The sequence below is a fragment of the Rhizophagus irregularis genome, chromosome 5 (genome assembly GCF_026210795.1).
Source record: "Rhizophagus irregularis chromosome 5, complete sequence".
Lineage (NCBI taxonomy): Eukaryota > Fungi > Glomeromycota > Glomeromycetes > Glomerales > Glomeraceae > Rhizophagus > Rhizophagus irregularis.
Genome location: NC_089433.1, coordinates 2063543 through 2127204, shown reverse-complemented (window position 1 = coordinate 2127204; position 63662 = coordinate 2063543). Strand labels below are relative to the sequence as shown.

The window sequence follows — 63662 nt, the reverse complement described above, 5'->3', positions numbered from 1 at the left end:
TATATTATATTACATTTTGTACATCAAATTATACATAATGCATATTTGTTTGATATTCTTTATTCAAATGTTGAAGTTTTCTTTGTTTTGCTGCTTTTCTTTTATAAAATAAAACAAGTAAAAATAAGTGAAAGTGAAAATCCAATATCTTTTATACTAAAAAAAGCTAAATGCTAAGCCAGGTTAAAAACTAAAAGAAATTTAGAATTTTTTTACAGCTATTGAAGAAAAAAAAGAAGGACATCAAGATTGCAAGTGTAAATATTGTTCATGAAGTCAAACATATAGTGAACCTAATAGTATAAAAGTACACTTAGCGCTTAGTTGTCATAATAAAGTACCCTCAGATATCAAAGAAAAATTTTTATTTATGGTTAAAACACGTGGTGAAAGTCGAACTTTTCAATTAGAAGCAGCAGAAGTACCATCTAAAAAAAATAGGACATCAGCAATTAATTATAAAATACAGTGAATCTAATACAATAGAACTAATTAAAAAGCAAATTTGTGATCGTACAGTAGTAAAATTTTTTATTTGCTGTGGAGTCTCCTTTCGTCTTATTGAACATCCATTTTTTATTGATATGGTTAAAAGTTTATATTTAGAATATGATCCTTCATCTGCAAATACACTTTCACAAGATTTTTTATATGAAGAATTAGCTAACATTGTAGTTGATCAGCATTTAGAACTGAAGAGAACAAAAAATTTAATGTTGGGTAATAAAATAAAAAATATTTTTTTTTTTATTATTAGAAACAAATTTATTAATTATTATTATTTTTAAATAGGTTTTGATGGTTGAACAAGTCCTTTAGGGCAATTGTTATATGCATTTGTAATTATAACATCTAATCGAAAAGAGATTATATATCTGATATTGCATAAAAAATCTTTCAGCAAATTCTTATATGGTATAACCCTTGATATCAAGATAATCACGTAATCAGAAGAATAATTACCTGAAGGATGAATAATATACCAAATGGAATATGGATAAACATTCAGCTGATGGAAGAATATTTAACTGAAATAATTAGAAAATACATTACTATAATTGTACAATAGATAGTTATTTATAGTAATATTTATTTATAGTTCAGTTATTTATAATTATTTATATTATTAGATTAGTTATTATTAGTTTAGTATAAATAGATTATTATCACGTTAATGAAATGATATAATATTAGGAGGACTTTGACAATAGAATGGACAATTTATGGACAATAAAAATTATGGACAGTTTAGACAAATTATGGATAATAACAAATTATGATGGATAGTTTGAACAAAGTCATGGATAATGATAAATTGATAAATTGTGATGGGAAATGTTGAGTTTTAGATGGATAATCGAGAGATAATCAATTTATTATTGTAACTTGAAAAGATATTTAAGATCGAGGTTTTGGAGTTGATTGAACTCTACCAATCTTCGGATTGAAATTGAAATTATTAATGGTTAAAGACCAATCTTCAGATTGGAACTGGGAAAATTAATGGTTATTAATAATTGTATTAGTTGTTAATATAGAGTTACTAATATGGCTTCATATTAGAAAACGTTTAATAATTGATAAAATTAATATTTAAAATAAAAATTAATAAAACAAAAATAATGATATTATGAAGATATTAAAGGAAATTATCACAGTTTGAAATTTTGAATAAATTGAAATAATAAAATCTAAACCAAACAAGGATATATATATTTATAAATATTAGGACTTCATCTATCGGTATATAGCAGATGCCGGTGATAACGGTAAATTTTCTTGCTGATTAATTGAATAAAGTAATCACTAAAGTTGGTGCAGAAAATTTTGCAGCAGTTGTATCAGATCATGCATCTGCTTGTACAGCTACTAAAAAAGAATTGCTGAACGATACAAAGTACAAACACATATTACCAATCAGATGCATCACTTATCATGTAAATTTGATTTCGACTGATATTTGCAAACAATATTTGCAAAGGATGTTATTTCAAAATGTCAAAAAATAGTTAAATACTTTAAGCAATCTTATCAAACTGGTGAAGAGTTACGTTCAAAGATAACAAATGAAATAAAAAGAGATAGACTAAAAACTTATGTTATAACTAGGTGGACTACAGCTTGGGATTGCACAGATTCTATTTTGTAATTAGAACAAATACTTAAAAATGTAAGGATTAAGAAAGGATAGTATGTTATTTTTGCATTATATATTTGTTTACTAATTTTTTTTTAATAATCAAGATTTTAAATGAAACTCCAAAAAAGTTAAGTACTGATGTTTCTAAGGTTGCTGGAGAAACTAAAGGGTTTTGGCAAGTTGGCGAAATGCTGAAATAGCGAAACTTTGCTGAAACTATATGAAGGTCTTATTAAAAAGTTGGCAAAACTCTGGAGAAAAGTGAAACCTGATGAAACTTACTATAAATGCCAAAACTGCCAAAACTTTACCAAAACTATAATAAAACTATAGTAAAATTTTGGAGAAACTAATTGTAGAAATTTGGAAAGGTTTAGGTAGGCAACCTTAAATATTTCAGAACTTATTTGAAGTCAATCTTTTTTTACCGATGTAAAAGCTGTAAATATCCTTTTAGAACCTGTAAAATCAGTTGTTAAATCATTAGAATTTAAAACAACAACACTTGCATTCTTGCAGATTGTTTTGTTAAATTAATTAAACTTACATGAAAAATTAAATCACTTCCACCTATTTCTGATTATAACTTTAAATATCAATGTATTAAACTTTTTAATAAATGTTGGCAAGAATTCAATATCCAACTTTATCTTTTAGCATACTTACTTCATCCACACTATAGAGGTAAATATTTTTTATTGGGATTTATAATTATTAAGAATTTTTTACAATTTTTTTAATACACTCCCCTACAATAAATTACCGGATTTGACAAAATTTACATAGCAATTTTCACGTTGCATATAAGTTTACGAATTTTTAATAAAATTTAGCCAGAATTTTTTTATTTGAAAGTTGATCGTAGATAGATTTTATGTATCAAAATAAATAAATATGATTAATTATAAATATAAAAAAGTTTTCTCATTGCAAAATAATACAAAAAATTATGAAATTTTCACTTTTTTTCAGCAATGGCCCTATAAAAAGTATTTATATTTAAAATATAATTAAAAACTTTTTAAAATATATTTAAAATATACTTAAAATATATTTAAAATATACTTAAAATATATTTAATTTAAAAATTGCGAAATACTTATAATATACTTAAAATGTATTTAAAATTATCTTAAAATATATTTCTAATATATTTAATTTTTGCCCAAATACTTAAAATATACTTAAATTATATTTAAATTAAAATTTAAGTATATTATAGATATATTTTTTACATACTTAAAATATTCTTATAATATATTTTATAATATATTTTAAGTATATTTTAAGTATATAAAAAATATACTTATAATAATCTTATAATATACTTAAATTTTAATTTAAATATAATTTAAATATATTTTAAATATATGAGCAAAAATTAAATATATTAGACATATATTTTAAGATAATTTTAAGTATATTTTAGATATATTAAAAATATATTATAAGTATTTTGCAATTTTTAAATTAAGTATATTTTAAGTATATTTTAAGTATAATACTTTTTATAGGGTGTGTCAACTCTTTAAAATTTTAGAAAATTTTCTTTACTTTTTAATACATGAAAGCTACAATTTATTGGCTTTCAAATAAAAAAATTTTGACTGAATTTTATTGAGAATTCATAAAGTTTCATATAGCCCGAAAATCAACAATTTTACTAGTAAATCTTATAAAAATTTGTAATTACATAGTAAAATTAACAATAATTGACAAATTTTAGTCTATATGAAACTTAACGAATTCTCTACAAAATTCAGTCAAACTTTTTTTGTTTGAAAGCCAATCAATTGTAGCTTTCTTGTATTAAAAAATAAAGAAAATTTTCTAAAATTTTAAAGAGTTGATCCATTACTGAAAAAAAGTGAGAATTTCATAATTTTTTGTATTATTTTGCAATGAGAAAACTTTTTTATATTTATAATTAATCATATTTATTTATTTTGATACATAAAAACTATCTATGATCAGCTTTCAAATAAAAAAATTCTGGCTGAATTTTATTAAAAATTCATAAACTTATATGCAACGTGAAAATTGCTATGCAAATTTTGTCAAATCCGGTAATTTATTGTAGGGCAGTGTATTAATTTAGAAATAAGTTTACAATCAACTATTTTATGTAATGTGTATATTTTGGTCATGAAAATATGGATCAATATGGGTGGTGATAAACTTTCTTCTGCTGATTTGATTTTTCAGATCCAATCCTTTTATTTAAGAAAAAAAGAATACAATATTCCATATAGTGCAAGTAGGGGTGATGTTCTTACTTGGTGGATTTTATACAATTCTGTCCATAGTGAAGAAAATTATATACAAAAATTAGCATTAAAAATATTAGCAATAACTCCTTACAATGCTAGATGTAAGAGAGTTTTTTCAGTATTGGGATAGTTTGCAAATCAAAGAAGATCTAAATTAAAAGTTGAAAAACTGGAAGCTATGGTCAAGCTTTATAGATATTATATTACAAATGCCCAAAAAGAACTAAAGTATGCTTATGTAGGTGTATCAGAAAACGATTTTCAATCTTCTATATGAGAAGCGTTATCTAAAGCTAATGCAAGTGATGGTTTAGACAAGGATGAAGGAAATGATTTTTTTTGATGATAGTGATGATAGTAATGGGAATGATGGGGATAATGATTACAATAATAATAATGATAATGATGATAACAATAATGATAACAATGATGATGACGACAATAACAATGATAACGATAATGACGAAAAGAGTATACATGCTGCCCAAATTATTTTGGGATGCCATAATTGCCATAATTATAATTTGGAATGTCGTAATTCATTTAATTTATATATAATTTACTATGTAAAGTGCCAAAATAATTTGGGATGTCATAATTGAATTTGGGATTTTACTTATAATTACGGCAGTCCAAAATAATTTGGGTGGCATGTATAGAAAAGAGTAATAGTGATTCAAATATTCCTAATTAAAGAGATGTTACAGAAATCGAAAAATGGGTCAATATAAATAATTTGGAATTAAAAAAATTACTTAATATAGAAGTAAATGTAGTTATTGAACTACATTTATTACCTGTTATTAACCATGGTTCAAATGTATTTGATGTTGAAGCTACTGTTGACAAAATATTAAGTAGTTAATATTTGAAATTCGATTTATTTTTTTTACGTGAAAATAATATGAATAATTACCATATAAACTAAAAATAAACTGAATAAAACTGAATATTGTTTATTTTGTCAGTTTATACTTTGCTGCGAATTAATTACAATTTTAGCATTACTAGCCTTTTTTTTGATATAGTGCTGTATTTTATTTTTACTGATTTATTGAATTATTATTTAGTGATCAAACTTGATTGGGTTTGATTGGATCCAATTATTATTTAAAAATTTTTTAGAGATCGAATTATTATTTATCAATCTTTTTTTTTAAAGATAAAAAAAAATTGTTTAAAAAAATTTTTATTTAGAAAAACAGAAATTCTACGCATTATTTAGAAATTCTATACAGTAGATACAGGTTTAACTAAAATTTTATTTATTTTTTTATTTTCTTTTTGGTTTCTTAAACCAAAATTTATTTTCTTTATTTCTTTTTCAGTTTTTTTAAACTGAATTTTTTTAATATTATTTTGGTTTTTACTTTTTTCCAGTTTTTAAGTAAACTGATTTTTTATTTATTTTTTTTATTAAAAATGTTTATAATATTTTTTAAAGATTCCAGTTTGTAGGAATTGATATGGTAAATATTTATAAAGAGTAAGTAAGTGAGTAGAATTATATAAGAATGATATTAACGTTCTTTACTTTTGTAGATTTTGAATTGAAACTTAACATTAAAGACATCTAAGTAGCGAATGTTTTTAAAAGAGAGGGGTGCAGGATTTGTAAAAATATTTATTAACATTTTTTAATTTCTTTTATAAGGTTCAGACTGGAACTTAAATATAAGTAAGTATCTCTAAAGGAGGGAGAAAGCGGAATTTATTTCTTTTATATATTAAGAACGTTCACTAATATTCTTTTACTTCTCTTTTTGTAAGTTTTAGATTAAAACTTAGAATTTGAAATGAATAAATGTTTCTAAAGAGGATGGAAGGAAGCAGATTTTGGTTTTTTATATAAGAACGTTTACTAATATTCTTTAACTTTTCATTTTGTAGATTTCAGAGTTTAACATTATCAGTTATAGTAGGAAGTAGGAACAGATTTTTAATTTTTAAATATAAATATTTTTTTGATAATAAAAAGCTATCAGCTATATAAATTTGTAAAATTTTCAAATTTTTCATAATACATTTTGTTAAAAGAATAAATGTAAATATCGCAGAGTGTGATAGTTTTATATACTGCTTTATAATAAATATATTGTATTACCATATGAAATTTATCATGCATCGCTCTCTCAAAAAATTATTATTAGGCGATGATTACTAATTAAATCGCTGATGTGATTATGTAATAAACTGATTTGATTTATTTACTCCTTGCGAAACTTTCCTTTTTACAAAACTTTTTTCTTTTTTACCTTTTTTTCCATGTAAACTCTCCTTTTTACTAAACTTTTTACCTTTTTTTTGTAAACCTTATTCTTTTCATGTAAGCATCTTTATTTCACGTAAGACTTTCACCTTTCTGTAACTTTCTCTTTAGTTATGGAATTATTACATCGTCATAACATACTTTTCGTGTCTGAAGACATTTCTAATACCCCTATTCTCACTGATGATGATATTTCCAATAATCCTGTTATTACTATTGGTAAAGATAAAGATGAAAATATTAATGATAAAATTCCTGATAACATCCAAGATCAACTAGATACTGATGAAACACGAGTGAAAATTGCTAGTGAGAATATCAGTTTTAATACAACTTTCCTTTCCTAGGGAAGAAGTGGAAGATTTTCTAAAAGACTATGGCCAACGTAATGGATTTGCAATAACTAAATATCGTATAGAAAAAAACAGATCTACGCAATTAATTACAAAAAGGACATTTGTATGTGAATTTAGTGGTAAATTTAAATCAAAAAAATCAGAATCTGCTTTGCAAGCAGGAAAACAGCGGAATACTAGAACCAAAAAATGTTAATGTCCTTAGCATATAAATTTTACTTTTCCAGAACGTGCTACTTGTATCACTGTTAGTTTATTCGCAAATCAACATAATCATGAATTAAGACCAGATGCTTTTGAATTTAATAGCAAATATAGAGAATTTACAAAAGAAATGATAGACAAAATTGAAATAATGACCAGATATGGCAATCTTTCAATTACTTTACAACGAAATCTTCTAAAAGCAAGATTTCCAAAAATGAATTGTTCAGATTCGGACTTGTCAAATGCTATACAAAAGTTCAAGTCACTTGATCGTAGTAATATGCATAATGATGCATCTGATCTTCTTATCAATCTTGTCCAAAAGAAGCAGGAGGATCCTTTGTTTGTTAAATTTGAACTTGATAATGATAATCAGCTTACCCATCTGTTTTGGATGACTCCTGAACAAGTAGTACTCTGAATTAAATATCATGACATTATCATCAATGATAATACGGCAAAAACAAATATATATAGTATGCCTTTAAGTGTATTTGTTGGTGTGGATAATAATGGACGTACAAGATTACTTGTACAAGCTGTTATTAGCGATGAAACATTTGAAACTTACCAATGGATATTACAATGTGTATTGCAAGCTACTGAAAAATAACCTCTAGTATTTTTTACTGATGCCGACCCAGCTATAGATGCTACTATACCTGTTCAATTTCCAAATAGTTATCATGCACATTGTATATACCATATTGGACAGAATTTACCAAAAAATTTGAAAGGCAAATTAGGACAACATTCAACCTATTAGTGAGAGTGAATGGGACCATTATAGTGACTTTATTAAAAACTTTTACAAATGTCGTAATAGTCTTTGTGAAGCTTTATTTATTGCATGATGGAATGATTTACTAGAAAAATTCCCATTAGCTAAAGATTATCTTTTTAGAGTACTAATGGCCATCAAAGAAATCATGGGCACGCTGTTACTTGCGAAAAATATTTACAGCTAATATTGAATCTACTTCACGAGTTGAAGGAATGAATGCAATTATTAAAAAAACAGTCAGAAGCAATTCAACCTTATGTCATCTTGTTGATAGTTTATCTGAAAGGCTTACTTCAGAACTTCAATGGAAGAGATTTTATGAATATCGATCTGCAACTACAAATTCAATTTTATTATCAACGGGAGATGATCTTTTTCCTTCAATAACTGAGATATTAGAAAAGTATTTAACAATAAATATAGCAACTACTATTAAAGAAGAAATGTTACAATGTTTATTATATCTTCAAGTAACCATAATTTCTTTTTCTGAAGTAGATTTTATTCAAGATCAAGTAAGTAATTTTTAGAGTTAGGAGTTGGAATTAAAAAGTTAGAATTTAGATTAGGATTAGGATTAGGATTAGGGTTAGGATTAGGATTAGGATTAGATAGGATTAGGATTAGGGTTTGGATTATGGTGAATGTTAAGGTTTTATTTGTTATAGTTCATAATGCATTAATCATATTTCTTTTTTTTTTTTAGAAAATGGAAGAACATGTCGGGTTTATTGAAGATAACTATAATGTACAGATGATTAAATTACAATCAATTATTGATGAGATTGGTAAAGAGGATATTAAGGAGATCTGGAAAATTTGTGATATCTGACCTGAAAAGAGACGTTTTTTCATTACATTGCAATTTCTAATGAAATCTCTTTTTTATGTTCATGTTTAACTACAATTTCAAAGGGGGTTATTTGCTGTCATTATTTTCACATAATGATGTCTTCAAAAATTGCAGGTTTTCATATTTTAATGATCCCAGAAAGATGGTATCAAGATGCTTATCAAGGAATGGACTTATCTCAAGAAAATAATTTAGTGTTCGCATATGAAAAAGAAACTATTAATAATACTGATTCAGATAATATTCTTCTATTACGCAAAGAAATCACTATTCCAAAATGTGCTTCAATTTTAAAGAAAGCTATTGATAAAAAGACAAAATATGGGAGGTTATGGGGAATGGCTCGGGAAGCTACTTTACTTGCTTTGGAATCTAATGACAATGAAATGGAAGTTCTATTAAAAGAATATATTAATAAGAGAAAAAGACAAAGAGGATTAAATTTGATAAATAATGATGATAACATTCAAGAAGAGCAATCAGATAATAATACACCAATTAATAATGAAGAATATGAACATCATGAACTTAAAAACATTCAAAATCTATTAAAAATAAAAACAAAAGGTCGGCCTCTAACAAAACAGTTCAAAAGTAGTGTTAAAATTGAAAAAAGTGATCGTAATGCAAATGGTGGATCTTCAAGCTGAAATACTTATAAATGTCGTATATGTGGTCAGGCTGGTCATAATGCAGCATATCATAAAAATAACAAACTTAAGGAACGTGTAAGCAATTAATTATCTTGTATAATAAAATCTTTAATAATATGTATAAATTTTAATAATTTTAATAAAGTGATATTTTATTGCATCACCGGAATATATTTTTTTATAAGATGATATTTATTGGTTTCGCACCCATAAAGTGATGTTTAAAGAAATCACGGGGGGCGGAATATAAATTTTCTCTTGTTAAAATACAATATATCTGTTAAAATATAATACATCTATCATAATGCAATACGTCTGTTATAATACATATGTCCATCAAATTACATTACGCCTATAAAAATAATTACAGTTACGTTAATTCAGTTTCAGCATCTATGCCATAATATTTTAGCATTCTAAGTTTTAATTCGTAGAGAAGTATAATCACTTAAAAAAATGTGCAGTTATTATTAGTATTCCAAATAGATCAGGTCAGGTCGAGTCAGGTAACCTGTCTTACCCGACCTAACCCATTAACCTGTTTAACCTGTGTATCAAAAATGATTAAAAAAATAAAAAAACCAAGGTTTTTAATTGAAAATATCAAACCCGATGTTTTTAGTTAAAGAAAAGTTTTTTTTTTAATGAAAAATGTTAAATCTGACGTTTTTTAGTTAAAAAAAAAACAAAATACGCTAAACTTGATGTTTTTCTGTTAAAAAAGTAATATTTCAGCATTTTTTTAATATTTATTATATGAAAAAATACTGAAACGTTTTTTCTTAATAATTAATACAAAAAAAATATTTTGGACATTTTTTTTTATAATTTTACATAAAAAAATGCCATTTTCGGTATTTTTTTTTAATAATTTTATATGAAAAAATACCGAAACATTTTTTCTTAACAACTAATACAAAAAAAAACGTTTTTGGCATTTTTTTTAATATAATTTACATGAAAAAATGCCAAAATGTTTTTTCTTAATAATTAATATAAAAAAAAACATTTTGGCATTTTTTTTTTAAATTTTATATGAAAAAACGTCAAAACATTTTTCTTAATAATAATGCAAAAAAAACGTTTTAGTGTTTTTTTTAATAATTTTATATGAAAAAATGCCAAAACGATTTTCTTAATAGTAATGCAAAAAAAAACGTTTTGGCATTTTTTTTAATAATTTTATATGAAAAATGCCAAAATGTTTTTTCTATAATAATTAATACAAAAAAAACGTTTCGGTATTTTTTTCTAGTAATTTTATATGAAAAAATGCTAAAACGTTTTTTTTATAATATAATTAATACAAAAAAAAACATTTTGGCATTTTTTTATATGAAAAAATGCTGAAACATTTTTTCTTAATAGTAATGCAATAAAAAAATGTTTTCAGCATTTTTGTTACATATTTGATCCATCTGACTAGAAATATTATGTCAGGTCAAACAGGTTAACAGGTTGGGTCAAACTGTGATCTGACTTGAGGTCAAGTCATGAATTTGATAACCTGACCCAAAATTTTCAGGTCAACCTGACGGGTCATCTGAATTGACCTAACCCATTCAGAACACTAGTTATTATTCTAAATGCATAGTATTCAGAATGTCAAAATTAGGTAAATGAAATTTTGGTTATACAATAATTTTTATAACTATATATATCATGCCAAATTTCTTACCAAATAATTAAAATAGTGCAGCTTATAAGGAGCTGAAAGACGTTTTGCTAAAGTAGAACTACTTTAAAAAATGGTATATATTTAGGAGATGAAAGCATAGATATAAGGTATATAAGGAATTTGATCATTACTCACATCTATATTGCAAAAGGTGTAAGAAGGTTGCAGAAGGAATTTATAAGCAATGTAAATATTTCAAGTAATTTGATCAATAAAGCAATGATGCAAATTTACCAAACATTTATAATTTTTTCATATGAAGTGAGTATTTAATATCAAGCTAACCATAAATATATTAGTAGCTGCGTAATAAAAATCATTAGTGAAGATTTTTCGTGATAAAATTTCAAAATTTTTTTTACTAATAAATTTAATACTGCTAAAAATTACTTTTGTGAAAATTTTATTTCTTGTGATCTGACAAATTTTTATTACTTTTAACCTTATTGAATATAATTCTTTGAACGTGTTTTTATTTAATTAGAAAAGCAAATTTTAGTTATATTTAATATTTGCAAATTTATTTTTTACGCCAAACTAAGAAAGTATTTAAGATATTTTGTGCATTCTTTCTAAAGAATTATTTCTTTTATTAGAATTTCTTATTTCTTTCTGAATATGATGAAGTTCATCTTGAGTTACTTTTTCAATTCTATTGTTAATACCAGAAATTTGGATTCGTACTTGTTAAAGTTCTATACCCATATTCAGGTGTATTTTAATATTATAGCAATTAAATAAACCTTTGAGTTGTTGTTAGTGGATTACAAATTTACAATGCTGTAAATTTGACATTTTATAAATTCATAAACTAATGAAAATTTTCATGGTTCTTGTCCATCTGAATTTGCAAAGTTATTAAACTGGTCAAAGAAATTTTGATTGAACAATGCTTCAAGTAAACTGAAAGTATTTTGATTTTAGTCCATTATATTTTGCTACAAATATTTATATATAATGATTCTTACAAAGTAAGAGAATATGATTTGGAATAAGAATAAAATACTTGTAAAAATGCACTAGCATATTCTAATCCATAATTACCTTCTAGACTGCAAATGCTTAATGGCAAATGAATCCAAACACCCATCCATTTTATAAATCCATCTAATGCCTTTTTAACTCCAGTTTGTAAAGATTTACATAAATTATTAAAATCATCTGAAGACATGAAGTTTTCTGTCTCATGCATATAATTCTTTACCAAAAAGATCAAAGATGTTTTCTACATTATTTTGAAGTTCTTCTATTCACATTAGTGTCATATTATCAGGCATTTCATGTGCCTAATTGCCAAAAGAAAGACATTCCAATCCATCTGAACTATAAATTCAAGGTACTGGATCATAATTAGTTAAAAACTGATAAATAGGTTCATAAAATACTTCTTCAAATTTGACAAGACATTTTATTTGTAAATTTAATTGTATATCATCTAATTATTCTTCAAATATTTTCCATTTTTGAAGATAACTTTTAGGAACATTGCTTGTCATATTCAATTTTTCTAAAAAATATTGAACAAATTGCTTATGAATTTTATGTTGCTCAAGAAAACTTATTTGTTCCGATTGTAAAATTAGTAGGAATAAACCGGCTATAAATATTATGAATTGGAATTATACTATCACGAGACATTTCATAAAATTCATTAAGTTTCCAGAGTTCAATATTAACACTGCGGTCATCGTCCTGTTCAGCTCGGCAGTAAAATCTAATTCGATGATCATTAACCGGTAGGTACTATTTGACGTAAGCAAGTTTGTGCGTTCTTTCACCAATAGTTGGAAGTCGCAATACATGCTCGAAATAAAATTGCACCATTCCTGGGTATAATTCTATCGATTCGTTATCTTGGGTAAATTTTGCTAAAATATAAGAATTTTTCTTATATCGAGGTCGCGCTCCAAAAATTTCAGCTGCCACTCGAATTCTTCCGCATTGATTAATTATTGGTTGAACAACTACATACGAATCATTCTGTAAACCTCGACTGATCAGATTTGACATGGAGCCGAATTCAACATCCATCTTTTCACCATAAACTTCATTATAATAAGTAATCAACTGTTCATACAAATTGTCGGGTAAATCAACACGGTTTTTAATTGGACTTAATAAATTGCCCGGATAAATTTCACTGCCAGTGATCGTATCTTCTAATTCGCTGCAGAAAATCCGTTTGAACTGCACCAATTTTTATGATCTGAGGTCATCATATGCCGCTAATGAACCAGTTGTTTGCCGAGGTTCAATTAACTTAAGACCATTAACAAGCTTCTGGTTGCCCGATTGAATAGATATAAGATCATTGATTCTGCAATTCTGCACAATAATTCTTAGCAATTCCGGTTCAATATATCGTTTTGAATTGGGATAGGAACCTAAAGGGCAAATTTATGATATATTAATTAAAATCCGAGACATTCATTGTTAAAATATTTACCTAAGATCCCATTCATTTGTTCAAACGAATAACACCAAAAAGAGTATATTGGACCATAGTCACGACAGCATTCGGCTATATGCAAAGAAAGGTGTATATTTGGTGTAATTAAATTTTCACCATAATGTTTTTCAATGAGTTGACCAATTTTGAGCAATCTGTTATGGGCCTCATTTATTTCATTGGTATTAATGATTCGGCAAACCAACAAGGAACAGGTTCTTACGAAATTTCCTAAAATTTCACGATCATTCACTGATAGCAAATCCCACATTATTGGTGTTGAATACACCAAAATGAAGGTTTTCCACTGATCAGCAGTGAATCCAGAAAAACCTTCCCCTGTCGATATTTTATTTGGAATTCGACCCATGTCGGCTGGCAGTTTAATAGCTTCCGCTCGTTTTTCCATAATTTTAAGATCGTCCTTAGATATTTTTCCTCCATCAATCCATAAACGTTTTACAATCCAGCTGGCAATTCCGAGAAATAAATTATGCATTGGGTCTACGACGCAATGTCTGATTGGATTGAAGTAGGGTAATCTTAACAATTCTGTCCACCCAACAAGATTATTTGAAACATGCTGATTTCTTTCATCTTTTGTTTTGCAATTACGCCATGCAATAGCATTTTGTCGGAAATCTTCTAAATCCCTTGGTTTAAACCAATCAGTCATATCATCGAAATTACCAAAATTACCATTGTTAGCTCGTTTGTAGCACCGATGACAAGCTGCCAACGCTGATATATGGCCGCATAATTTTCTTGCAGCAGGAATATCGCTACTGCAACAGATAATTGCCATTCGTACTGTTTTGCCAGTTGGATTATTCGGCGTTTTTATAATAACTCCTGTCCAAAATTCGAGTAATTCCATAACAATTGGCGATAAAAAATGATTTATGTTATCTGCATGTACTTCGTGCAGTCCTGGAAGTAGTCCTAGGATTAGCATATTCTCCTGTCTAAATCGGATTTCACGAGGAAGATTGCATATTACCCCATAAATCACACCCGTGCTATATATTGTTTGATCGAAAGGTTGAAACCAATCGAGGTTAATCATTATTCCTAGATTGGAATCAGCGAGTTCGGGCGTAAAAAATAAGGTATCATCTGACTTGAATGTTTTCCAAACCTCTCCATCATAAATGTCTGCTAATATATCTCCGTTAACATGCTGATTTGCCCATTTTGCTAAATTTTGTTCGAAATTAGGACGTTGATACATAGTAAAAATTTGTGTTTTTAAATCTGGCATAGAGAATACTATGCGAGGACGCTTTATATAACCATTATTTACTGGAATGTTCTTTAGCAATTCCTCTCCGCAAACCTCCCTATACTTTTTCATCGGATGTTTAGGAAACTCAACTCGACTACACTTGAGTCCTGGTAACGCTTCCGTTACTTGTTCATTTTGTCCTAAAATTTCCCCAATTTTATACAGATTGTTACATTTCGGGCACACAGCATATGTTTTTGTTGCCTTGTCAATGCGTAGCAATTTCTTTGCAGAATAGGATGAGGATGGGAAATTAGCAAATCTTTTTGGATCAGCATCTTTCAATACTTGGCTAAAGAATCCAATCAAGGAAGATATGGAAACTTCGGAATGACGGAATCTTGATTGATACTTAAATATCCATATAAGTATCCAAGATTCAGAAAATTCTACATCTGAATCAGCACACATGAAATCTTCATCATCGCCAAAATCCTCTAATTCAGGAGCAGCGAATCATTCATCATCAGAAGTTTCATCATTCAAGTCTTCACTTTGGTCGTCATCAATCGGTGAGCTGAAGCCAGTATCTTCGTTATCAAGTTCATCAATCAATACATCATTAACAGCCGATTCCACTGCTTTAAATTTCTCTTTTCTTTCTCGTTTAGTCGGGATGTGAATTGGTTCTTGCGATTCAGATGTTGATGAACTTGATGAACCCGATGAACTTGAGGATGCGTTTGAAGTTTCATCATCATTATTGTCTATTTGAACTCGCTTTGATACTGATTTACTGACCTTTGTAGATCTTGATGAACGATTCATCTGCTCATATTCAGCCTCGTGTTTTACTTTTGTTCTTGGATCAACTAATTTTCCGTTAAATTCATCACAATGACACGAGACTTTTTTTCTGGGTTTGATTGCAGGTTTTGGTGGCATATTATTATCAATTGCAATATATCAGATTATAACTTATTATTCAAGATAGAATCGGTACACGTTATATCGGAATTGACTCAATAATTTTTCTTAATACTGAAAGTTCACTGTTACGTTAATCAATCGGTATAAAATTCATATTAATTAAGTAAATTTAGTATAGTATTAGATTAATTATTCCGATTTATTCAAAATTAAGCAAAATTCAGTATAGTATTGGATTATATCATTCGATTTGTTTGGAAAATTAAGCAAAATTCAGTATAGTATTGGATTATATCACTCGATTTGTTTGGAAAATTAAGCAAAATTTAGTATAGTATTGGATTATATCACTCGATTTGTTTGGAAAATTAAGCAAAATTCAGTATAGTATTGGATTAATTATTCCATTTTTTTTGAAATTGGCAAAGTTTAGTATAATATTAGATTATATCACTCGATTTGTTTGGAAAATAGTTTAATTGTATAAGTTAAATAGTTTAATAGTATAAGTTAGCTTAATAGTATATCCGGAGTAATTAAATTGATCAAAATAAAAACTGATCAAAAAAATAGACATAAAAAGGCCATTTTTTCTTAAAAAAAAAATTCTCCCTTTTTCTCGTTTGTTAATTTTTGGTACAATAATAATTCTTTTACAATAATCTTTTATTATGGAACAAAGTCATAAAAGTGATAGGTCAGGTAGAAGCCATACCAGATCACATACTAAAAGTCGTTGAACTAGCAGAAGCCGAACCAAATCACATCATCGAACTGGCAGAAGCCGTACCAGATCACATACTAAAAGTCATCGAACCAGCAGAAGCTGAACCAGATCACATCATCGAACTGGCAGAAGCCGTACCAGATCAAATACCAAAAGTCGCACTCAAAGTCATACCAATGAAAGGGAGAATGGTCCATTCCATTTGGTTTTGCCCCCTGAATTGGAGCATGCCTACGAAATTGGTAAGCTTCATTCCAATCGGTTACATTCTGTACTGTGTAACATATTTATGTATAATGACGAAACCTCAACAATTATATCATCTATTTGTTAACGATATGAAACTATTTAACGCTTTTTCGTCTGTTTGTTAACGATTATCTGAGTATTTAACGAAACCTCAACAATTTTATCATCTATTTGTTAACGATATGAAACTATTTAACGCTTTTTCGTCTGTTTGTTAACGATTATCTGAGTATTTAACGAAACCTTAACAATTTTATCGTCTATTCGTTAACGATATGAAACTATTTAACGAACTAACTATTTACCAATTTTTCATTTAAGAAAAAAATTCAAAAATTTCTACTAGTGAAAGCAATCGGTTGACATATTTGCTAGAATGTTTGAGGAAATATGATGAAGATAATCAAACTAAGATGTCAGAATTGAGTGCCACACTCCAGGATACATCGTCATCATCCATTAAAGCTTCCAACATACCTACCGAAATTGTTTCTTCTGATAGTAATGAGAGCGGTAAAGAGCAAACATCAAAGATATCAGAATCGAGCGCCAAACTCCAGGATACATCATTATCATCCATTATAGCTTCAAACAAACCCACTGAAATTGTTTCTTCTGATAGTAATGAGAGCGGTAAAAAAGAGCAAACATCAAAGATATCAAATTAAATACTAAACTCCAGGATACATCATCATTATTTGTTAAAGCTTCCAACAAACCCACCGGATTTGTTTCTTCTGATGATGAGAGCGGTAAAGAGCAAACATCAAAGGTACCAGAATCGAGTGCTAAACTCCAGGATACATCATCATCATTATTTATTAAAGATTTTAGGAAAAAACCCACCGGATTTGTTTCTTCTGATGATGAGAGCGGTAAAGAGCAAACATCAAAGGTACCAGAATCGAGCGCCAAACTCCAGGATACATCATCATCATTATTTATTAAAGATTTTAGGAAAAAACCCACCGGATTTGTTTCTTCTGATGATGAAAGCGGTAAAAAAAATCATCAACCAAGTAAAAAGAAATCCAAGATGCCCGAGAAGTCTAAGAAATCATCTTCCATTAAAGCTTCTAACAAATCTACTGAGGTCGTTTCTTCCGATGATGAAAGCCACCAACCAAAAAAAAATAGCAAGAATAGCAAAAAGAAATCCAAATCTAAGAAGTCCAGAAGCAAAGAAAACGAAAACAATCAACTTCTCGATCAGATTCTCGGTCAAATTCAAGTTCAGAGAGAACTAGCGGATTGGAAACTGATTCTAGTCCAGCTGCTCCCAGGAAAGTAACTTATCACAGTTTAACAGAATTACCAAAAGATACGAAAGATAACTTGCGTGTAAGTAATTATTTAATTTCGAATTTATTTAAATGCATGAAACTAACACAAATAAATATTTAGCGAGAAGTAAAATGGAATATCAAACGAATGCCTACAGGCAGTCAACTCGACATCAATAAAACTTTCGAGTCGCAGAAGGATCTGGTAACGAAAATAATCATTCCCGCTCTATTCAAAGTGTTAGATACCAACGCGTATCTGGTTAGCGAAGGCGTGCTATACGAAATGATTCATCAGCGCCACCACCATCAGAGAGAAGATTTATTAAAAAAAGAGAAATCTGAATCTGAGCGAACTGAAGAAACCAAAAGAAAACATGGCAATTTACGCTGAAGCGAGGTAATATTATATTAATTGAGTTTATTTATGAAACATTAGCTAATTAGCCATTAAAATTGAGAGAATAGAAACGAATAAGACGAACGAACATGGTCAGACATTTACAACTATTAGACAATCCAATTGTCTCAAAGTTAAAGAAATCGGAACTCAATCCAATCATGTTAGAAAATGCGTATCATAGTCCGGAGGAGTCTGAAGTTAATTCGGACAATGATTCAAATGAAAATCGTATTGTAATACGAGATATCAAGTGGAGAAGCGATTGCGTAAGTAAATAATTTTCGCAAATTGTACATTATATTAGCTACTTTAGTAATCCGATTGTATTTTTTAGTTGTGAATGTTTTTAAGAGACTATTTGGACGTATTATTTTATCAGCAAACAGTTGATAAAAGAAGACGAAAACGAGTTTTCGATAATTCTCAGTATGCTCCGGGAGAGGAAACTGCTCCATTAAACGCATCTCGATGGACGAGATCTGGATACAAAGGATCGATGTTATCGATTATAACCGGGGAGTTAAAGAAATATAGAGAAAATGATGATGATGATGATATTGGACACCATTCAAGAAAGAAACTAAAATCGGTTGAAGGGATCCATAATGTCAAATAAAATTCTTATTAAAATTCTTATATAAAATTTAATTAACTATCATAATATATTAGTCATATAGAATATTTTAGACTAGTAGTATTAATATTACATTCTGCTAATTTTACATCTAAATATATAATAAATTGAAATTAATTAATTGTGTGTAATATAAATCTGATATAATAAATTGATAAATTAAGTAGCAATTTGGAATCAATCGAAAGCATGTATTGATTCTATATTTTACAATCGGACATAGCCTATTGATTACTTTTTAATAAATTATGTGTATATATTGATACAATTAACCAAAATGACATCAATCGGTAAGCTTCTAAATAAGAAAAATGGATAACAATAGGTTAATCTAACAAGTAAATAAAAAAAAACTGGATAACAATAAGGTCAATCCTATTGATATCCAGTTGCGAACGAATAGGTACCCTATTGATAACCTTACCCTGCACGATTGGGGCCATTTTATAGTTACCAATCGGGTACCCTGCAAAAATAAATAAAAAAAAATTGGGGACCATCTAGGTCCTTTTAGGATAGCCTAGATGGTTCCCGATTTGGCAGCTTTCGACCTGTGGGTATTAGAATCTTGAATTTGGGAGTCAGAATAATACCACTAATCTTGTGAAAAAGGGCCATAATGAAGTTCTGTCATCAGGTTACCAATAGTAACAAGTTTTTCAGGAGTAAAATGTCCTTTTGACATTTTTGAAAATGGAGAACGTGAGATTCAGAACATATTCATTTTTAATTATAAATCATAGCCCCGCAATAGTTACATAAAATTTCTACCCATCACATGAGAATCAGCAATTAATTATTCACTTACTTTCCCATACCAAGTTCTTTCATCTGAATTGTATTGCTTTTGCCTTTTGGTCTTCTACAGGAATTACTGCAATATTACTAAACCATTCCTTACCATGAAATTCTCCAGTTGTTCTTAAAATTTGATCATTATCCAGATGGATCACATCATAAACTTTAATATAAAATTCTTCACTCTCAAAATCTTATGAAGAAGTATTCAAAAAGGTATCTAGTGTTGAAATTATTTGAGATAAATTTTCAATGAAATTTAAGTGAGATGGATTTTCACATTATATTTTTAACAATTTTATTTTTTGGTTAATAATGTCTAAGGTTAATTCCTAAAGAATTTTTCCAAACCCTTCAGCTTTATGATGATTTTTCTAGTGAAAGGTATCAATTCCTTGCGTTTTACCTGTGAAAAGTATCAGAAATTTGAGTTTTTATTTATTATATTTGAAAAAAAACAATTCAATTACTCATTAAAATTTTTTAACTAACAGCATTTACTAATTGACGTATTACATTCTTTCTGTTTGATAGATGGTAAGGATTATTTATATAATATTTATGGAGCATTTCGTAAGTTTCTGTTGATAAAGCATTCAATATTCTGTACTTACAAATTGCTGCAACTAAAACAAGAATAAAAGTAAAATAAACTTGTGATTTTTAGTTAAGAAAAATTTAGATTTCACCTGTATGGTATCGCCAGCTATGCAATTTAGAAAAACTGCATTCTGTTATGAATAATAAAGAAAATAACTTCACAAAGTCAGTAATTGCTTCCTATTTTGATTAATAACTTGTTAGCTAAGTTAAAAAGTTTAACTTATTATTAACTATAATTATCTCAAAAACTTTTAATTCATTTTAAATATATGATTCTTTCTTACTCATCATATACATTTTACTAAATTTCGCTTTATTTTTTCTAATATATAATTTATTATTTAAAAATAAAGCCATATAATAAAATTTTCAAATATATATAGTATCTTTTTAATTATGAAATATAAAAAGAAGTAAATAAAATATATAATGCTATTAAAAAAAAGAAAGTATATGGATTTTAAACTATTTCATATAAGTTCTATTATCAAATTATTTTTTTACTTTTTTACATTTTTAAAAATATCTGTAACTAGTAATTTTTTTTATCATTATATTTTACTATAAAATATTATTTGTTATAAATATGAAATAAACTATATTTATAAAATTTTACAATATCTTTTAATAGCTAAAATTAATTTTAAAAATTTTTGAATTTTTAAAATATCTTAAGATCTAATGATCATAGAAAGATGAAATTATATTTATTAGATTTCTTTTATTAAGGTATATTTAATGGTAATAAAATCATAACTCTAAAATTGATAAATAAAAAGTTATATTAATTTATAAATTTTTAGATTTTATAAGTTATTTTATTACATAATATTTGTAGAAGAACAATTTTATTTCTATCAGATTTTTCTCATTAAGATGCATCAAATGATGGTAATTTTATATTTCTAGGTTAATAGATAAAAAGATATTTCAATTTAAAAATTTAGCTATAAGTTGTTAATCATTTACTTTTAAAAAATCATTAATCAAATTGAACTTTTTTCTTGATTTTTACTTAGAAAATACTATAGAATTTATTACAAAAATATTGGTTTATGTAATAAAACATTTCAAGGTATTTAAAATATCTTTAATTAAAACTAAAATTGCAGGCAAATTTGGCTGCAAAACAGTTTAAGGGTTATTAAATTACTTCTACACAAATTATATAAAAATTTTCAATTTTAACTAAATTCTGTAAAAGAAATTTCAAAATTAAATAATATATATGATGAGATTTATGTAAACAATTTTATTATAATTATTATATGTGTAATGATTATTTCAGTAAAAATCAAAATATCAATAAAAAGAATAATATATCCACTGGTAAAAAAATGATTTATCCTACACATATCTTATTACACATATTGGGTACTCAAAATGTAGAAAATCATACACAAATAATACACATATCACAGGTAAAACGCTGACCAATCGGGTACCTACCCGATTGGTAACTTTTTTTTTGATCGGTCACCTGATTTATTCAATAGTTAGAAATTGGTGTACACTTCAATCGGGTATCAATCAGGTTAATACCCGATTGATAACTATCGTTCAGTTTAAATTTACCGATTGATTTCTATTGTTTCAATTAGACTATTGATAAACTATTTTTCTTTAACTAAAATTAAACTATTTTATACTATTGAAATTTACACTAACATTTTTTTTCGAACATTTACTTTTGAAACTTAAAAAAAAAGTTTAAACTATTTCATACTATCTTTAACATTTTTTTTCAAACATTTACTTTTGAAACTTTTAAAAAAATTTTTTTTTAGGAAATTGGTTCCGATTTGGATACCGGAATCCCACAAAAGTTTCAAACATTTTACTTTCGAAACTTTATTAAACTGAAAAAACCATTTATTTGAAGATATTAATAAACGATTTTTAACATTTTTTTTAAACATTTTATTGTAGGGAATCGGTTATAACGAATCCCATAGGTGAGTTTCGAAAAATAATTTTTTGAAACTCACTTTTTTTTTTAATATTCAATTGTAGGGAATCGGTTATAACGAATCCCATAGGTGAGTTTCGAAAAATAATTTTTCAAAATTCACTTTTTTTTTAATATTTAATTATAGGGAATCGGTTATAACGAATCCCATAGGTGAGTTTCGAAAAAATTTTTCGAACCTCTTTTTTTTTAATATACAATTATAGGGAATCGGTTATAACGAATCCCATAGGTGAGTTTTGAAAAATAATTTTTCGAAACTCATTTTTTTTATTATTCAATTGTAGGGAATCGGTTATAACGAATCCCATAGGTGAGTTTCGAAAAAATTTTTTGAAACTCTTTTTTTTTAATATACAATTATAGGGAATCGGTTATAACGAATCCCATAGGTGAGTTTTGAAAAATAATTTTTCAAAACTCATTTTTTTTTATTATTCAATTGTAGGGAATCGGTTATAACGAATCCCATAGGTGAGTTTCGAAAAATTCTTTTTCGAAACTCACTTTTTTTTAATATTTAATTATAGGGAATAGGTTATAACGAATCCCATAGGTGAGTTTCGAAAAAATTTTTCAAAACTCTTTTTTTTTAATATACAATTATAGGGAATCGGTTATAACGAATCCCATAGATTAGTTTCGAAAAATAATTTTTCGAAACTATTAAAAAAACGTTTTTAACGTTTTTTTTTTATTATTCAAATATAGGGAATCGGTTACAACGAATCCCATAGGTTAGTTTCGAAAAATAATTTTTTGAAACTATTAAAAAACGTTTTAACGTTTTTTTAAAACGTTTTTTTTTAATATTCAATTATAGGGACGAATCCCATAGGTAAGTTTCGAAAAATAATTTTTCAAAACTATTAAAAAATGTTTTTAACGTTTTTTTTTTATTATTCAAATATAGGGAATCGGTTACAACGAATCCCATAGGTTAGTTTCGAAAAATAATTTTTCGAAACTATTAAAAAACGTTTTAACGTTTTTTTAAAACGTTTTTTTTTAATATTCAATTATAGGGACGAATCCCATAGGTAAGTTTCGAAAAATAATTTTTCGAAACTATTAAAAAACGTTTTTAACATTTTTTTTCTAATACACTATTATAGGGAATCGGTTACAACGAATCCCATAGGTGAGTTTTGAAAAAAATTTTCGAAACTCTTTTTTTTAATATACAATTATAGGGAATCGGTTATAACGAATCCCATAGATTAGTTTCGAAAAATAATTTTTCGAAACTATTAAAAAAATGTTTTTAACATTTTTTTTTATTATTCAAATATAGGGAATCGGTTACAACGAATCCCATAGGTTAGTTTCGAAAAATAATTTTTCGAAACTATTAAAAAACGTTTTAACGTCTTTTTAAAACGTTTTTTTTTAATATTTAATTATAGGGACGAATCCCATAGGTAAGTTTCGAAAAATAATTTTTCAAAACTATTAAAAAACGTTTTTAACGTTTTTTTTCTAATACACTATTATAGGGAATCGGTTACAACGAATCCCATAGGTGAGTTTCGAAAAATTTTTCGAAACTCTTTTTTTTAATATACAATTATAGGGAATTGGTATAACGAATCCCATAGATAAGTTTCGAAAATATTTTTTGAAACTTTTAAAAAAACGTTAACTAACGTTTTTTTTTAATTCTATTATAGGGAATCGGTATAACGAATCCCATAGGTAAGTTTCGAAAAATATTTTTTCGAAACTATTAAAAAAACGTTAATTTTTTTTTTTAATTCTTTTATAGGGAGTCGGTATAACGAATCCCATAGGTAAGTTTCGAAAAATATTTTTTCGAAACTATTAAAAAAACGTTAACGTTTTTTTTTAATTCTTTTATAGGGAATCGGTATAACGAATTCCATAGGTAAGTTTCGAAAAATATTTTTTCGAAACTATTAAAAAAACGTTTTTAACGTTTTTTTTTAAATGTTCTATTATAGGGAATCGGTATAACGAATCCCATAGAATCCCATAAGTAATAAGTTTCAGAAATTTTTTTTTGAAACTATTAAAAAAACGGTAATAAACATTTTTTTATTATTCTATTATAGGGAATCGGCTCTGATAGATGTATATACCAGAATTTCATAAGTAAGTTTTAACTTTTGAAACTTTTTTTAAAAAACTTTCTTTAATGTTTTTTTATTTCTTTTGTAGGGAATTTGCTCCAACCTGGATACTGGATTCCAGATAAAATTTCAGTATTAGTAGTATTTCTGATTTTGTATTTTTAATAATTAATAAATTTAAATTATTAAATGTAATTATTGTAAAATATCAAATAAATTTAAATAAAAATGTATGCAATCGGCAGATTTCTTATTGTTATAAATTTATTAAAAAGTTATCAATCGGTATACTGATATGTCAAATAGTAAATATCCAGTAAATATCCTATTGGTAACTATTAATACCCGATTATACTCTATTGAATATCCCGATTGGTACCTGAGTATCCTCCTTTTGCGCCATCTTTTGGCAGCAATCAGGTTTACTGATTGATGAAAATTTTTTAAAAAATAGGAACCAATCGGGTGGAATTCGGTCACCTGATTGGTCCCCGATTTGACATCGTTCGACTAGTGTATTATACACATATCGGGTACTAATATATATATCATACATATATCAGGTACCTGATAGGTATACCATATATATAAGTACCCGATATGTGTATGATATGTGTATTATTTGTGTATGATTTTCTACATTTTGAGTATCCGATATATGTAAGATATGTGTAGGATATGTGTAGGATAGACCATTTTTTTACCAGTGATCTAAAATTTTTATGAATGTTTAATATAATAAAGACTGAATTAAATGATCTCAAATGGTCAGTACAAATATTCAAGTATACCATTAATTTATTTGCAGTTATTCTTAATAATTGATATAATAATAAAATTACTATATATTTTATTAATTTGCTTAATTTTTATTTTACTTATATAAAACAAATAAAAAAATTACTAACTAAACTATTACTCTACTTTATTTTATATGATTGTAGTAAATTTAAAAATCAAATTTAATGGTCCTGTGGCTGGAACAAAATAATCTAAGAATCATATAACAGTCTTATTTACTTGTAATGCAACTGGGACTGGAAAGTTGTGCCCCTTATTCATACACAAATATGAAAATCCCTGGGCTCTAAAAAATATTAACAAAACTACTCTTCTAGTAAATTATTATTAGAATTCAAAAAGTTGAATGCAAGTATTGATCTGGAATGCATATCTTAAAAGGCTTGATGCTCAAATGAGAATACAGAACTGAGATATCATTCTTTTTGTTGATAATGCACCAACTCATTCTCTCAATGAAAATACAAAATTAACTAATATTAAAATTGAATTCCTTCCTCCAAATACTACTTCACACCTTTAGCCATTTTCAAGGTAGTTGAATTCATACTTTAACTTCAAATCTACACCTTACATCTTAGTAATTTCAAATCCTTTTATTAACTATAAAAAATTTAATTTTATTTCAGGCACAATACCAAAAATTATTATTGCGAAATCATGTTAAAGCCTTTGATAATTATAATGAATTTGGCATTAACCCTGTTGAAATTAATATCAAAAAGTGCATCAATATGTCACATATGCATGATAATGTTACTCAATCTACTATTAAAAATTGCTGGTTAAAAGCAGATATTTTATTTAAAGATAATGAAAGTGAAATCAATATGGATTTCTGTGCTGAAATACAAGTTCTTCTAACACATACGAATGAGCTGAAAGAAGTTCAAGATTTAATTGATAAACTTAATCTTGAAAATCCTTCAATGTGATGAATCTGAACTTACAACAGAAATGATATCCAATGAAGAAATTTTGAAAGTAGTTCTTCCCAATAATCATGAACAAGAGGTAGAAGAACTAAATTCTGATTCTTTACCATCCATTACTCATAGCGACCATTGAACATTATGATAAGGTGATTTTGTATTTAAAGCAACAAGAGGATAAATTTGATATGAAAAAAGAAGAAATAAGATGCATTAAAAAACTTAAGAAGGAGGCATTAAAACAATGTTTTATTTCTGCGAGACAAACGAATCTTAATGATTTTATTAATTTCATTAATGTTTACAATATATAATATAATAATTGTATTACATTTAATAATAAATAATATAAATATATTATAATTTACATTTATTTACATAAATTTACTTTAAAATATTTAACGAATTTTTAATAAAAATTCGTTATATAATATTCCGAATTTTGCTATATGGATGTCAGTTAAGGTAAATAGATAAACTGTACTGTACGGTCAGCTAAACTGTACTGTACGAAAATATTTTAGCCAATCATAACTCATTGTATACTTTTCAAATTTTTTAAATTTTTTTTATTTATCGTACAGTAAAATCTGATTGGTGAGTTCTCACTTCGTACAGTACAGTTAAGCTAACCGTACAGTACAGTTTATATGTATACTCTGTCAGTTATAGTGTTACCGAATTTTTCCATAACGAAGGTCAGATCAGCAAATTCGTTATAACGCGAGCCAACTGTGTATATATATTGTGAAACATTTCAAAATTAGCCAATAACCATACATTAATATTGTAATTAATATTGTAATTCAAAGTTAAATTAACTATTTTTTCGTCACATTTACATTATTATAAAATCGACAAAAATGATCGACAGACGGACAATAGGAATATAAAATAATAAGCTAAGTTATATGTTAAGACCCCGTCAAGGGCTCCTAGATGGACCCTTTTATAACCCAACCAAACCAATTTTAATTTCAAAAATTATTTATATATAAAATTTGATTTTTTGAAATCCACACAATATTAAATAACTGCCATTATAGGTCTAGAAAAATTTACTACGTGATATAAACTATATTTTTAATAGTAATTAATATTTAGTCATTATTAGTTGTGTTATTAAGTTGTATTGTTACTGAATGATTATTGTTATTAAGACTTAAAGGTTCTTCAATTATTTTTTCATTATTAAAATCCCAATTGTTTTGACTTCGAGGTTCTTCAATTATTTCATCATTAAAATTATCAATAGCCGTATTTGTCCATTCAGAGATTGACAATCTTTTCTCATGTTGTTTCATTGATCTAGGAGTATGTGGTGTAAGTTTAGAAAGAAATTGAGATGGGGAATCGCTTGTATCTATCGTTAATAAGGATTTTGTTTTACTTTTTGTTGGCTTCTTTTGATTTCTTTTATTATTTTCTTGATTAGGTTTGCCCTTAATGACTCGCACAATTTCAGCGTCAGCGGTAATCACGTAAGATAAGAATATATTTATTAAACACTTTGCTGCAAGTGTTATAGGAATGAAGCTTTTGCTCAAAGTATAAAGGTCTGCAAGGCCAAATGCATGAAAGATAAAAATTACTAATAATCGTAAGAAATTCCAGTATATAACGACAGTGAATAAAGATCGCTTGGGGCGTCCTATATTTGTGGATAAACCCGCAACATTTTTATTAGCCTTTTTTAATATAAGAATTAAACGGACGGTCACATATATATCAATGAAAATTTCAACTAATATCTCAGTAATCGAATAATATCGTAAAGTGATAACATTAGGGACACAAACTATTAAATTATTCTCGGAAATAGATTGAAGATCTGGTCTTTGTAAACCGAGTTGAGGGACCTTTTAACAAGAAATTAAAATTTTTTTTCAGCAATTTTTTAATTACGGTAAAAAAAAATCAAGAATTCTACTCACCGCTAAACAAGCTCTGATCACAAATAATATAATACCAATCCATTTATCTGTATTTTCATCATGTACTTGTTTTAATTGCCACAATAAGAAAGCTGTTAATGCCACTCTTATGCTAACATTACCGATAGCTGCTAGGTATTGAAGAGATACGCATTGAGTTAGTGTGGCAATATGAGGAGTCATATGTGTGCCAAATACACTACCAAAACGCAATATGTTGGCAAAATTTAAAATTATTTTAAGAAAATTCAAAATTTTTGTTTCGCGAGCTTTGTACAAAAATATCGAAACGATCATATTATGTAAATTTATCTGAAAAAAAAAAATTACGTATATATTAAAATTCTATACGCTGTAAATTTTTGATTTATATATACCGACTATACTTTATACCATAGGAAATAGTAATAAAACTTCGATAAAAGCATATGTGCGATAATGCGAAATGAAAGTGTAGTGTCTATTCTTAATAGAAAATACTATTGCCTGCGATATAAGATACATAGTATATATATATATATATAACATTGTATAGCTTACCATCACGGTTATCCCAACAATAACTCCAATATACGCTTGTGTCTGAAAATAATCCATTTTTTAAAAAATAATTGAATTGAGGACAATTAACAAGGACTGAATAAAACTTCGAAAAAAATACTCCAAGTAAATATAACATATTTATATAAAATAATGAAGAATAATTTAGATAAGTTGTAAAATAATGAAGAATAATTTTCGATAATTGTGAATGCAATTTGAGACATTACTTCCGAAAAGAAATTTAAAATTATTTTTAGAATAATTTTTAGAAATCAGTTTGATAATACAGAATGAAAAATATTATTGCTAAAAAAAAAATAAGGTCATACAAACTTAACAATGCTTATTATCGGAATCCGGCAGTTACAGTACAGTATTTCTTTTTATGACCTTAGTGACCAAAAAAACAAAAATTAAAAAATTAAGACTTGTTAATATTAGCATCCATTTTGTATTAATTAGGTGGTAATAGGAAGACTGTAAATAAGCATAAACGCAAACTTACGCAACCTTAGTACATTTACGACATAGATTAGAATTTTTTTAGTTAATACAAATTAGGTTTAATACTTTGTTTTGGCAATATTAAATTTGGTGTTAAACAACCTGAATTTGATATCTTGACTGGTTTTACGGTAATAAAAAAGTCCATTTATCATTTTATTGGTTTATCCATTATTTATTAATTCCCTTTTAGAGAAACTGTTCGACATAATTAGATAGTATAATGATTATCAAGAAAAAGAACACATAGCAGCTATGTTACATTTGTTTACGCGTACAAATTTAAAAATAACGGAAACTTTTAAATAAAAAATGATAATTTGTAGTACACATTTCCATATTAAATTTTGTTTTTTGGGGATAATACTAAATTTTTTCAAAACAATAATTGGATCGGCACAATAATTTTAGTTATAATACCAGAATAAATATACACATTTTGCTGTTAATGACGCTATTCCGATAAATGATCATTTTTCTAGTTTTTATTCCGAAGAAACTCAGACACGTGATCATTTTTCTGAAAAAATTTTTATAGGAATGTGGGAACGAATAAAATTTTAGAATTTAAAGGACACGCTCCAACTTCTCATAATTATTTTTTTTCATTCAAAGCACTCAAAGTCTAAAATCGAAATGAATTTTATTCAGATTCAAGCATATGCTGGTTTTTGGATTGGAGCAGTTATAATAGTAAGATATTAATCTAAATGATTAATCTTTTTTAAAACTAAGCGGTTCAACGAAACTTTAAGTTCAAACCCTATAAAAAATTTTTGTCAGATACACTCCAACTTTTCCTCGAATTTATTAAAAATACTCCGATTATACTGATAACATTCCGATTATATTTCAAATTAAAATTTAGAAGTTTTAATATGATAAAAAGTATCAGGAAATACTCTGAAAAAAATTTAAATTTATAAAGATATTCCGATTTTGTATTCAAATTGAAAATGTTCCGATTATATCCCGATTATTTAAAATATTTTATTAACAATATATTTTCAATAAGGTGTAATCTTCTCTATCAATGATAATGTGTTTATTTGATAACACCTTCCACTAGTTATTTTGCTTTAATACAATTTGGCCCATATTAGACCTCAATTAGTAACGGTAATCATTAATCTTTTAAATGGCAGGAAGGGTCTTTGAACGCGTAAGATCTGGTGAGCTATTGTCCTGTTTTTTATAATTCATTTATGTTAACGAACGGTACTAACAGTTCATTTTTTTTTCTTTTTTTAGTGATTCTTTCAGGTCTCTGGAGTTTGGGCATTTATAATAAAGTATTTTAACAAGATGGCTACTAATGAACATTTCATTTTTTTCTTTTTTATTCTTTGGAGTATCCGGACATGTGGGAAATTCGGTGAGTGGGTATTTTTCCTTTGAATTAATTCTATTAGTTAAATGATTGCTAACGTCTCGTGTTTTTTATCTTTTAGGAAACTTTTCAGCTCTTTGGACGCAGGATTCGGTTGGTTTTTAATGAACTGTTACTGACAATTCATTTTTTCTTATTTATAGATAGCCGGTTCCGATTTCAAAACGCTGGAATCATAGTTTTTGGAATCTTTCAAAAACTAATTTAAAAAAAATGTTGTATTAACACTTCTTTATTTCTATTTTGTAGGAATCTGGTCAAATTTTGATTCTGGATCTCAGGTAAGTTTCGAAACTTTAATAAAAAACGTTAGTATGACATTTTTTTAGGTTTTGGCATCCTATTTTTGGTCTATGAGCGAAACCTTTTAAGCTGAAACCCTTTAACCAAGAAGCTTTTATCCAAGGTATCAATCCACACACCTCTTAAATGCAAAAATATCACACCACCTAATAAAAAACTCAAGAAAGTGGTATCACTATTCACTACCTACTCCAATTCTAAATCACAATTAAGTACATCACCCGATATACCAATATCTTCAAAAATGGATGAAAATACTTTCAAATTACAATCAAATATTGATGCTTGGTATCATCTGGTACATCAATTTCTGAATCATTTCCACATACTGATATTGCTATTTCATCCACATCAATTCCTGAATCATTATCAAGTACGGTTCTTGCTAAAATAGAAACTAATAACGCCCAATTACCTTTACAAGAAGATGCAAAAAAATCCTGTAAATTTAGACTTTTGTTTGTACTTTTATATTTCTAATTTCTACAACAATGCAGGGAAAAGAAGGTCAACTAAAATGAATAACGTGCTACTTTCAGATAATATCTTGCAAGTATAATTGAAGTATATCTTGACTGCATTCAATAAATTTACTTTCGGATAATATCTGTGTAAATCATCATAGGCGAACTCTCTGGTAATCAATAATTTTACTACTTTTATCCTTTTTATAGGTATGCATTCGCAACATGGTCATTTCGATAATTTCATATAAAATACGTAAAATACATGCTTCAAATATCCTTAAAATTATTTTCGATTTTGGTCAAATCTTGCGCATGTCTACTGTATATGTTTGTTTGCCTTGTATGTGACTCCAAAAGATCCTACATTCTTTCAATGCAATATCCTTATATATATTTATATATCGGAAATAGCATACCAAGATTATCATCAACAGCTTTCTTATTATGGCGGATAAGGCGAATAGATATGAGCGGGGGAGACTGTGATAAACGGATATGCATTTTATTATTAGAGCCGCATTTATGGTAAATTTTCTGTTAAAATATAATATTTTTCTTCCTCTCTCTTTTTTAAAACAATAATAACTGAATGTCGATATCAATAATTTATTTTTATAGATTCCATACGTAATTTTTTAACAAGCAACTGTCACATCCCTATAAAAATGAAATGTGTTAAATTTGTGTTCATGTGTAAAAAACGTCCAAAAAAGCATCAATTTGTCCAATTTATGTCTTATTACAAAAAAACAAAAATTAAACAAAATGGTGCTTTTTTAGACATTTATTACACATGAGCACAAATATTAAACAAATTTAACTCATTTCGTTTTTATAGGGCATATATTCAACGTTTATTTGTAATTCAGATGTTACTAGGGTTGTCCCTTTCATAACTGGAGGAACTATCGTGGAATTTTTAGTTGATATATATGTAACCACACGTTTAATCTTTATATTAAAAAATGCCAATAAAAATGCTTGTATATGGGTTTTCAAACGAAGTATCAGATATAACTTCAAAATTCATAGTAATCATCATTATGTAATCACCATTGATGCTGAAATTGTTCATGCTATTGAGGGTAAAGGTCAAAAGAATGAATTGTCAGTGAAAACCATTCAAACTTCTATTTTATCCTCTAGCGATCAAACCCACAGCCAAATTCTTGATAATGATAGAATAGTAGTTGTGTCAATGAAAAGAATTTCATTCTTTGAATTGTAATGGGAGATGAGGATGAGAATACTAAAGATAATGACCGAAAAATTAATGAGCTAAGACCCAATTTATCAGTGTATTTTCCTAATTATTTACTATTTTACTTAACCAATAAATTGTTTATATAATTTCAATAAAGTAAAGGTTCATAAGTTCAGGTAAGATATTTTGGATAAATTTGGAAGCCATAGGCCGGTAATCTTCATGGAAAATGAGAGTACGTGATCCTTATTGATTATTTAAATCACAAATTAATGAAGATAAGGTTTTCAATAACCTTCTTATAAACAGGATTGGGCTTCTGTTCCTCATAAAAATAATTTCTACGTTGCCATTTATTTTCTAGGAATGTAAATGTTTAGGATAACTGCCTTTATTTGTACTTATAACCTTCTAAACTTCTAAGAATGTATTGTCCGTAAATTGTTCGTTAATTTGAAAAAAAAATCCAAAAATCGTAGAGTCCACGAAACCCATTTTACTTTATATTAATATATTATTATTAGTGATTAATATAATTAATAGACATAAGTTAACGGATCCCTAAGGTAGATTTCTTTGCCTTAATTCTTTCTCTATAAACGAAATTTTCGAAATTTTTAATAATTAATGATTTGATAACTAAAAGGAGAAGAAAAGGAATATTAATCACAAAACGATTTAAGTAATATTATATTATATATGTTAACTAATTACCGTTATTTAAGTGATAAAAAGTAGAGACATTATTTTGCATATATCAGCAATCAACGTGGTATAAACATTTAATTTTCTCTTATTCGTTTCTAATAAATAAATTTTAAATTTAAAAGACATGCTCCAACTTTCCTAATTTTTTTTTCCATTCAAAGCATTCAAAAAATAAAATTTTATTCAGATTTAATCATGCATGCATGCTTGCTTTTGTTTCTGGAGTAGTTATTATGGTAAGACCGTGTTCAAAGTAGGGATTGGAAATCGATTCAATCGAAAATCGAAACCCGAGAATCGATTTAAGAATCGATTAATCGTTTCTCAGTAATTTTACAAAAAAATCATTTTTTTTAAACATTTTCGTGATGCAACGCTTTCGATGATCCCGGCGGCACAAAATTTTAGGTGGATTTTAACTAAAATACTAAAATAATTTTTATTGTAAAATTTGAAAAATTTTGATTAAAAGTAAAATGATTTTATTTTTGCACTGAATAAAAACCCTGAAAATTTATTCGCTAAAGTAATTATTATATAAAAAGTCAAAATGTATAAATATGCAGTAGACATTTTTGGCCCGCATTATAGAATTATATTTAAATTCTGGCCAAAAGATGATCCAGGCCCCTGAACTTCAAATTATCAATTAATAAAAAAATTTTTTTTTTAATTAATTAAACATTAGCCATAATTAACTTGATTGGATAATGTTTGATTAAATTCTAAATTGTCTAATTGTCCAATATCCAATTATTATTGGTCAAAAAGCCATCACAATTGTTGAATTTTTCGATTTTTTTTGTTAATTCTGAGATTTTTCATTGTGGCGTGGTTATAGAATATATTTGCTGCGCCAAAATATAATTTTTAGATTCGATTAATCGATTCTATTAGTCTAATCGATTCCAATCCCTAGTTCAACTATTTCTTCCATTCTTACCATTCTCATCTCTTATTACAATTTTTTTGTTCATTCTAAGAATGACAATCTTTTCTAACACCACTACTATTTACTGTAATTTAGTAACATTAGCGTATATAATAATCTTTCTTTTATAATATTGTTATAAATTTTTTATAGCATATTGATATATATTACGCAAGATGTATGAGTAAGGCCCTCCTAACATACTGATATTGTCCTATTAAGATTTTTGAACTGTTATATAATTTTACAAAGAAATTTCTAAGTTCAGGTAAACATGTTAAATGAATTTATAGTCAAATCAATCATTCAAGTCATAGGTACTAGGTCGGTAAGCGCAAATGCGAATTACGAATAAATTCCAGTATATAATGCCCTGTAAAAAATCTGTTCCGTGTTTTATCTTTCCATGTTTTTTCCGTAAATGTATCATTTTAATGGAATTTATAGCCTTAAATCATGGAAATTTTCATCTCGCTAACACGGATATCCGTGAATGTATCATTTTCACGGAATTTTTTACAGAAGACACGGAGAAATAATGGAAATATTCAGATAAAAATTTTTTATAGGGATGGGAGTGAACATTGATCGCTTGAAGCGCTCATACTAAATTATGCAGCATAATTACAATGATAAATTCAAATAATTAGTATCGTGAAGTGATTACGTTGGTTAATTATAAATTATTTTTAGGAACAGATGTAAGACTTGGTCTTTGTGAACCGAGTTGAAGAATTTTACGATCACTAATAATTTATACCATCATATTATAAATTGAACAAAAATTATGTATATTATTAAAATTCTATATACGGGGACACCCGTAGCAAAAGGGGATGGTATACTTATTACCGTTGGCTGGCACTCAAGGTATTATTCAAGAACTCGATATTTAAACTGAATAGTACCCGTGGGTACTCCGGGTACTATATTTGATTGGATATAAATTATATGAAAAGTAATAAATTATTAGAGGTTATACCCGGGTATTATTCAAGAATTAGGTAGCATAATACTCGGGGGGGGTACTATTTTTGGAGGATACCAAAAAAACATTCTTTTCACTAATAATTTATTAATAAAATTATATTTTCTGAAAAGTGAGGTATAATCATTACTGACAAAATCTCAAATTTGAATTTTGATTTTTAATTTTACTAAAATAGTAAACTTCACAAATTTGGAAAGCATGCTTCGGTAAAAAGATACTATACTGTATACAATGACAAAATCACATAAAATTAAATATAATAATTTTTATTAATAGAGGATAAGTGTGATTGATATACTGTATATGAACTCATCATGGACAAAAAACTCAGAATACGTTTCTCGAAAACATTCCTTTTAAAAATTATTTTGAATGTTATTTAGATCTATGGATTAGTGTTATTGTGTTAATGCAGAATAGAAACATGTCCCACCATTTCGGTTCTCGACCACCTTAAATGTATCTAACTTGATATCGGAAAAACAGATTTAGATTAGAATTTTTTTTTTTGAATAAATACAAATTAGTTCATCGCTGTTTTTAGAATTCTGCTAACATGCAAATTACTAACAAAATAAAATTATTAGATTACAGGATCAATATGTCCGGTAATAATCGTCCTGTAATTATAATCGCAACGTACACAGAAATCTGAAAACTGCACTTGTTTATTACAGTGTTAACCTTAATTCCTGGTGCGTTAAACCCGAATTTGATATCTTGACTGGTTTACGTTAATTTTCGGTATAAAAAAGCTCATTTATCTTTTTACTGGTTTATCCTGGAGTCATTTTATTGGTTCCTTTTAGAGAATCTGTTCAACATAATTAGATATATATAATGATTATCAAGACAAATACAAAGATAATAAATTTAAAACTTTTAAATAAAAATAGATTTACAATGCATATAAATCTTGATCTTGGCCAAGTATATGGATTGCACATCAATAATTCTTACATGGGAAAGACATAATAAATATACTAATATACTCGTTTTGCGGTTAATTTAAGCCTATTTTATCTAATGTGGAACGGATAAAATTTTAGAATTAAAAAGACACGTTCCAACTTCTCTCATAATTATTTTTTTTATTCAAAGCACTCAAAGTTTAAAAATCGAAATGAATTTTATTCAGATTCAAGCATATGCTGGTTTTTGGTTTGGAGCAGTAGTGATGGTAAGATATTAATTTAAATGATTAATCTTTCTTAAAACTAAGCGGAGAAGTTCCAATCAACGAAAAATTTGAGTTCAAAGTGGGCGAACCCTCTAGTGTTAAATGTTAATCAATGATTTTACTACTTTTATCCTTTTAACAGATATCCATTCACAAACATGATGTTTCTATAATTTCATATAAAATACGTAACATGTTCAAGTATTCTTAAAATTTTTTCAATTTTGGTCAAATCCTGCGTACTTTTGGAATTATTGGCTTGTATATTACTCCAAAATTGCCTACACGCTTTCAATACACTATCCTTTATTACATTTTGTTTTATCGGAAATATTAAACATACCAAGATTATTATTAATGGCTTTTTTATTATGGCAGGTAAGGCAAATAGATATGAGCAGGAGAGAATGGGATAAATGGATATGCATTTTATTATTTATATCTAGAGCCGCATTTTTGGTAAATTTTCTGTTAAAATATAATATTTTCTTCCTCTCTCTTTTTAAATAATAATAACTGAATGTCGATATCAATAATTTATTTTTATAGACTCCATACCTACTAATTTCTACACAAGTTACTTTCATGTATATTCCTGAAAGTGAAACGCTTATTTGTAATCTCATTGTAACTAGAATGGCCCCTTTACATAGTTGGAGATCTGTCGTGGAATTTTTAGCTGATATATATGTGACCGCACGTTTCATCTTTATATTAAAAATGCCAATAAAAATGTTTCCAAATTGTCTTTAAGTATAGAAGCAAGAGATCATTATTCACAGCTGTTATGTATTGGAATTTTTTACGATTAATAAAATATTTTATCTATAATATTTGGTTCTTGTGAATGCATATGGTTTTTTAAACGAAGTATCAGATATAACTTTAAAATGCATAGTAATCATTTGGTTATCTTATGTAATCACCATTGATGCTGAAATTGTTCATGCTATTGAGGGTAAAGGTCAAAAGAATGAATTGTTAGTTCAAACCTCTATTTTATCCTTTAGCGATCAAACCTACAGTCAGATTGTTGATAATGATAGAATAATAGTTGTGTCATTCTTTGAATTGGCAAGCATTGTAATGGGAGATGAGGATGATGATAATGATGAGAACTATGAGAGAATGATGAGAATACTAAAAATAATGACCGAAAAATCAATGGCATATTAACGGAAACTTCAAATATGGAAATCTTTATCCATTAATTTATAATGTATGGTGCCAGAAGTCTATAATCGACAATAAAAATGTAACACTTAAAAATCTTTCAACTTCTTAAAAAAAAATATAATTTAGAAAAAATAAACTGGTAACTTTATTCTTTGAAGTAAGCTCTATCAAAAGATTTTTAAAAGATCTACATAAGCATTTGAAATTGCATGATTTTTATATGATCAGCCCAAATTTGAAACAAAATATGTTGGCCAGAACTTATGATAATTTGGGCTGAATCCATACATTGTGATAATGCCAGCCTAAATTATTATAATATGAATCAAATGTAAAAAAAAAATTTTTATCAATATATGACTTTTATGAAATGGTAGTTGCGATTTTATTGCTAAAATCCAGTTTTTCTTATGTTTTATCTTGTTTGTAATAAAAAATTTTCAAAAACTGCATTTTATTAGTACTTTATACACTGAATTCCGGATCACATGATATAGAATCGGCTCAGAAAATTGAACAAAATCACATGATTGTCAAGTATACATATTTATTAAGTATAGAATGTATATAACTGTAATGCTAAATTATTTGGCTGTCCGGCTTCACATAAACTGTAATGCTAAAGTATTGTCCTAATTATTTACTATTTCTACTCAACCAATAAATTGAATTGTTTATATAATTTCAAAAACAGTAAGTTCAGAGTAAGACATCTTGGATAAATTTGGAATATTTTAAATCAAATATTTAAGTCATAAGTCGGTAATCTCCGTGGAAATAGCGAGGGCGTGATCCTTATTGATTACGCCATCGTTCTGTGAAAATTCCCATTTAAGTCAGAATATAAGGTTTTCAGATAAGTAGAAACATCATCTCTTTAACTTTCTTGGAAGGACCCAATAAACAAAGATATAATTGGGCTTCGGTTCCTCATAAAAAAAACATGAATTTCTTTTTACGTTGTCATCCTATTTATTTTCTAGGAATATAAATAGTAAGGATAAAGTGTCTTTATTTGTATTTATAAATTCTTCTAAACTTCTAAGAATATAAATAGTATGACCTGATTTCTAAGTTTCAGAAAATAAATAGTAATACAACCTCCTTATCTTGTTCACATCAAATTAAGGTATCACGTTACTAATTTTCGGCCAAATTTTATAATATTAATTTTAGAAATGCAAAAATCCAATTATTTAGGACTTTAAGCAGAAGTGCATCAGAATAAATTTTCTTTTGAAGAAAAGAATTGGGCATTTTTATGACATTGAGAAAAAAAAATAAAAATAAAAAAAATAAAAGAAAATTTAAATGAAATTAAGGAATAAAATTTAAACCTAATTTTAAATCTATATATCGACTTAATTACTAAAGTAATTTACATAATTACTTCAACAAATAAAAATTTATGCAAGAGAATGTACCAGAAAAGGTCAAGAGTTATCACGATGTGATGAAATCGACAATGATCGTGTCTGTTAACGATATGAACTAATAATGTTCTGTAATATTCCAAATATATTATAACTTAGAAGTAGGCCTGAAGCAATTAGTTACCTTTGTAAATTGTTCATGTACAGGAAATCAAAACTATTTTCATCAAAAATAAATTAGAATTAAGTGACTCAAATAAATATTCTAATGAATCTAATAGAATCCAATTTATTTATTTTTTTTTTTGTTATGTTTGTATATCTAAAAGAATGCATTGACTATCTTTTTCTATATTAATTCTTATGTACCTGTGATCAAAATAAATACATCATCGCTTCCATTTAAAGTTATCATCATTTTCGTTATTTGAAAAATGAAAAAATTACAAAAGAAATAAAATGGAAATTTAAATGATGAATTAATATGAAAGATGTACAAAGAAAATGAAATCGTTGATAATAAAAAATAATTTTACAAGAAGTCTAATATACAGAAAGAAAAAGTAAAGAAATGAATAATGATAATGTTTCTCCTATAAATATACATTAAATATGGTAGGTAAATAAAAAGTATAATACAATAAGACGCAAGTTCTAAATTCTTTTTTAATTGTTCATGAAGAGAGATTGTTCATAAATTGTTCATTGATTTGAAAAAAAAAAATATCCAAAAATCTTGAAACCCACGAAACCCATTTTACTTTACATTAGTGATTAATATAATTAATGGACATAAGTTGACGGATCCTTATGATAGATTTCTTTGCCTTAATTCTTTCTCTATAAATGAAATTTTTGATAATTAAAGGTGTACGTCCCGGTAACTTTTCGGATATTTGAACGTAACTTATGTTGGGATCATCTTCTCTCAATTGTAAAATAAGTCTCTCTTCTTCTACGGTTAACGGTGCCTTGTTAACTAATAAGGATAAGGGAAAAAGAAATATAATATTAATTACAGAACGATTTTAAGTAGTAATATGTCAAAAACTAATTACCGTTATTTAAGTGATTTGTCCATCTAAAAACGTGAGAAAAAAGTATGGGTAAAAAAATGCGCCATGACATTATTTCGCATATATCAACAAACGGATTAAATTAAAATTACCTTTCTCGGCATTGCTTTGCAGTACGATTTTGGATTGCTTCTTCAATAAATTTCCAAGATATTTGTTGGTTTGGATAATGAGTTTTATATCGTTCTACCTCCCTACGAATTTTTTCGTCTTCCTATAAACCAAAATGCCAAAAAGAAAATAAGTTAAGGTAACAAATATTAACTAACGGCTTAAATGCACGTGAAATTCTTACGTTTTATTGTAAGATTTTGATAAATGTATAGTATTAAACTTCCACTTCACTTACAAGATTATTCCAAGGACCTTTAATAATCGTAAGGTTATCACTCATTTTCTAAACGCTCTATGACTAAACGTTTTGCGCGCTTATAACTTTATGATCTAATTACAGTAAAGTTTTTTATATGAGGTGGAACTATTCAATTCTTTAGTACACAAAAAAAAAGAAAAAATTTATAAAATATAAAAGTGAATTTATAATATTTAATGAATTGGTATTAAATATATAAGGAATAAAATTGGTTAATTTTTTAACCGCAAAAAAAAAAAAAAGGGAAAAGGTGGGTGTTACTGGGTGACTGGTCTCTGAAAAATTTTATTTTTTGAAAAAAAAAAAAAATTCAGCAGACTATTTATATTAACTTTCCTTTGAAAGATATCCAATTATGGTTAGAGTTTTTATGTGTGAGATCATTGGATCAGTTGATAACTTTGTGTCAAGAAAAAACTTTGATCCAAAATAGAAAATTTTTTTTTCGTCCCATTCCTTTGTTACATTCAAATTTATTCTATACGACTATTCCAAAGTTTCTGTATGGAAAATAGAGGTTACTGCGTAATAATGGACTGAAGCAAGTATCCTTTCAATTGGTGGCTAATAAATATATATAATATTTCTTTTAACTTAACTAGTATAACTAACAGCGGATTTATAGCTCCGGCCCATAGAATTAACCATTTTTGGAATGTTTGCAATTGGATTTCCCAAAAACATTGTAAAAAATGTTAAAATGTTTGAAAATTACGTAATTTTATTAAAGTTTTCAATTTCAATTTTAATCCCTCAAAAAAAAAAAAAGCAGTGACAATGCTTGAATATGATGATTGTTATATGTTTTTTGAAAGCTATTGTAAACAAGCAACGTAATACATGTGATTTTGAAAGGGAGTAAGTTTATACACCAATATAACACGACATATATATATATATTTGGGGGAAGCAGGGGAGGGTTAAGATTAAGTAGTGTAAGGTAGCAGAACTGTTTCACCACTTTTTTGGTGCCCCTGCAACAATTCCAAACCTTAACTTTGACTTTCACCTTACGCCCAGACATTTTTTTCGAGGAATTAATGTGTTGAACTCATTTTGTCATATTTGTATAATGAGTCTTTCTTTTTCATCAGGGGAATTTGTTAACTAAAAAGGAAAGGAAAAAAATTATTAAAGATAAACGGTTTCGGGAACAATAAAAAAACTAATTACCATTATTGAAGTGATAAAAAATGTGAAAAATGAAAATGTGTTATGACATTATTTCGCATATATTAACAAGCGGATGAATTAAAATTTTTAAATATTCAATATTGTTTGCTGTATGGTTCTGCATTGCTTCTTCAATAAAAATTCCAAGACTTGAGCAAAGAGACTACTCGAATGCGATCGTCTTCCTATAAATTTAAACGATTATAGTAAAATAATAGACGGATTAAGATGCACGTGAAATTCTTACGTTTTATCGAAGGTTTTTTTTTGAGAAAATGCGCAGTACTACATTTCAATTTAACTTCTATCCATTTACAAGTTTATCTCATGTTCTTTTGTTCTTTTATAATTTTAATGGACTTAGAATTTTCGCTCATTTCAAATACTTGTGTTCTTATTACTTTACGATCCTATAAATAATAAAAGTCATTGAAAAAATAACAATTATGTTAATATACATTTGAACTCTTTACGAAAATTTAATGGTTTGGTTATTAAATATCTAAGAAATAAAGAAAGAGTGGTGACTAATCATGGAAAAAAAAATTATATATATATATTTTTTTTTTTTTTTTTTTTGAAAAGGTATTTATATGGTTTCACATCAAAATCCAATTATGATTAGCACTTAGCATGGATCAGTTATGGTAAGAAATCCAAATAGAAAAAAATTTTTCTATGAAAATGAAAATTACTACATAATTTGACAAATAATGAACTATAGAAAAACAAGAATAACATCCTCTTGTTGCTCATAAATATTTTCTTTTAACCTAAATTAGTACGTCTACGAAATTTTAACTCCCCATTCATTGAATTAACCAATTTTGTAATGTTTTGGAGCACATGATTGTTATTTTGAAATTCCCAAAATACTTTGTCAAAAGGATAAAGCCCTGGACAATGATGTGGCTAAACAATAAGGCAACGTATTACATGTGATTTGAAAAGGTGATTCATTTAATTCTAATCCTTCATTCTAGTTAAGCGACTAAGTTTATATTTTATACCCCTAATATAACACAACATAAGAACATTCTAATTATTATAATCATTTTTTTGGGGAGTAATACTACGTAGTGTAAGGTGGCATTAAGCTGTTTCACCACTTTTTGATACCCCTGCGACAACTCCGAAATATTATACTTAATTTAGTTAATTCACTTATCATACTTAAACCAAATTTAGTCGATTAAAACTGTTAGTTTTATCATAATATATTATATTATATTAAATTTAACGCTAAGTTTAATATATTGTATTTGAGGATAAAACAACTTTAACAACTTTAGAGTTAATATCCCAAACTAAAATAAAAATAAGATATCTCGTCAATACAATTATTTCATCTTTAGTCACTCAATCACTCAATCTAATCGAATACGCCTAAATGACTTAATGTTGTATTTATACATGATCAATGCTATCTATGAAAAATATGCAAGAAAAATTTTCTTCTCTACTTTTATTTTATATATATATTTATTATATACATATATATGTTGTTTCTTAACGTAAATGGATGGATGCTCACTATAACTTATTGATCTCCAGATTATGACTTCATGAGAATAGACGGATTTTTTTCATATTCTCGGTTATTGAAACTATATCTATTTGCATCAATGAAGCAAAAAAGAATTTTTTTGGTGAATAAACCCATTATCCACATCAACTTACTTCAATTCTCTTCAATCAAATTGATCAATAGATCCAATCTTCAAGAAATCAATATAATTAATTATAATTAATAATTAGCTGAGTATTCATTTTTCAAGTAAATATATATGTGTATATATATATATTTTTTTTAAAAAAAAAAATTATCGTGAAGAACTGATGGCAAGAATAATTTATGCACAAAAAAAAAAAAAGTAGGGTAAAATCAGTTAATATTCATAATATTAACAATTTTAATGATTATACTTTAACTAATAAAATCCCAAGAAATACCATTTTCTTTAACTCAATAATTTTCAAACATTTCATGATTTAAATTCTTTATGCTTGAGAATAATGTTCATTACGATTTCCTGCAGCCCATATAATATTCTTCCTTTGCTGTTTATCAAAAAATAAACAAAATGAAACTTTCAATATATGATGTGATTAATTACAATATATTTTATCAAATACACCAATTGTTCAATCATACATCTTCATTATATCCAATATCCATTTTTACATCTGCGAGATAACGAGATGAGAGTACACCAACCGAACTTCGCTGACCAAGCTCGCATCGACGAATAGGATTAAGTCTTGAACTTATTGTTGGTCTAAATTTCATGTGTTGTTCCTTCATATCTAAAAAAAGAAAATAAAAAAATAAAAAAATGGTTAATTCGATTCACAATTTTTAATGAACTAATTTTCAAATGAATTACAAAAATGTTGCTTACTTGATAAGCGTAAAGCCTTGTCTTCACTGGACATTAATTTTAGTTTAATTTCACTTCCATAATTTGTGGGGACAATTCTTGATGGAGTTTTGAAATGTGGGGGAGAAGGAGGAGCAGATTGAATCGATGCAGAAAGTGGAACGAAATCTGGTGTAGAATTTGCGTACGCACTTTTTGACTGTAATGGACTTTTAATGCTTTGTAATGATGAACTGTGTGATATTGATTTAGTTGTTTTATTTTGTGAACTACCTTCTTCTCTTTGCTTATCTTCAAAGTATCTTGTTCTTGACGAAGATCTTTTTATTTTACGGTGACGATATCGATGTATTGATGATGTATGAATGTGAGATCTGATAAATTGATAATATTTTTTAAAAAACTTTTTTCTAAGGGATAATTTTTAAGCTTAAATGTACCCACGATTTAAAAACCTTCAGTAACTTACCCTTTTTTGTATTTACCATTTACTAGTTCAGGTATATATCGCGTCATAGCCCAAACAATAAATGCTCCCACTAAAAGTAACCAAAAATTTGGCGTTTTTAGTAAATTATTTGCAAACTCAACCATATATGTGCCATCAGCTTCAATAACTGCGGACGTAAAAACGTTCGTGTCCATTGTGTAAGAAAAAAGTAAATGCTATAAAAAGTGTGTAATATTTAAACTTTTAATAGTAAAAAAAATATTATTATTAAAAATATATATATATATTTTTTTAAAAAAAAAGTTAGCAGTCTTTAGACTTCTTTAATATAATAAGTAAACCGTTAAAAAAAAAAATTTGGTTTACAAAGTAATGTTTGATGATTTTTTTTTTAATTATCTTTTATATGTAAAAATTTAAGGTTCATCACAGAAGTTCAAACAAGTTTTATTGGTGTTCCAAAGTGTAGATCGTTGTTAATGGTTTGAGTAGTTACGACGTGACCGTCTTATATTACTTGTGGCTTATTTCCTTTTCAAGTTCAACACATAACCGAGGATTTATCCTTCGATGCCTAATTCAGGTATATTTCTCGAATAAAATTCATTTCCGTTATATATATTTAGGAAAAAAAAGAGAGAGGGGCGAGGTAAAAGTTTTATAATATAAAAATAAATTTAATGAGAGACTAAAATAATAAGGTTTGAACTTTTTTATAATAATGATACGGCTGATATAGAAAATTTTAATTCAAATCTTTTTATGGCCTTTTTCAAATAATGAAGTCATTGTTTTAATAGATTTGATCATGTGATAAATCATTCTTAGCCATCCATCGTTCTCGAATTGTGAAATTGTCATACAACGCTATCAATAATACTTTGAGAAAATGAGAATTATTATTTTTTTTTTTCAGCCGATCTTCGAAAAAACGTGTGTATTGCATATTGTGATTGAATTCATACAAAATTTCTATATCATGTCTAATGATTTAAACAGGATTAAAAGCCTGAAAGTACAAGTCAAATTATAAACAGACGTAACCAATCAAGAAGAGAAAAATTTTTTTTTTTTTTCAAATATATTAGATAATACCGCACAGACGAACAGACCGCAGTATTAAATTTTACTTTCCCGCAATTTCAAATTTTACTTATATTAATGTTTGATATTATTATATGACAAATTCCTACTATATGTCTATACTCAAAAACTCTAGCATTATTCTAAAAAAGTGATTCCAGTCCAAGGATAAGTTGTATATATTTAACTCTATAAACAGTTATTATAATTATCTAATGAATAAATTTTTTTTATAGTCCAAATTATTTATAGTCCAAATTATCAATAGTCCAAATTATTTATAGTCTAAATTTATTTATAAAGTTCAAATTATATAAATTAAATTTTTATGTTTCAATAAAACCATTTTCATATAAAAGATTGGTTAATTCTCCAAATTTTAATTCTTGTCTTATTTCTTTAATTGTCTCTTCATCACCACAAAATCCAATCTCACATTTTAATTCATCAATCTTATATTTTAAATCTTCAACCTCTCTTAATGTTATTTGTTCATATTCATTAAATCTCCTTTTCATTTCATCCAAATTCTTTGTATAATTATCTAATTTTTCTTCATATATTTCATTAAAATTTTCCAACCATTTAATTTCAACCAATTGAAATTTCTTATTATTATTAATTCCTGATATATCAATATTTTCTAATGTAGATATACCTTTTAAAAAGGAAAATTGTATAGATTTGATTTTTTGTTGTAAAAAATCCAATCTTTCTTTTGATTTAGAAATTTGTAAAAGAGAATAATCTTTAAAAACATTTATCTCAGTTATTAAACAATTATATTGATGATTAAATGATATCGTATCGGAATAGAATGCTTGCTGTTTTTTATACAAGTTTTTTTGGTATGTACGAAGTTGATTTAATTTCGTTATTAAATTGTAAGTTGATGTAAAAGGATTTGGTGAATCCGGTGGTGTGAGGAAGTCCGATAAAGAAGGATTTGATAAAGAATAGTAAGATGAATATATGGATGAGGTTGACGAAGAAGAAGAAAATGATGATTTGGAAAGATGCTTTTTGTAACAATAGTTACAACCTACTACAGTAATATCATCATCGTCTATTTCTTTTTCTTCAATATCATTAATTAAAATCTGTTGTTGAGACCCTTTATTATCATTTACGCCAACAAAGCGTACAACAACTCCACCAACAATAAATCCTACCGTAAAGACTGTTGATAGTAATAGACTACTATTTGATGATGATGACATACTGTGAGTGGGAGTTAATTTTTTTTTTAAAATTATAATTATTATTTTATAATAATAATTATTATTTTTTTTTTCTTTTAAAAAGAAAGAAAGAAAGAAAAGAGAGGTGAAAATTTAAATAATTAGTTATTTTTTTTCAAGGTTTAGAGTGCATAAATAGGTCATGTACTTACATATTTAAATATCCAAATCCGTTAATCTAATTTGTTATTATATTGTAGTCATGTAGAATTACAAATGTGCGTACATATTATTTTATTCTTGCGCAGATTTGTGAATCGCGAATGACAAATTCTTTTGTAATAAATTTTTACAAAGAAATTTTTATCCCTCGGTTTCGAAATTAACTCTCTAAAATTGAAAGAATGAAAAATAGTTTTTATTTTTAGTATTTAAAAAATAAAAAAATTTAGTTATTTAAAAAAATACATGTCGAACAAATTTGTGTTACTTTGTAACTCATGACTTCCACATGACGATTATTAACCAACCATAAAAGAGTTCTTATGGGAACAAGAAACTCTCTTACGAAAAGTTTACTTTTTTATTATTAATAATATCAACCATCAACCAATAAGAATGTGTATTTGAGTTTTTATGATGGGTTATTTTTAGAATTAATAAACTAGAATAAAGAAACCACCATACGGTATATGTATATCTGAGATTAATTAGAAAATAAACTTTTTTATACTAATCCCTTATTCAATACTTACCTTTTTAAGTTAGTTAGTTGGCTTGATAAATTAAATATTTGTAAAAATAAAAATGCAAGAAGGGAACAAAAGAAAAGAAAAGATTACCTGTAATATCTACTAACAATTACGTACATTACGTCATTTACAAAATGCATAAGCTTACATACTAATTATTAGAAATAAAAGACCTGTATTTAATGGTCATAAATGATCGGTGTAATGATGATAAATCGTCACGATACGAAATCTAATGCAGATGACTTGACAAATTATGAAATTTTAATCTTGGCACGTGTATTTTTATATATAAAAGGATATAATGCAGAGAATAATATTACGTTTAAAAAAAGTTACCCCTTGAACATTTGATCGAACAATAACATGAAGTTAAAATAATTATCTTGTAGCACGAACGTATAGTAACACATTAAATAACCAATCGTTCAACAAAACCTAAGATTTTTACAAAAAAAAAATCATGATGACTGATGATTACAATTCATAGTTAATTTACCATAAAATCTTACATACAGTATGATGAACTGATGATCAACCAGTAAATATCAAATAGTGATATCACGACTATCACGTGATCCAAATAAAATTTATATATATATTATATATATCTAAAAAAAATTATGTAAGAAACAGCTAATGCAAATTGGTATCTGTTAAACTTGTATTAATAAAGTTAAGTATATAGTAAATAAATATTGTTCTTTAAAAGAATACTTTATTAAATTTGCATTACCTATAAGTCTGTAATTAAGATTGCAGGTTAAACTGGTTTTTAAATTTGATAAAATATCTAAATCTCAGTTTTGGCAATTTTTTTATAGATTTATTATAGTTTTGCCATTTTGTATGATTTTTATAGTTAAGTTTTATAGTAACTATTATTATACATATTTTTTTTTTATAATTTAATTAAATTTTACAGTATTTTTTATTTAGATTATAAAAGATATTAATTTAAATTTTAATATTAATTTAAATTTTAATATACTTTACTTGTAATAAAATTACTTATTTTATAATTTTTAAAATTATATTTACTATGAAATTTTGCCTGTAATTTTACCTATAACAATAAGTAAAATATGTTACTGTAAAAAAAAAAATACTAGCAACAGTTTAGAAACTATTAATAATATATGTTTAGTAATAGAAATAAGAATAGTAAAATATATTTGTATAGTATATTATATACTATATATTCTACTTTTTATTTCAATACTAAAATTAATAATATTTAATATCATACTATAATAGTTTTGAAATTGATTTTATATTTTGCCAAAATCTGAAATCTGAAAATATCTTTTATAGTAAATGTATTTTAATAATTTTAGGATATTTATCTTTAAAAAAATACTTAAAGATTATGTATTCTACAGTCTGCTATTAAATAGTTTAATAGTCAAAATTATATCCAAAATTATTTGAATTCTTTAACCTGAAATATATTAAATTATATAGTTATTTTAAGTTTTTTATATAAAAATATTTTAAATCTGAAATTCTTGCTAAAATTACATTTTTTCAAAAAATTAATTTAGGAGTTATCTATAAATGAAATTAAAAAGATATTCTATATTAATTGATTTATATTCATTTTATTCTAATTTAATATTAATAGTGGACTTTTAATCATAAGAATTATTATAATAACTATAAATTTTTTATTAATCTGCAGAATTGTTCTTCTATTACTATATATATGTATATGCAATATATGTTTTAAGTAAGTAATAAACAAAATTTGTACAAAATTTTTAAGGTAAGGACATGATTCAATAGTATTTTTATATATTTCTTTAGTAAAAATTTTTTTATATTAATTTTTTAATTTTTATGATACATAATTTAATAAATAATTTAGTTGTTACAAGTGCATATGGTTCTTTTTCAATAGAATTTATCTTAAAAAAGAAAGATGAAATCACCATTCAACTACTAAATAGATGTTTTTTTTTTAACAAAACAAGGTTTAAATTTATCTTATAATAAAATTTATTTGTAAGAAAAACGAACTTCAAGAAATTGAAATTACACAAAAAAAAAATTACTGCGTCGTTAGACGTAATTACGTCTTTGTTTACTTATACACCTTATCTTAAAATTTAATAACAAACATTAAATTTTTTTCCTTGTTTGCATAACTTCCACGATCAGATCTAAGTAACGTTCCCTTAAATGGTAAACTGATAAAGATTTTCTTTGTTTATAGTAATTATATTAAATTACTGCGACGCGTTATGATGATCGAATTATAAAGGATGTTATTATTCTTTGTTCTAATATTAGATAATACAGGTATATGCAAGTTTTATGTTTTGTTCATTCGTTGTTTCGTACTAAATTCAAATTTAATATGAACTCTCATTATTTCCATATTTTTTTCTTACTATGAATATGGCATTATTATGACGCATCTCCATTTCCTTGTGATTAATTTTTACCTTAGTCGTAGAATTGAAAGAACCTCAGTAAAGACCTACATATTAGTCGAATGGTGAATTGGAATCGCACGAAAGCATATAGTTTATTGATGATAGACTAACTACTTTTCCGGGTTTACTGATGAAAGGCATTCAAATTGTTGGAGGGTATCCAAATTAACGGAGAATAAGTTATTAAAATTGCGCGTTAAAGTACTTCAGTTATTACTAAAGATAGATTTTTGAGATGTTGTTTTGTTATTTTATTTATGTCCATTGAATTGTCGAGAAAAATTAAATACGAAACATAATGAAATTTGTAACATTAATGAATTAATAAATATAACCGATTTATCGATTTATCAAACTAATTATGACCGATCATAACTCGATACCCAGAAACCAAAAATTTGTTTTCTTTGTCCCTGAGGTTAATAAAATTTATACCATATACCGGTTAAATGGTTATGTGTAATACACTCTGCGAAATTCGATTGTTGTCGAGATAGGAAATATATTAAATTCAATGAAAAGTAAATTCTTTTAAATAAAGACATGATGAAAGTTTGATATTTTTTCCCCTGGTTAGATATAACATAAAACATGGATAAGTAAAGCTGGCCAATTGGTCAATTTTATGATTGAACTTTATTACTTTATTATTTATAATTAATATATACATAAGCATAATATTTTTTGAATTTCACTAAAGCAATGGCTACCGTCCGATTTAAATAATGATTGAAAAAAAAAAGAATTTTTTTTTCATTCTCCATTCGTCATTATTTTAAAATTATGTAGTTGAATCATTTCCTTAGTATTTGTTGGAGCCGAAATTTCTTATAAAAACCTCACTTTGAACTTTTTTGATTTCAACATTCCATATTCAATTCAAAACATACATTTACATTTAAACATTGATAAAAAACCTAAACTTGAAATCTAAATTACTCCAATTAAATATTATATATTTATCTAAATTAATCTTTTTTTTAAACCAATTTTTTTTTTATTCTTTTTATTTTGTTTGCGAATATGAAAGCATTCCTAATTATTACTCTCCTTCTTACTACTAAAGCAACTGAAAGTTTACCGTTATTTGAAAATAACAATAATCTTGTTTATTATGATCATGAGCAGAACCGCCATGATCCCTCAGAACTTTTTAATCGGTGTCACGGAAAACTCAATTTTATAAAAAGAAGTCCTCTTCGGTTTGTTAGTAAAGAAAGGAAACGTGAAGATTCCTCAGAATTTCCTGTTAATCATGATGTAATCAAACATAGTCCTCTTCGGTTTGTTAGTAAAGAAAGGAAACGTGAAGATTCCATGGAATTTCCTGAAGATGTGCTTAATTATGATCAAGAAATTATCGAAGACAATGATCAAGATGTAACAAAACGTAGTCCTCTTCGGTTTGTTAGTAAAGAAAGGAAACGTGAAGATTCCATGGAATTTCCTGAAGTTGAGCTTAATTATGATCAAGAAATTATCGAAGACAATGATCAAGATGTAACCAAACGTAGTCCTCTTCGGTTTGTTAGTAAAGAAAGGAAACGTGAAGATTCCATGGAATTTCCCGAAGATGTGCTTAATCATGATCAAGAAATTATCGAAGACAATGATCAAGATGTAACCAAACGTAGTCCTCTTCGGTTTGTTAGTAAAGAAAGGAAACGTGAAGATTCCATGGAATTTCCTGAAGTTGAGCTTAATTATGATCAAGAAATTATCGAAGACAATGATCAAGATGTAACCAAACGTAGTCCTCTTCGGTTTGTTAGTAAAGAAAGGAAACGTGAAGATTCCATGGAATTTCCCGAAGATGTGCTTAATCATGATCAAGAAATTATCGAAGACAATGATCAAGATGTAACAAAACGTAGTCCTCTTCGGTTTGTTAGTAAAGAAAGGAAACGTGAAGATTCCATGGAATTTCCTGAAGTTGAGTTTAATTATGATCAAGAAATTATCGAAGACAATGATCAAGATGTAACAAAACGTAGTCCTCTTCGGTTTGTTAGTAAAGAAAGGAAACGTGAAGATTCCATGGAATTTCCTGAAGTTGAGCTTAATCATGATCAAGAAATTATCGAAGACAATGATCAAGATGTAACAAAACGTAGTCCTCTTCGGTTTGTTAGTAAAGAAAGGAAACGTAAAGATTCCATGGAATTTCCCGAAGATGTGCTTAATCATGATCAAGAAATTATCGAAGACAATGATCAAGATGTAACAAAACGTAGTCCTCTTCGGTTTGTTAGTAAAGAAAGGAAACGTGAAGATTCCATGGAATTTCCTGAAGTTGAGCTTAATTATGATCAAGAAATTATCGAAGACAATGATCAAGATGTAACAAAACGTAGTCCTCTTCGGTTTGTTAGTAAAGAAAGGAAACGTGAAGATTCCATGGAATTTCCTGAAGTTGAGCTTAATCATGTTCAAGAAATTATCGAAGACAATGATCAAGATGTAATTAAACGTAGTCCTCTTCGGTTTGTTAGTACAGAGAAGAAATGTGACCATTCCTCAGAAAATCCTGAAGATGCGATTAATTATAATCAAGATCATTCCTAAGATATGATTAATCATGATGAAGACAATTACTCCCCAATTCACTTTCCAAAATTGATCGGCGATGTAGTATAAGTGAACAATCATATTATTCATTCATTTTTCGTTGTGTTGTTTATTTACATTACATTTGTTATATTGTTATATTCTAGATTTTATTTTAGACAAAGTATTGTTACGTTTTAGATTTTTACACTTTAGACAAAGAATCGGTACATTATATACTTTAGACAAAATATTATTATATTTAAATTTATTTTAAAGTATTAGTACATAAAATATTACATATTATTAATAAAATGGTAATCCCTTGAACTAACACATGAATCCAGATGTTTATCTAGTTATCACTTTATTTTTTGGCATCTGATGTTATACATGCCATCGTTTCTTAATTGTTCCTCTACTCTGATTCTTTTTTTTTGCGTTGAACGGTTTTGTCTTTAAAGTACTTGGTTGTCTCACTGCAACAATGCGCACTAGTAAACACAAACACTTTATATATGTATCCTCCGGTTTTCCATGCATACATCAAGCTCAAATTGCTTTTCACACTAAAACTGACAAAGGCAATAAGGCATTTCGTATTTGTTAATGTCATATGCGCCACAGTCGCTTGGTTTGTATTGGCATTCAGTACTTTAATGATACGTAAAATATGTTTCGAAAGTAAAGATGATTTTAGTATATATTATATATATAGTTTTTACTTTAGCGTGAATAAAATAATTTTTTTTTTAAAAAAAAATAAAATTAAGATTCAAAGTATCTGAACGTTTTATATTAGAAAAAAAAAAGAAGTTTTTAGAATTTTATTAAATAAATTTCTCGATATAATAATAATAATAAATTGTAGAAAAAAATTTTAATATTCAAAAAATTTTCGTGAGTCTTAAATGCGTAAATAAACATACAATAAATATCCATTTAATAAGATTCGAAATATAGTTTCAAAAAAGAATATATTAACATCATTTTTTCAATTATACTTCTTTTTAGTAAGATAAAGTAAAGTACATTATATTGCAATAAAGTTGATAATATGAATTTCCTTCATTAGTTAAAGATGATTTTTATTATTCACTTCAACTTTTGATACGACATTCAAAGCAAAAGAAAAGTAATAAGGGACTCTTTAATATATTCGAAACAACTTGGATAAAAATACGGTTGGTTGATAATGATTTTTTGTTTACGCGACATAAAAAAATGGAAAAACTTGGAAAATTGATTAACTCTTATATATAAATAACAGTTCCGCTCACCGATGAGTTATTTGGACACGACAATTTTATTTCCGCAGCAGGTCAACTAATTTAAAGAACAACAGATTGGAATTCTTCTGCGTACTCGAATTCAAAAATTTATAATTTAAATAAATATTAAATTCTCTTTCAGTTACGGCCATACACAGTGAAAAGCACCGGAACCCGTCCGATCTCCGAAGTTAAGCCACTGATGGCCCAGTCAGTACTACGGTTGGGGACAACGTGGGAATACTGGGTGCTGTAACTTTTTTTTTTTTTTCACATCGAATATTCCCTAACAAGGAATTTTCAGGTATCAGGAATCTTTAATTAAACGAAATGAACGATTTTGTTTTTAGAATATGCTAGATTTTTGTACCATTTTTTTATCCTACTTTCTATTATGTATTTATTTTCATTTATTTGTCTATTTTATTTTATTTTTCTATCTTTGTTGTAAAAAAACCATACTAACTTTACCTAAACAATAGGCACATAATTATTCTTTGTTTTAATATAAGCAATAAAAATTCTACAAAATTGTATATAAACCATATACATATCATCAATAAATGATTCTTCCCAAAGATTAGTTCTCTCAGAAATAAAAATAATATTGATATATTTACATAGGATATAAAAGTAACATGACAATAAACTTCCAGAGCGTTGTACTTATGGAAGGAATAAATTTATAGAAATGTAGAAAATTGAATTACATCATCTTTTGCCAGTACAGTATAGCGAAAATCTTATCTTTATTCACTATATGTAATTAGTGAATTCCCTTACTATAGTGAATTTTAAATTTTCAGCCCATGAGGTTCATTATAGCGAGGGTTTACCATATAATGGTTTTAAATATTTTAAGAATTTCCTGAAATAACTGAAGTTTTTTGTTGATTGTGCGAATTTTTTTTTAATACGATTTCTTGTGAGTAAATAATAAATATTTTTTTCTTTCTAAAACAATTCTATCGAAAACAGATCGTTAATAACAAAAAAAAATTACCCGATTTATTCTTATACTAACCACATTTTGAGAAAAATGTATTTTAATAAAAACAATTTTTAAATTCGTTTAATTTTTCTTATGCATCCCAAAAAAAAGTACAGATATCTATAAAATTTATTTTAATTCTTATGTCAAATAAAAAAATAATTTCATAAAAAAAAACATATGTTTGGCATATAGTTTATATCATAGAATCCAAATTACTATGTAGGTAGCATATATCTGTTGTGGCGTAAAACTTACATTGTAACATTACTATATTTATAATTATTACTAAAAAAGACGTGTTTCCTTAACTAATATTATTACTAAAAAAGAGCGTATCCATTTATCTATCATTTGAGAAAAATAATAAAAATACTTTACTCACAATTTGAAAGAAAAAGTTAATAAATAATTCTTGATTTAAGAAAAAAAATATAACAAATGATTTCTAAATTTAAAAAAAAAAAATAACAAATAATTCTAATATTCCCCGAAAAACTCCCATCTGAGGAAAGAATAAATGAATAAATATCTTAATATTTACTAAAAAGTAATAAACAGAAATGTGATTTAAATTTGAGAACTGAAGAGAAATTGATAAAAATTTTCATATAGTATGAATTTTTTTTGGGGGTTTTTTTTTGTGTTTTGTACGAAACTATATGAAAATTATCAATTTCAATAATTTTGAGACTCACAATCATCGCGATTAAGGAATTGGTTAAAATCCCATTCCGATTCCGATTCTTGAAGATTTCCATAGTAATTGTATGACTGGTCCATCAAGGAAGGCAAGTCGTCGTTGAAAAACAAGTTATCTACTAGATTGGCCGGTTGATTAATATTAACATGATCGACCGTTTCTTCTGATGGATTGTTTTTCTGTTTTTTCTGTTTAGTTTTTATTGGTCCTGGTTGGTATTTATAGTAAGGATATTTTATTGAGTGAAGCCTTTCTGCCATTCTTGCCATAATTTTAAAAAACTTTTTTACATCATCGGATTCTTTACTCCAACTGTCGGCAATATCTTTCGAAATTTCGGAAAATTCGGGTAATCTTTTACGTTCTTCCCTCTTAACGTTAAATAATTCGGCGTTTTTGTTTCTTCTGTATATCACAAATGAATTTTGTGGACGAGGAGCTCTCTTGATACCTTTTTTTGCGTTTCTTCGGGCATTCCGAGTTTTGTTGGAATTATTTATCAAGTATTCGACATCGAGAGTAAGTATTTGTGTCTCAAGCTTGATAAATTCTTCGATGGTCATATTTTCTACCGAGAGAATACCGTCTATTATGGACCGCCGTAATCCATACCAAATTTTGGGGGATTGACCTTGTATTGTGTTACGCGAATTTTTGCGCATGTGATTTCCGATATTATATGGTGATCCGATGAAATTCGGTACATTTGTGTACATGTCGATTTCCGGTGTTATGAGACGATTTACGCCGATATATGATTTGTGTATATCGGTTAACTATATTAAAGATATTGATTTTGTTTGATAGATTTACTTATATATCGTTTTTATAGTTATTTTATTTTATTTAGATAATTTATTTATATTATTTATTTTCTTTATTTGTATTGTTTATATATAAGATTTTATTAGAAGTTATTGTAGGGAAATTAGCTCAATAGTAATTAACCGTCTAAAATTATCATTTGTACTTTATTAAAAATGGCTTATAATCGTATTGTAATTGTATTGATATATTACGAAATCAATAACCCATCAATAGACATCTATAGATTAGATTTTGCCTTGATGACAGGAAAAAGAGATGACGGTTAGATAAAATAAGATATAAATACACCTTCCGCCAACTCTTTGATAGGGTAGTTACCATATAGCTATTTTTCTGTAGTTATTTTGTCGTTAAATATCTTTAAGATATATTTCCTATCCCTTTCTGTCACTTTTTATCACTTTGTTGTAAAGATCCGAATTTACACCTGTTTAATAAAATCGTTATATTTGGTCAATATTACACGTTGTTTCTAACAGTCATATAACAGTTGTTGTTATAACCATTGCGTATTTTCATTTATCGTATTTATAGTGTTTACCTTGACGATTCTTAACGAACAATACCGGAAGTACCTTGGATAGGTAGTATTGAGTAAGAATTTTGTTGGTATTCGTGTAGTTATACGATATAAGTCATCCGCCATTCGTCCCTTAATTACCGTCATTATTCGGTAACAATTGTCATGCTGATTTTTATTATGTATTTTGTGCAATTTCTGGGCAAAATTAGATTCTCTAAATAATAAGATCGATAGAAAAAGGAACTTTTTTTCAGGGAAAAAATGGAGGATACTATACATAGGAGGGGTACTGTGTCCGCAAAATACGTAATAGTTTTTAAAAAAGATTTTTTTTTTTAATATATAATGATATGATTAAGTAAATCTTCTAAAATCTTTATTTATTATATATATATAATATATATTTGATGGTGGTGATGGCGGATCAAGGGTATCGCTAACGCAAAATAAATATAAAATAAAATAATAAATTATTTTTTTTGATTTTTTTTTCTTAAAATTTAAAATTTTTAAAATTTGAAAAATTTTATAAAAAAAAAAACCAAATATTCTCACGCGCCTTTTTATAAAATTATAATAAATTATAATATATAACTTACAATAGACAATGGCACACACGTGCGTGCAACGTATCACACAATAAACACCTTTTTATATCATGCTTAAATAAAATATATGAAAAAAGCTGGACAGTGTTTCGGACTTCAGTAATTTCATTATAATAAATTATTAAAAACTATCCAGAAATCCATCCGAAACTCCAAAGACTTTATATTATAGTTTCGGCTGGATGTAGAGATTAATTTTTTATCATTTTTTAACTTAATTTTGATTTAAGAGAAAACTTAACCTAGACCGGGGGGTTTAGGCTTCTTATCCTAGACCTGGGAGTCCAGACCTCTTATCTTAGACCTTGTGGCACAGCTGATCATTATCAGCCTCATTTGTTTATTTACCACCATTTTTTTTTTTTCACACGAAATAAACGCTGCTCTTTCATTTGGTTTTTTTCTTTATATTATTTTTTTCTACACAAATTATTTTTCTTTTTTTTTATAATAAATATTTTTTTATTACCATTATTTTCATAATAGTGTTTATTAGAACAATAAAAAATCTTTTTTATCAAAAATTTTAAATCTAATAAATACAAAGTGTTCTTTCTCTAATAATTACGCTTTAACACTTGCAATAGGTAAGTTTATTCTGGTTTCTTTGAGTTTTGGATTAAATTATTACAGTATGTATTGTTTGAAACTATGAATGAAGAGAAACGTTGGTTAAGCGAATGGTATTCTTTCAACTAAAGTTTGTGATTTTACTAACATGCTTTTTGTAGATTTTCATGGTATAATTTTAGCATTCTAATTAAATTAATTGGCTTTGGTTGGTATGTTGAAAATAAAATTGTTTGAATACTCGTATTTACAAAATTTCAATGGAAATTTGTGAAATATTTTCACTTTAATAATTAATAATGGTATTTTTTTTAATACAAGGTTATTTTGTAAGGAGAGAATAAATAATAATATAATAGATAATTCTTTACCCAGCTGTCAAATATTTGATAAACATTTCTAATATTTGGTTTAGTTTAATTTTTTGTCATAAAATATTCCAAGAAAAATGCTCATACTTCGTATCTCGTTGTGAAATATTGCTTTAATAAAAAAATTAATTTAAAAATCTCGAAAAATTTCTATAAATGTTACGCGCGTATTAGCGTATAAGTATTATAAAAAAATTTATGAAAATTTCTAAGATAAAAATGTTACGCGCGTATTAATGTATATATTATAAAAAAAAATTTATGCTGATAAAAATGTTACGCGCGTATTAATGTATATATTATAAAAAAATTTATGAAAATTTTTCTAAGATGAATGTTATGGTTGTTACGCGTGTATACATCGTGAAAAATTTTCTAAGATAAATGTTATGCAAAAATAAGTCTTGTCCAATGGATTTCGGTGGCTGATTAAACCAATCATATTTAAGGAGGGTCTAGGATAAGAAAGCCTGAACCCCGGGGGTCTAGGATAAGGACGCTCATGAAAAAATATTCCTGAAACACTTCTTTCCAATGGGTATTTTGGCCAGAATTATTATTAAATCCCATATTAATGGTAAGTTCAACGAAATTCTGTACTCTATCTTCATAATATTTCAATTTTGGACAGCATTAAAAAACCAATTAAACATGTCCAATATCCAACACTGACTATAAATATAGTCTTATAAATTATAAAAAATAAAAAAAAAGAGATATAAATTATGTTTAATAATCAGAAAAACTGGGTTATAATAAATAGTTCGAACAGTTCAAAACTCAAACTTTTGGGACAGTTTTGGATATTTGGATAATTTTGGACATGTCCAAAACTGTCCAAAACTCAGATCGATAAAGCCCATTCTTAAGAAGAAATTTGTACCGAGCGCGAAAGCCAATAATATTTAAATGTTTTTTCGCTCTGGACTAGAATTAGGGCTATGATTTAACGTTTAAACTGATTACCCTGTATAATGGTTTCACTATTAATAATTTTGTGGCTTTGTTTTGTTACAAATTATTGAAGAATGTATTCGAGTTACGTACATTTTATAGACGTTCTGTTAAATTCTCCATATAGGAATTTGTTCAACGTGCATTATCCTGAAAAACTGAATCAATAATTCCGAAATCTCAATTCTCGATTTTTGGTCGTTATCGATTCAGGATTCCCCAAATTGCTACTACTTAATCTCCGAAATACAAAATTTAAAAATCATCATAATCCCGAACTTTATAATCCCGAAAAAGTTAAAAATCCCAAAACTTATCGTTATTAACTGAAATTTAAAATATCAAAATAAAACGTAAAATAAATAAATTATTAAATATCATTTAAAAAATTAAAATTAAAATAGTTATCAATTTTATTCAATTCTTTTTTGAAATCAATTTTAATATTTCATTACTTTTGTAATTTTCACAAATTATAAAAATTTCCATTAAATTCATTAAATTAATAATTTATTAAAATTTCGCATTTTAACTTATATATAAAAAAAATTTTTTTTAATCTCTTCGGACAGTTGTTCCAAATTTCCCCTAAGTTACGTGGCGATGTTGGTAAATTGGTCGCTCAATTTTCGATCAAGATACACAAAATTCAACCTCCCTATATTGTGAAGCCATAGTGAAAGGACGCGAGATCCCATTGATTCTCGATAATTTTGATGTAATTAAATCAATAATATAAAAAAAAATTTTTTCAGGATTTTGTATTCAAAGTTATCGGAATAATTATGATATCTTCATCGAATTATGAATATAAAAGGCTTTCTCAATTATTGAGAGCTAGTATTTATGAAATTCGGATTTTAAAGATATTGTGACTGATGGCATTTTTGAATTTGAGAGAATTTTTTTTTTTTCGATCAATTTAAATCATGTGATGTTATTTGACACATAATTGGCATTAACTTTTTAAATTCTGAAATTTCGCATGTACTGTGCTTTATGACAACTGAATTAAATTAACAAAATTTTATTATTATTATTTTTTACGATACAATTTTTTTATAATGGCGTTAAAAATATCGGAAATATAGAAAATATAATACAATTTAATTTCTCTATTTATCAGTGGAGAGATGAAAACAATTTAAAAAATGGAGTTAAATATAATCCAACTTAACTTTATCATCAAAAACGAGGAATTCAACTAATTCGATTTTCGATCTTTAATTGACCAGATTTTGATTATTGAATTTTGTCTAGTCTTAACTATAATGCTCTATAAAAAATTTTTTAGAAAATTGATCACATGTCTGAGTTTTTCTGGAGTAAAAACCAGAAAAATGAAAAATGGTCATTCATCGGAGTTTTTCCAGAAAATTTTTTATAGGGATGGTGATGTTTATCTTGTACTTTATGAAATTACATAATTCTGTTAGGATTAGAAAATAGATAATGAGAATTTTGGTGATATTAAAACTTAAAAGCATATTATTATGGAAGAATAATTAACAAAGCATTACCCTCACCTTTTAATTACAAAAAAAAAGAGAAGTAAATTTAATTGCGTCTCCATTAATGATAAGAATCCGGTTTAGCAATATTATCTGCACATACATTAATCAATACTTATTGAATAACGATAATTACTGTAAGAGCATTAATAATAAGTTGAAATTGAAATTTATTAGAATTCTCGCTTTATTGCATTATTGCACAAAGCGGATAAAAGGATAAAGGATTCACTAATAAAGGTCTTACTAAAATGTGACAAAAAATTTTTTGAAAATTAATAATATAAAATTAAATTATTTTAACCGAATAATTAAAAGCTAAATGTAAAAAAAAAACTATTTCTGGAATATCAATTTTGAAATCATATTACCGAAGAGGTAACTTTAAATTTTTTTCCGAATAAATCTTCCACTTTATTAATCAACATTCACTTACAGTATTAATAATTGTACGATGATACGAAATTTGGTGGACAGAAAAATAAAGAAAATTTGGTTCACTATACTAAATAAAATCCAATCCAATATAATAAAAAATAATCCAATATAATAAAAAATAATCCAATATAATAAAAAATAATCCAATATAATAAAAACATAATCCAATATAATAAAAAATAATCCAATATAATAAAAACATAATCCAATATTAGAACTTTTAATTGTTAAAAGACATCGTGAAGACACATATCAATACAATGATGTCAATGATTTGTTTCGATGTCTCCAAGTTTTTTGAATGGGCACAACTTCACGTATTATAAGATGTAAAGAAAGGATTTTACCTCAGAAAAATTAAATATATTACATCACACATCAACCTCATTTCTTTAATGCTTATACCTTTCGCGAGACAATGGTGTAATACTTGTCGATTGGATTTAACACGTGCTGTATATAACGTGATAATAGACCAGTAGAAGCCAGCGAACCAGTAGAAACAAGTGAACCAATAGGATAAAATATAATAATAAGAGAATAACATGCTCAAAGACTATATTCTTGCATATCCTGGAGAGTCGAGAGCTTCCCCCCTCTCATACCGACTACCCCTCGCTATAGAAAAAAATGAAGGTCAAGCCCAAATGGTTAAGTGAGAGGTAATCCAACGTTCGAGTCGAGTCAATCCAACGTTCGAGTCAATCCAACGTTCGAGTCAATCCAACGTTCGAGTCAATCCAACGTTCGAGTCAATCCAACGTTCGAGTTAATCCAACGTTCGAGTTAATCCAACGTTCGAGCTAATCCAACGTTCGAGCTAATCAAACGTTCGAGCTAATCCAACGTTCGAGTTAATCCGACGTTCGAGCTAATCCAACGTTCGAGTTCATCCAACGTTCGAGTTAATCAAACGTTCGAGCTAATCCAACGTTCGAGTCGAGTTTATCCAACGTTCGAGCTAATCCAACGTTCGAGTTCATCCAACGTTCGAGCTAATCCAACGTTCGAGTTCATCCAACGTTCGAGCTAATCCAACGTTCGAGTTCATCCAACGTTCGAGTTAATCAAACGTCCGAGTTAATCCAACGTTCGGTAATCCGACGTCCGGGTCAAAGATATGTACCCACGGAGAAGCTCATCTTTGATAATAGTTCACCGCCGAAATTTCCAGTACTATGTAAGCCAAAATGATTTTTTTAAATAAAAAATAATTTTTAAAAATGATAACGACAATAATAATAAATTTCAAAATACTGAAACCAAAAAAATAATTTAAAACTAAATCGGTTGGAATTACCAAACTAGCAAGAAGTAGAAATTCGCAGAACCAAAAGAATTTGGGAAATTGCATTTTTTTTTTTATAGTTTTGCAGTAAAGTTTTGCAATCGTTATTCCCAGTGCAATCACTTCCAGTGATATAAGAAGCAACCCTTCTTAGACTTTTCAAACTACCAAACTTCTTTGGATGTGTCGAATTTGCATCTTTTTTTGCAGTTTTGCAGTAACGTTTTGAAATCGTTATTTCCAGTGCAATCGTTATTTCCAATTATATAAGAAGCAACACTTTTTAGAATTTTCAAAATATCTATCGAAACTTTTTTCGAAACTTTTTTGAATGTATGTTTGGAATATATATTACATTATATCATCATGTCACTTCATCATGTCACTTCATCATGACTCTTTCATGATAAGAAAACACTGTATTTTCAAAAAAAAAAAAAAAAAGAATTAAAATTTTTGTGTGTTTGTAATACATACAGTACATAAAAAATTTAATTTTATCATGTGATTGAAAAATGAAATAAATAATTTCAACCCCAGATTATTTTTGTAATAAAGTTTTTTATAAAAAATATTCGGTGAAAAAAAATTTGTGATTAATAATTGCATATTCTTCACGAAATTTTCGCATGGAAATACATCAACCGATTTAATGTATGCTTTATTACTTTGGGGTAATGCATTATTAAATATTATTTTTTTTATTTTATAAAAAAAAAATAAAATAAATAAAATAAAATAAAATTAAAACAATATAATATGGAATTTTAGGTGGATTGGCTGAAAATCTTTAAAATCTTTAATCATGGTTATTGGTTCGTGCTTGAAAAAAAAAAACAAATAATAATAATAATAATAATAATAATAATAATTAATAATAATTAATATACTACATAGTATATACTATACATACATACATACACATTAACCCCAGAATAACATAATAAAATAACTTAATTTAGTAAAGTTATTATAAACCCCAAAAAAGAATGTTATTAGTTTTTTTTTTTTTTTTTTTTAAAAAAGTTTCTTTATAGAAAGAAGAACTAAAAATTTTCATTGACGCGTAATAACTTATTAACATGTTTTTTTTTTATCTTTAAAATAATTTCTTTTTTAATCGAAAGAATTAAAAAACATTTGA

General features: G+C 26.7%; 14 protein-coding genes across 15 annotated transcripts; 7 read left to right on the top strand and 7 right to left on the bottom strand.

Moving 5' to 3' along the window:
* Positions 1-6792: 6792 nt before the first annotated feature.
* Positions 6793-7026, top strand: OCT59_024979 (uncharacterized protein; the record flags this gene model as incomplete). Its single annotated transcript, XM_025324332.2, has 1 exon — positions 6793-7026. The coding sequence occupies one exon, from the start codon at positions 6793-6795 to the stop codon at positions 7024-7026; it is 234 nt and encodes a 77-aa protein (XP_025186627.2).
* A 2191-nt stretch (positions 7027-9217) lies between these two features.
* OCT59_024978 (uncharacterized protein) lies at positions 9218-9529 on the top strand (the record flags this gene model as incomplete). The annotated part of the gene is made up of 1 exon (XM_025324331.2): positions 9218-9529. The coding sequence occupies one exon, from the start codon at positions 9218-9220 to the stop codon at positions 9527-9529; it is 312 nt and encodes a 103-aa protein (XP_025186626.2).
* Positions 9530-12034: 2505 nt separating this feature from the next.
* On the bottom strand, positions 12035-12402 carry OCT59_024977 (uncharacterized protein; the record flags this gene model as incomplete). Its single annotated transcript, XM_025324330.2, has 2 exons — positions 12035-12113; positions 12179-12402. The coding sequence occupies 2 exons, from the start codon at positions 12400-12402 to the stop codon at positions 12035-12037; spliced, it is 303 nt and encodes a 100-aa protein (XP_025186625.2).
* A 2322-nt stretch (positions 12403-14724) lies between these two features.
* On the bottom strand, positions 14725-15829 carry OCT59_024976 (uncharacterized protein; the record flags this gene model as incomplete). The annotated part of the gene is made up of 3 exons (XM_066135383.1): positions 14725-14730; positions 14798-15381; positions 15439-15829. The coding sequence occupies 3 exons, from the start codon at positions 15827-15829 to the stop codon at positions 14725-14727; spliced, it is 981 nt and encodes a 326-aa protein (XP_065991792.1).
* Positions 15830-17203: 1374 nt separating this feature from the next.
* On the top strand, positions 17204-18467 carry OCT59_024975 (uncharacterized protein; the record flags this gene model as incomplete). The annotated part of the gene is made up of 4 exons (XM_066135374.1): positions 17204-17423; positions 17498-17883; positions 17967-18131; positions 18195-18467. The coding sequence occupies 4 exons, from the start codon at positions 17204-17206 to the stop codon at positions 18465-18467; spliced, it is 1044 nt and encodes a 347-aa protein (XP_065991791.1).
* A 95-nt stretch (positions 18468-18562) lies between these two features.
* On the top strand, positions 18563-19092 carry OCT59_024974 (uncharacterized protein; the record flags this gene model as incomplete). The annotated part of the gene is made up of 2 exons (XM_066135365.1): positions 18563-18742; positions 18856-19092. The coding sequence occupies 2 exons, from the start codon at positions 18563-18565 to the stop codon at positions 19090-19092; spliced, it is 417 nt and encodes a 138-aa protein (XP_065991790.1).
* Positions 19093-26105: 7013 nt separating this feature from the next.
* On the top strand, positions 26106-26306 carry OCT59_024973 (uncharacterized protein; the record flags this gene model as incomplete). Its single annotated transcript, XM_066135355.1, has 1 exon — positions 26106-26306. One exon carries the CDS (start codon positions 26106-26108, stop codon positions 26304-26306), a length of 201 nt encoding a protein of 66 aa, XP_065991789.1.
* A 1097-nt stretch (positions 26307-27403) lies between these two features.
* Positions 27404-28834, bottom strand: OCT59_024972 (uncharacterized protein; the record flags this gene model as incomplete). Its single annotated transcript, XM_066135345.1, has 3 exons — positions 27404-28162; positions 28238-28549; positions 28778-28834. The coding sequence occupies 3 exons, from the start codon at positions 28832-28834 to the stop codon at positions 27404-27406; spliced, it is 1128 nt and encodes a 375-aa protein (XP_065991788.1).
* Positions 28835-30645: 1811 nt separating this feature from the next.
* OCT59_024971 (uncharacterized protein) lies at positions 30646-31498 on the top strand (the record flags this gene model as incomplete). The annotated part of the gene is made up of 5 exons (XM_066135337.1): positions 30646-30659; positions 30736-30767; positions 30924-30955; positions 31081-31275; positions 31475-31498. The coding sequence occupies 5 exons, from the start codon at positions 30646-30648 to the stop codon at positions 31496-31498; spliced, it is 297 nt and encodes a 98-aa protein (XP_065991787.1).
* An 8276-nt stretch (positions 31499-39774) lies between these two features.
* Positions 39775-40477, bottom strand: OCT59_024970 (uncharacterized protein; the record flags this gene model as incomplete). The annotated part of the gene is made up of 4 exons (XM_025313695.2): positions 39775-39986; positions 40066-40088; positions 40176-40297; positions 40433-40477. The coding sequence occupies 4 exons, from the start codon at positions 40475-40477 to the stop codon at positions 39775-39777; spliced, it is 402 nt and encodes a 133-aa protein (XP_025186622.1).
* Positions 40478-42812: 2335 nt separating this feature from the next.
* OCT59_024969 (uncharacterized protein) lies at positions 42813-44832 on the bottom strand. 2 transcript variants are annotated; one of them, XM_066135324.1, is made up of 4 exons: positions 44480-44825; positions 44032-44384; positions 43785-43936; positions 43511-43690 (listed from the first exon to the last, which is right to left on the bottom strand). In XM_066135324.1, the coding sequence occupies exons 1-4, from the start codon at positions 44653-44655 to the stop codon at positions 43631-43633; spliced, it is 741 nt and encodes a 246-aa protein (XP_065991786.1). In that variant the 5' UTR covers positions 44656-44825; the 3' UTR covers positions 43511-43630. The 2 variants fall into 2 exon arrangements, with proteins under 2 accessions (XP_065991785.1, XP_065991786.1); XM_066135323.1 differs by having other exon boundaries at positions 42813-43936; positions 44480-44832.
* Positions 44833-45122: 290 nt separating this feature from the next.
* Positions 45123-46764, bottom strand: OCT59_024968 (uncharacterized protein; the record flags this gene model as incomplete). The annotated part of the gene is made up of 1 exon (XM_066135318.1): positions 45123-46764. One exon carries the CDS (start codon positions 46762-46764, stop codon positions 45871-45873), a length of 894 nt encoding a protein of 297 aa, XP_065991784.1. The 3' UTR covers positions 45123-45870.
* A 4174-nt stretch (positions 46765-50938) lies between these two features.
* OCT59_024967 (uncharacterized protein) lies at positions 50939-52480 on the top strand (the record flags this gene model as incomplete). Its single annotated transcript, XM_025310052.2, has 1 exon — positions 50939-52480. The coding sequence occupies one exon, from the start codon at positions 50939-50941 to the stop codon at positions 52478-52480; it is 1542 nt and encodes a 513-aa protein (XP_025186618.2).
* Positions 52481-55402: 2922 nt separating this feature from the next.
* Positions 55403-55990, bottom strand: OCT59_024966 (uncharacterized protein; the record flags this gene model as incomplete). Its single annotated transcript, XM_025308841.2, has 1 exon — positions 55403-55990. One exon carries the CDS (start codon positions 55988-55990, stop codon positions 55403-55405), a length of 588 nt encoding a protein of 195 aa, XP_025186617.2.
* Positions 55991-63662: the final 7672 nt, after the last annotated feature.

Excerpts from the sequence above, each read along its gene's own strand:
- OCT59_024969 (XM_066135324.1), bottom strand. The coding sequence starts at position 44,655 with ATGGACACGAACGTTTTTACGTCCGCAGTTATTGAAGCTGATGGCACA. Across the intron at positions 44,385-44,479 it reads AATGGTAAATACAAAAAAGG|ATCTCACATTCATACATCAT; the intron begins GTAAGTTACTGA and ends TCAATTTATCAG. Across the intron at positions 43,937-44,031 it reads CAAGGCTTTACGCTTATCAA|ATATGAAGGAACAACACATG; the intron begins GTAAGCAACATT and ends TTCTTTTTTTAG.